Genomic DNA, 57,378 nt, shown 5'->3' with positions numbered 1-57,378 from the left:
TAAGTAGTTTCATTAGAAACCATAACATTACAACAAGGGCAATAATATAAATGTTGCAGCTGGAACTTCTGCCAGAGCTGCTGTTATAGAAAATGAATCAACACCTCCTGACAAATCAGAATTGAGAATTCAATCCTGGTATGAAACCCTACTTTGTAATCACGTACCAAGTATGAGGAAGCTAGTGTAGCTAGTAGATAGCATCAAAAAGGTTTCTAGCTAGTTGACCTTTCATGGGTGATTTAAATGCTCTGCACCTGTTGTACCATCTACGACAGTATATAGATGTAATCGTCTCTAGCCATCTTTGTGTTACCGAGCAAGCCTGGATATATCATATTAACAACAAGCTGCATTGTTGTTAATGACCTGTTTTTATATCTAAAGACTGAAGGAACAGACACAAGTGTAGGCCACAAAGTAAAAAGAAATTCGAAAGCCAGAAGATAAGGATGGTGGGAGAGGAAAGAATGAACATATGTTAGGTTTGTGAAGAGGCAGAGACAGAGTTATTAAACCTGCAGGTGATTAGCATGATTAGTTGAACCAGCGGCACCTTCATCACCCAGCTCCTCTTTCTCAGCCCTGGTGCTATGCTCATTCGAGGCTATCAGATGCTAATCTGATAGACAAATCACAGCACGGCAGAGGGAGGGCAAGGTTGTTGAGATTGCATTGCTCTGGAGTCAAAGCCCATTAAAGAGATTAGCATCACTACGGTATGGAGTTAGCATAACTTAAACATAGCATAATTCAGGCAATTCAGATAGTTATTTCCAGATTGCATTGTCTTCTTTACATATGGGTTTAGCTGAGTGTGTAATGCATCAGTATGATTGTGTTTGATGACAATTTTATAATAGTTGAATCTAAAAGGAAAACAGTCTGTATTTTCAGTGTGAGCAAGCTGTGACAAGTGTGGAGTTTGATTTAGCCACTTGTACTGAAACAATAGTGGACAAACACTGAAAGGAATTTATGCAATGTTCCCTTTAGCAGAAATGAATCTCTGTAATAATATGCACAGCAATATTATTATAACTAAATTCTATTCCCTTAATAACCCAACACTCGAAACGCCGCTAACGCAGACTTGCTGTTAGTTGTAGAATTCCCAGTACACTTAGCAATGAAATGAAGTGTTTCCATTTTAGCGTGCACACATGTCGTCTTGGACCATTCGCAGTCTTGTTTGCAAACACCTCAATTAGCAGTTCAGAAACCCAATTAGTAACTAATTGCCGGAGTTGTGCCGTACTCTGCAGCGCCATATGTCGAGTTCACTCCCTGATATCCTGCTGTGCAAAAAAAAACTTATTGCGGGATTCTGTTCAACAAAACTCACACTCAGTAAAATACATGTGTCAAATAAATCAATGCGTGATGTAGAGTACTGCATAATGAGTCCTGCTTTAATGTACATGTCTCACACTTCAGTTTTTCAGTTTGAGATGGAGAGACAGACTGGATAGGAATGAGAGAGAGAGAGAGACAGACTCATGGAGGTTTCCACCTTTTTTGTGTGGATGTTAAATAGATAACAGGACTTCTTCTGGATTGTCTTTACATATCTGCATGAATGCACAAGTTAGCCTCTGAGATCCGTGTGTGTGTGTGTGAGAGAGAGGGGGGGGGATCGTGTCATTCTGAAGCTGCTACGTTGTCTCACACATCTTCAGTGTGCACTCTGTGAAGATTTATGGCTAAATTATGAAGTGTAAAATGAACTCTGATAACGGGAGAGGAGCAGCACGGTCGAGAGATGCTGCTTCAGCACTTATACTGAAAACTCTGCGTAAATGGGACTACACACTCACAGGCACGGCTGTATGCAATCAAATGCACACACGCTTAATCCACACGTGTGCATACACACAGCTAGATCAACTGAAACGATAGATCACTGCACTCACAGACTCGTGCTGTAGTAAAAAAAAAAAAAAAAAGAAAGAAATTAAGCAAAAGCACCCTATAATTTTTTGCAAATTTTGAGTCTAAATTAAAACTAAATCAAGATGAGAGGTATGAGTAAAATTTAGACTAGAAAGACGCCCGAAATTACACACTCTGTGGCTTTGCATTCATAACTAAACAAGCCTAAAGCCCCCAGAAACCTAAATTCATGATTCAGTGTATGAATCATTGGTGACTTTCCAGTGTCTAAAACAAATGGGTTTCTGAATAAATGCAAATGTGATCTTTTGAGTTTTTTTTTTGTTTGTTTTAAACTGCTGCTAGGTTTCAGGAAATATTTTTTTCCTTATGACCACCTCCTGTTTTCCTGGGGTATAAAGAAAAGACTGTAAAACAAAATGGAGGTGACCATCTGACACTTTGGTCCTGGTTTTTGGCTGGCGGTCCAGAAACTGCTATGATATATGAGGATAATTTAGCCCAAGACCAGGGTGCCTCTTCTAGGAAGTTGAAACTTGGATGTAGGCAAATCATTCAACAACATAATGACCCCAAATGTACGTGCAAAGGTTGTGGGACACAAAAGCAGCCTCAGTCTCCTGATAACAAGAAGAATATAAAGGAGTGTGAGTCTTGTTACAAGTGTCTCCAAACTTGCTAGACATTACAGGCTGCGGGATGCTAGTCTGCAATATTATTTTTGCCAAATATTTTAAAATTGGAAAAGTAAATGTACTACTTATATGTATGGGGGAAAAAAAGGTGTTTAAAAAACTATACAACAACTATACAGTGTGTGCTGTTATAGAAAACTAATAAATGACAAAGTGTGACGTGAAGTTGGTTATTATTTTGATTATTTTCCTCTAACAGTGCTTTATTGCTCTTATACCACAGTAATTTGCAAAGATTAGTTTTTTTATTTATTAACGAACAACATATCATTCCTTTTATCCCCTTATAGTTAAATTTAACATTGTGGAACATACGCCAAACAGGTTAATTCCTGTTATCACTTATGTTATAGCATATCATTTTCCTTCTCTTAAACTTAAGACAAAAAAGCAGGTTGTTGTTACATTACTGGGAAACCAGAAAGCAAATAAATAAATAAATAAAACTGTCTGTGTCTGAAAACTTACTGTTACAAAATGCTGAGAGCGGAGACTCCTTCCATAAATGCTAAATAAATATCTCCTTACAGAAAACCTGTATAAACCCGTGAATTGAATTTCAGCCGGAACTAGCTGGTATAAAAAGTAAGATGTTAGAGTAACAAGAAAACAGACAGTTACGTTCAACTCAAAACTAAATAAATAGGATGAATGGCCAAAGGAGGAATGCTTTTACCCATTGTATGGTTAAGTCACATCAGAGAGAAAGCAGTACTGAGAGAGAGAGAAAGGTAGAATGAGTGTGTGGATGGTTTGTGTGCTGATAGTGAGCGTCACCACTCTCCAAACCTGGCTTTTGACATAAATCACATTTCTACATGAGTGCTCGTGGATACTTCAAGTTCTTAGCCGAGTGCATCCTGCTCCTGGCACTTAAGAGACACACACACACACACACACACACACACAGAAAAAAACAACAACTGGGAAAGCAAAATTAATCCACAGAGTAGACACTATGTATCGACTATGTTTCAAAGAGTCAAACAAAACTTTCCAACATTTTCTATTTAAACCAGCTAATTACATCTGAGCTAACGAGTCACAAAGAACATTATTAGACCAGTGAATATGCAACTTCAATTTTAAATTGACCAAAGCTCCATATATCACATTTTTAAATGGTGCTCTGCTTCCATCATGTGTTCTCACATCCTTTTATACTTCATCGAAACCCTGCCCTATGTGTACGACTCCATTCTCACGATCTCCAGCTCTGGCTCAACAGGGAATATTGGAGAAATACGAGAGCGTGGAGAGAGTGTAGGATAATATGTGGTATTAATTTAGACTCGTTCTCAGTGGGGTTACTAAAAGAAAGCTCAGGTGGATTTGTAAAAGTTCTATTCATGAGTCACTATTAAAGTGTAAAATAAAACCTCACAGCAGTCACTGTAGTTCATCTGGAGATTGGTCGTATGAATTCAACTTGATTTGAATGTTTGTAAAACTCAAATCATCTGCTGTGTCTTTAAGGCACGTCACTGTACTATTTAAAGAACAAAAACATTGGGGTGTGCCATTATAGCAAAATAATCAGTATTTTGCAGCCTGATGAGAAGCGGAGTAATTTCTTATAACACCATGTCTGTCTTATAAGAGTGTTTTATTCCTCTTATACCATAGCAATTTGTTTATTTATTAAAGAATGGCATAATTCTTTATCCATTTATAGTTACAATTTTATGTTAAAACAAGTTCAATCCTGTTTTAAAAAAAGTTCCATCACCAATTCCATCATCACCCTCATTTTTTTCTCTTTCTTAAAGTTAATAAGACAAAAAAAACACAAAATGCAAACACATACACTGCAAGAAAACTTACTGACTATTACAAAGCACTGACACTGGAGACTCCTTCCGTGAATGTTAAATAAATTAATGATTATACATTTATACATAAGCATAATATATTATAGAAAAGACTTTACCATCCTTCTTCATCCACAATACCAATATACATATATTCGAGACACTATTCCATATGGGTACTTGTAGAATTTTCCACCGAGTGTGACCTTCACACACACACACACACACACACACTCTCCAGTCACAAACCAGCACAAACCAGAACTGGCAAAACATGATTAGATGCCAGAGTCACTTTGCTGGTGGTGGACCAGATGGCCACTGACACACAGGATGAGAGTGGGTGTGTATGTTTACGTTAATTTCTAGACGGACTACAGGAGAGGGTTTTTTCAGTGTATTATAAAAACTACCTAGAATCTGCACAAGTGGTGCTTGTACTCCACTGCATCTTACAGTGCGTCATCTACAGACATGGAAAGAACTTCAGTTATAAATTCCAGTGGTAATTGCATACTAATGTATCTTTTACTTTAGCTGAAAACTAATATACAATTAAATTTCCATGAAAAACATATTTTTTTTCTCCTTACAGTCGGTTTTGATCTTCCAGGTACTCAGTACAAATCTCTTGAGGGATCATTACTTATTTTTTTTCTTTTGCTCAACTATCAATTCATCCCATCTCGTTTCTGTGCATTTGAAATTTATTTATTAATCAAATCTATACTAAAATTGATAGACACCGCAACCAATTATTTTTGCTTAAGGACTTACATCCCTTAAAATATAGCCTGATCTCAGTTTATGCTTATGAATTCATGCAAGGTATGTATGTTCACAAATTCAATTTAACAAGAATGATTGATTTTGGCTATTGATGTAGGAAAATCAACCTTTGTAACTTTTCAGAGTTAATTTCAGTTAAAATGATTCAATTTTTCGTTTTTAAAATGTTGTTTTAAAGACCTTGAGTGTTGTCATTCAAGTATGATTTTGACTACTGCCTTTAATTTTTAATTAAGATTTTGACACAACACTCTTAGTCCATTTAAAAGGTGACCTTTCTTCTGGGGAAGCTATTTTCTCTAATGCACAGTTTAGGAGGGAATCAATGATGGTTAGAAGTCACTTTTTAGTAAAGGTGAGGTTATGTGCATGACTAAAAGCTTTTGTGGGCTGTATTCCAATACGACTTTTTAAAGCCCCATGTCAAAAGTTCTCTTCATCCAATTCCCTTTTGCCAGCTTAAACGCTCTTACAATATTTTATCAGTGCAGGTAAAGTTTTTTTAGAATTCCTCTTGGAGGCCCAATGAATTGAATCAACATGACTGTAGACTTCAGGAGCAACATTTGCTCATAAATATTGGAGGAAGCTGTTTATAAATTTAAACAAAATCTTAAATAATATTAAAAGATATAAAATATTAAAAGGAGTAAGAAGATTAATTTTTTTTTAAAGGATTTTGTGTTGCTAAATGGGTGTTAGATACTGTATATTTACCATGAAACTTATTTTTTCCTTAAACATATAGCAGATTGGTATAACCTTGATACACAATGGAAGGATTAAATCAAAACTGACTTTAAAAAAAATCAAATGTCAATTTTTTAATCAATTTAATGTTGGAAATCTCAGCGTTGCGTCAACCCTATGAGTTTTTCCACTGATAAATCATTCACAGCATGCCACTCATATTATGGTTGTACGATGTCAAAATATTAGGGTGTAGAGTTTGTTCTCCACGTTTAAATCTTCAGAAATAACATATCAACTTTGTTCTTGCTGCCAAGGTCAAGTAGTTAAATAAAGGCATATTGAAAACAGAAATGCCAAAGTACTAAAAATGTATTCATGTTATTGGAAACAAGCCTTCACTACTGGAATCCATTTTTGAGAACATATTGTCCAATGTCCAAAATATAAGCAAGTACATGTTTATTAATACAGTATAAAAAGCAGTACAGTTAGTGAATTTACTATATTTTGTAATTAAAAAAAAAAAAGCCATTACACTTTTCTAACCCAACTATAAAAATATACTTGTTATTTAAATGTACAGGAATGTTTTGGTTATTTATAGGCGCTTTTGTATTTGAGGACATTTTTATTCCTAAATTTTCACCAACAAAACACATTAGATCCAAGTTGACATTATTTATAGACTAACTTGATTTTGAATTCTTGGATTTAAACCCATTTAATTCAGGTAGACTAATGAGTATAAGAACTCAATAACAGATATAACTACGAAAATAGTGATTTCTACTGTTTTCTCTAAGTGTTGGAAAGGTTTATGAGTGCTATAAATAAGCACAGCTTCTATGGAGAAGCAAGGACCAAGAACAATATACAATCACAGGTCTGGACGAGAACACCAAGGACACGTCCACCAACCTGAGACATGAGCAGCATACAGGAAATAGAATGGAAAACTAATAGCACTAAATGTTTCTGCCCATGATGCTAATAAGCTGCCTGTATACGCCTCAATTATATATAGTCACATGGACTGGAATAGACTGCATGACATCCGTCATTGTGCTTCTTGTTTGTGAGGTGTATTTTGTTGTTTTTATAATAAATATGATGAATTAGATCAACATTCAATCTCTGAACTACTTATGCGTAAAATTGTAATTATGAGAACGCGCATGTATTAAAATCTACTAGACACTTGACTGGCTTCCTCTGTATCTGATAATGTGTGCTTTTTTTTTCTGTTGAATTTTTATAGTGTTTACGTTGCGTCTTTTATGTTGATGTGCATTTTATAGCATAAAGTGCTCTCCTGGAAAAATATACCAACCGCCTCTGGTGATAACTGCCTTATAAATAGATTGTAAATCACTGGCATTTTTACAATGTGTATAGGTTTAGCGAGTTCTTACCAGGACTGATGTGTTTTCCTTTCTAATAACGAGAACTCCACGTGTGTTACTCGAGATCACTTAAGGGAGAGTTTAGTGGAGGAAGAGAGATGTTGTATTTCCCACAGGATATTCCCTGTCATTGGTGGTGAAAGATTAAATCATGGTAATTTAGTCTAAGGAAGTGCATCGGAAAAGTCATTTGCAAGCTTATTAGTGCCACAGCTGTAATGAAAAGTCGAACGTTTAATTTTTAAAACATATTGTAGTTCATTCTAACAACTAATGCTGACTCAATTATGATGGCCCTCTGTGTATTACATGTTGCTATTGCTTTCAGTTAGTAAGACCAAGATTTTTATTTTGTCTCATATTAGTTATAGTGTCTGTAACTGAGTTAGTTTTAGTGTTGGAAAAATACCAGTTGGGGCATGCTGTTTTTGGAAAATAATGAATTTTACGGTGGTAAAAGTAACTCCGCTTTGTGTCACGCAGTATCATACCACCGCATCGTTGATTACTTTGCTATAACATCACACCTCCAAGTGTTTTATTCCTTACATATCTCACATACACCTCCATTTTATCAAATTACACCTACCATATAGACACTTTCAAGGTGTGCAACATCCAACTAGCAGTGGTGCTTTGGTCAGGAAAAAAAAAACACTAACCATACAAGGTGCACCACAAGGTAGGTGTGTGTACTAAAGTTCCAGCAACCAGCACCACACTATCACATCAGTGTCAGTGCTGTGCTGAATATGATCCTGATACCTAAAGAACATTTTATGGTTTTATGTAGTCCCTTTTCACTGATGGATGGGGTAGAGGGAGCTCATTTAAAATAGAGAGAGATGAGCTACAGTCAGTGTTTGTACACTTATGTGGTTGATGTACCTAATAAAATGGCTAATATCTCAAATATACATCCATATCAAGTCTGTAAGTACGTCCCTGTTCAGGTGGGACATTTGAGCCAGCAGGTGTGTGTTTGTTGCCTGGAACAGTGGATGACTTATTCAGGTCAGATGGTAACACAGGCAATTGTGTGTGTGTGTGTATGCTGCCCAGTCACACTCCAGGAATAGCACTGCTATAGGGCTAATATTGTGGAAATACGACTGGTGAGCGCTAAGGCTGCTAGGGCATCTGCTCCATCCCCAGAGCCCTCACATGACAGGTACACCAATAAACACAAACACACTCGTACATGGATGTGAAATTCATACACACACACACACACACACACACACACACAAATAAATAATTGTATTTGTAATTTTTTCTCAAATTTATTTGTTCTTTTTTTTTTACCATCAAATTGTGTTTTGTTCGTTTGTTTACATTTTTTTTCTTCTGGCTTTCTTTTCTAATTTTATTTATTCTTAAGTGGGGTCGATCCTAACTCATTTTATAGTTATTTTTTATAAATATGTCATTTAAATCTGCGCACACACACACACACACACTATTCAACATAGCGTAATGGAGTTCACCAAGCTAACACAGCATGCTACATCCAAAGCAATAACCATTTTAATTGCACTCAGCAATGCGAATTTCACACTAGGGTAACTAGCCGAGAGGGGAGATGAACAAACAGATGAAGAGAAAAAAGGAAGGTGGAATTTCCTGTATGGATATTATTATAATATTTAGGCATGTCAATCATGTTGACATACATTTTTGAGATAAAACAATATTATGTAAAATTAAGAGGTTGCACAAGAGTAATTTTCATTGGTAATTCATTTCTTCAATCATTTGAAAGAAACCTTTAAATCTTGGCGTGTAATGTTTAGCTTGCCCATTCTCTTGAAGGGTGCCAGTAATTCTGGAATTTGCTGGCCACATGTTTCATACAGAAATCATATATGGCAGTCTTTTCCCCTTCTCTGATTAGTCACCCCCCCAGAGTACAGCTTAGGGCTGTGATTGGACAGTGACTGCATTTCAGTGTGGCATGAGTGCAACGCAGTGATGAGCCTGAAATGCAATGCAACAGGGAATTACATTCACTTCTGACATGAAGTGAGAATTAAATTCTTTTTAAAAAGTAATCCCCTGATGATTTTACACTGAGATCATGCGACGTAAGAGCAATGCAGTGGAGGTTTTGCTTTACAGTGTGGTACTTTGTCCTCAAGACAGAACTGAAAAGCAGTAATATCTGTATATTGACCCATGTTAGGGACATTTTGGATTTCCTAAAATAAATCACAGAGTTCATGCACCTGCATTCTGATTCGTTGAGCATATTTCTTTTGACTGGTCAAGAGTAAGAAGTGCTGGGACTGGAGCTAATTCCAGGATGAAAAAAACAAAATTAACAGAAGCAGGAAATGAAGAAACTAGACAGATTGCTTGCATGATAATATAGTGACTTTTTCTTTCTTTTTCTTTTTTTGAAATTCTATGAATATTATAACCCTTTAAAGTAAGTAAGTGTTTGTTGGGTGTGTATGTGGGAAAGATTTAATCTCAGCTGACTGCTACACAAGGTCATTCAATCAGTACTGACAAGCCCGAGTGTCCAACCTATACACTAATGCACACATACACACACCCAATCAAGACACATAAACTTGTCTGACGTACTCAGGGTGCAATCCATCTCTTGTTCTTTTCAAAAAGCGGAGGATGACGTCTGTCTTCCATCTTCCCTTAAACCCTATTTTCCTCCTGTCTTGCAGTCTTCAAGGACAGTCATATTTTAGCCTGATCTTTCTCCTCTCCTTCTGACACTCACACACATCCAAATAAACACACACAGAGGCAGAGATATCATCCACACCTTTGTAGAAAAGGGCTTTTTTTTTTCCATCTCTCAGTGCCTTAAAGCGTTACCATACAAGAGGTGGTAAATCTCAGCTAATGCTGAAAAACGACACCGCAGAATTGCTAGCCACTGCAATTGGAGAATTACACACAACCACAAACACACAGACAGACAAAAAAAAAAGAGAGAAAAATGGGGACAAGAAACGTATAAGGCTCGCATCTGTCAGACTGCAGTACGTATCTCAGTGGTCAACTTCAGGACATAAGAAAAACGATTACGAGGGATTCTGTGCTGCCCAGAAATGTGGGGAAAAGTGTAGTGTCAGTCAAAAAGAGAGTGATGATGTTATACCACCATCTCTCTCTCTCTCTCTCTCTCTCTCTCTCTCGCCTTCTCTCTTCTTTCACTCACTGCTTGGTATCACTCTGCACAAGCATCAGACTCAGGTCATATCATTTCTTTCAGGCACACACTCATATTCAGGGACATTTCATTTTATGCTTGTTAAACAAAAAAACATGCTGCAGGAAGGAGAGTAAGACGACTCTTTCTTTTTTTTTTTCATTTTTACATCAATTGTGTAAAGCATATAAAACTTTAATATACCCTTGAACCTGTAACCTCACTCTTTCTTTCACTATGCTAACACTTACATTAAGCCATTTGTTCACCAAAATCGTGGACGTTCTACGTACTTCTACGTACTGTATTAAGGTTCTTAGCTCCTTAAAGAGGTTCTGCTTACAACCCTGTGAAAAAGGGATACCATCTGTTCTAGGGTTATACACAGAATCTTTACGGCTTTCCCCAGAGGAACACTTTAGGCTCATACATTTAATTTTTAAGAGGGTAACATTAACTAGTTAGGTAGCAGACAGTTTCAGTTTATCATAAATTTGCATATCAGAGAATGATGGGTTAAAGCCATTGAACTTTATGTAAGCTATTATGTTATTCTCCAAATTCTTAATCTGCTGTTGTAGGGCATCAGCCTCAGGTTTCAGGATGCTGTGTGTTCTGAGATGCACTTCTGCTCACCATGGTTGTTAAGAGTGGTTATTTGAGTTACTGTAGCCTTCCTGTCAGCTCGAACCAGTCTGGCCATTCTCCTCTAACCTCTCCATCAATGTGTTTTGTTTTTTAGAGACTGTTGTGCATAAAATCCCTAGGATGTCAGCAGTTTCTGAAATACTCTGAGAAGTTTTTTTCTGAAAAACTATCACTGACAACCGTGCCACGGTCAAAGTCACTATTTTTTATTCTAATGTTTGATGTGAACATTAACTGAAGCTCATGTGCTGCTGCAACATGATTGGCTGATTGGGTAAGTGCATGAATAAGGAGGTGTACACAGTTTTTTATGGGATGGTTAAGGGTTATCTTCCAAAAGGTTTCAGATTAACTGTGTTGTAGAGTTCTACATAAAACCTTTATTTATATTTCCCCTGAGGGACAAACCGAACAATGTAAGGTACTAAATGTGACCTTTTTAAGCCACAGCCAAATCCCCAGTGTTTAAATAAGTTCACATAGACATAAATGAACTCTGAAAGAGTTAAGTCAACAGACTGTGTTAATTCAACACAAGACAAAGACACCATGAGAAGTGGACTCACAGAAGTGCACATATTGGTCCTCACAGTACACTTTTGTTTAATCCACTGAAGAGAAATTTTTTCCCTTTTCTCTTTATAGAAAGGAACACAACAGGAGCTTCCATATTGGTCGCTTGGAGGCCACAATAAAAAGAACAGGTGGTGTTGTAGTCAACAAAATAGCACAGGGAATTGGACGAAAGAGAGAACTGGAGGGAGGCAAGGCGTAAGGTTCTTGCCAATCCTTTACACCACAAAGAATTATATCTCACAAGGCTGCATTTGGTCTCAGCCTTTTGGGGCACTTATAAAATCGAAACTTGTGATCTTTAATTATTGACATTTACAATACTGTCATCTGTACCCTCTCACTGAACATCTAATGATGATGGAATGGCATCTTAATAACCTGGCCATGGATTTGAGTTTCAGTTAATATTTCATCATATTGTAGTCTGATCGTTTGTAAGATATTGAAGATATCCAGACATCAGTCACTCATTTATTATTAAATACTACCGAATGTTCAGTGGAGCCGTGAATGAGTTTTTTTTTTCTTCTTTAATCCTCCTCCCATGAAAAGTTAAACCAATTCCTCACACTCCTCACACATTTATTGCATTCCTTCCTTCATTTCAGTAACTCATTTGTCCTAATATATAAACAAATTAGTCAATTAAACCAATACAACCAGATAGAAGCAGTTATTAAAACGAATGAAGGAATACAGTAAGTGCATCATGATCTCTTGTTTAATGCATTTCTTTGGCTCTTTGCAGGTTTTTTTCCCCTCTTTCAGCTGTTCCCGCTCTGGGTCTCCACAGCGGATCATCCGTCCTCCTATTTTGATTCTGGCACACATTTTATGCTGGATGCCCTTCCTGGCACAAGCCTCCCCATGACCCTTAAAAAGTAAAATGATAGACATGTATGCTGTTAGAGTTCTGTAGTACATTCATTCCTTTTTTTTTTTTAAAGCAATCTACATTCAGTGCTTTGGCTGTTGGGATGGGAAAAATCAGATTATACTATCTTAATTATAAATGCAAATACAGGTTTAGATTGTGATTGGCAGTATAGTTTAAGATGTAGCAGATGTTGCTTGAGGTTATTAGTGATAACAGTTTTCACCCAGATAGAACCTTATGATACTGGTCACAATTCATGTACTGCCAAAACACTTTCTACCTACTGCAACATTTTCTACCTAGCATCTAATCATCTCAGGCAGTTACTCAATTGGGAGAAAATGGGGTAAAAAAAATAGAAAATAAAAAAATAATTCAGTTGTCAATTTGATAGAAGTGTCCAGAAATCTATGTTCATAACCATGGACTGCTATTTTCTTTATCAAAAACTAGTTAAAGATTTAAAAATAAACCTGAGCACTTTTTTAAATCATATTTTAAAATATGGACTCCTCATGAAATATTTATGCTGTGTATAATTATTAGGCAATTATGTCAAATCATATAGAACAGTGTTAATTGTTGTGTCTTTAAAATATGAAACTTCATACTGACTTTTTTGACATAGTAAGTGATTATAAGGTTCCTTGAGAATTTTTTTTTTTAAATAAAGACATGTACTGGTAATGTGTCCTATTGTCAAGCATAAACTTGATGTCAGTGTAAAGTTATAGCAATAATGATTTATTAAAATGGACTAATCGATTATAAAGGTGAGGCAAGCTAAAAGAATAAAAAAAGAAAAGAAGTCTGAAAAGTTTTCCACAACACTTCTCTGTACTATACCTCAATTTGCATGTTCCTCCGCATTTCTGGAGCTGGATTTCCATAAAGCACAGATGTGTGAGCTGATCTTTTTTACACCTCCTCTGTTGCGACTGCATTATTCACACACAGAACAATGACTCGTTCTTAGGCACCTTGTTTTCTTTTTTTCCCCCCATAATAACAGAATTCTTGATAATTACAAACACAGGTTTCTTCCTTTCTCTCACTCCACATTCTTCCCCATCAACAAACTATTCTCAGACACCTACGCAGCCTTTAAATCTGAAAGTATATAATCTGATCAACAATAAAATCAGTCTATATTTAATTGCCACAGCATTCCGGTCATTTTTCTCCTATTAAATGATGTTCTTGGAATAAACAATCAGAAATAAGCCATAATTGCAAGATAATTACCTACACACAATGACATCAATAATACAGGGTGCCCCAAAAGTCTCCACACATAGGGGAAATTAAGACTTTTTAGCAAAATGTAACTTTATTTACATCCTGTACATGACTCCGTGTGTGTTTACAAAGAAATGGCAGTCATCTCTCCCACTCATGATGAACTCGTGTTAACACATCTGGTGTTATGCATGTAACTGCATGACCATTGCATCCTTGCTTCCTGACAGCTTCCCGATCCAGCCATGAGAATGACTTCAATACATTCAAAGCCATTCTTAAAGGCTATATATATATATAACTATGCATGAAAAATTGTGGAAGACATTTTGCTAAAATGTGTTAACTTCCCCTATGTATGAAGACTTTTGGGACTCCCTGTGGTGTAAAAATTAAAGCGTTCAGTAGTAAAGGAAACAACCATGCATGTTGGACAGTTTAATGTCCTTGCACACACTCGTGCATTCCTCTGACAGCTCAAGGCATGAAAATAATCTAGATTATTATTTAGGGAACATATGCAGGAGTCAGTAGGCTAATAAGCAGACGTCTGAGCAGTCAGATGGAGTGAAGCAGTCAGATGGGGAGGGGGTAGCGTTCAGGATCAGAACGACTGAAACCTGAGCACTGAACAACCACGGCTATAAATACCCACATATAATTAAATATTAGTATTTAAGAATAAAACAATAATAATAATAGTAAAAATAATTTTTCCATTACTTTCATATTATTCCACAAGCCAATTATTAGTGACATTACTACCTAGCAACTATTATATTTATCCCAATATTGATACTTTCACACTATCACCAGCACATGTTTTAATTCTAACTAATAACCCTATTCTTCAAATACCTTATTATTAATATACATTATTAACCCCTTATTCACTATGGGTTATGTAGCCATGACCTATTATTCAGTGATTTGTGATGAAGTCAATTACTTCAAGGCTATGAATTATTGAGAGACTACAGTGAAACTAATAGAAAAGATGTGTGTGTGGGCCTACTGTTAGTTTAAAGGGTTAATATTCTGTTGATATTTTACCCTATTATTAGTCATACCATACCATTATTCGAGGATAAATAATGTTTTAATGTAACTTCATTCTGTTATATGATTTTATCAATACATGCTCATAACAATGATAGTTATAATCATTTAATTTAGAATATTTTACTGTGAAGTAAAGGGATATGTTGAGGCAAACTTTGTAAAAACCTTATTCTATATATAGCTATAAAAATAGCTTTTGAAATGGAAAACAGCATGCCAGTGAGCATCTAGGACCTTCCAGGCACATACAACACTTTACTCGCCTACTAATTATTGCTTTGTAGGAGCTAGAACCAAAAAATCCTGCCCTGAACTAACACCTTTCAAACTATTAATCGAGAGCAGACCTTGCTCTGAGGGTCCGTTCAGCACTCTTTTGAGAAAAGCACTTAACACAGAAACACAGGGCATGAGTTTACAGCGGAGAGAGAGAGAGGTAATTCCGAATAAAGCATGAAAACCGGGCCTTGTTCTAATTACCTTCAGATCTATGTGACCTTCTGGGGGAGCGAACCCATTTTCAGTAGCTGGACGCACAATTCTACTGTGTTCAGGGAAACATTCTTTAAAGCGTACAGCTAGATTGGACAAGCTGACCTCCCTGAGGCCTAAACCGATAAATACCTAGACTACAAGAAAACGTGTAGGCTCTATAGCCTGGAAACACGGCTTTCACCATCGCAGAGTGTAAGAAAAATAGAAGTGTAAGTGTCTAAGGACCTTGGGTAACACTTTTTATGATGCCCATATTCATAAATCATTATGGAGTCTTTTTTTTTATTAAGAAATAATGCCTCATAAGGCTCTAATAATTACTATGAACTATAAATAATTCCTTGATAACTTATACTGAGTAGTTAAAAATTATTATTATAACACCATGTGGCGTATTGCACAACCTTTAGAATTAACATTACTAGATCTTTAAGAGTCATTATAAGAGTTACAAGGAATCACTATGAACTTACAGCAGAATTATAAGCACAGTTATAATGACTTATGAACTGTTTCAAGGTCCGGGCTGAAATTTTAAACTGTTCAAAAATAAAGTGTGCTGGCAAACTTTAAATGTTATGTGGTGAATATCAAGGAATACTGCAAATGTGGCAAAGAACAGTGATAAAGCTTCTTTACAGAAACTCAAAGGAAATAACATCAAACTAAATTTGCCTCTGCAACACAATGAACACATGGTTTGATGCTACTGAGGTTTTTTTTTTATCTTGCTTTCTAGATTCATTTTCCTGTGAATGCTAAGCTAGTGAAGTCATTTACATTTTGATTAGGCGCGTATTATTGTGCTGTCAAGCTCGATGTGTTCCTTTATCTCCGTCTGGAGCTTTGTTTAGATATGAAAACGGCACTTTTTTCTAATTAAATTATCCACCATTACAACGGGTATATCTATAAAGATTTTTGCATATGTTTTACAAGGATAAAAAAAACGCTACTGGATTTTTTCTTTCCTGTTTTACAACCGAGAGATAAACTGAGTAAACTTTATAGCCCGACAAGTGTTATTTATGATCCCATAGTGTCAAAAACAAAGAAAACAATACACATGTAGGGGAGGAAGAGAATAAAGAATTCACACAACAACTAGAGGATATAATGGGTTTCATTATAACTTCACATTTTCAAAGGTCATGTCTCAAGATTGCTAAAGTTCTCAGGGACAATATTATTAAGCTACACTCAAATGGAAAACGCTACAGAGTCATAACAATGAGCAAAGACCTTAAACATCCCTGTCAGTACAACAGGTTGACTAACATGCAGGTGTAAAGGTCCTAAAACCACTACCAGTCATCCCTGAACAGGTACATCATGCAACGTTTCACAGTGCACACTCAGATTAATGATAAGGAAGGTAAGAGAGAAGCCAGCAGTCATTGGAAAAGAGTTGCAGGACGACCTGAAAGCAGCAACAGTTACACAGAGAACAATAAGCAATGAACTGCACTGCAATCATCTCTGTTCCTACACCCCATGCAAAAAGAACTTAGACAATCTATCTTGGAACAATATACTCTGGTCAGAAGAAATAAAAATAGAAATCTTTGGAAATAATTCAGCTTGTCACGTTTGAAGAAATGATCCCGAGAACGTATGATCCCAAGAACACCATACACACACATACACATCATGATATGGGGTTGCTTCTCTGCAAAACAGGAAACAGGAATGAAACCTCTCTGCATCTCTCTGGAAACAGGAATTAAGTGATATTCCGGGACATATTAGAGGAGGTTAATCAAGAAACTGAATCTGGGGAGAAGACGAGCATTTCAACAAAACAGTGACCCCAAACATACAGCCATACACACCTTACATGGCCTAGCCAATCTTCTGACCTGAATCCCACTGAAAATTTATGGATTTTGGAATTGCAAGTTCATCAGAGGGATCCTCACCTTCGGGAATTGAAGACTATTTGCCAAGAGGAATGGGCCAGAACTGAACCGCAATGCTAAAAACCTAGTTACTTGTTACTATAGACATCTCGAAGCTGTAATTGTCAACAACAACTTTGCAGAGTACTAATCTTGGTAATTTGTGGTGTCTGAACACTTTGCCTATCAATTTTTTTTTTTAAACAAGCATAAACCTTGTGTATGCTTATGAATAAAAACCTAAGCATAAAACGCTGTTTATGAATACATATTTTTTTTACAAAGTCAAGACATTCTGTGTGTAAATTTGTGGATATAAATTAGGAAGTGGAAATATATTAAATAACACAAACAAAAGTGTCTGAATACTTGTTTCTCCTCACTGTATGTAGCGCGTCCGTTATATAAGTCCCTGCAAATTATCCGTTACTATAGAACGAGTAACACATTAGAACAAGCACAATAATATAAACCTGAAATTTGAATTACAGCTGGAACTACTGTCACAGCTGTACAGAGTAACTGTTACCAGCAGGTGGAAATGGATGAAAACTTAAAACTTAATTCGGAAAACAACCTCTTAAAAAGCACTGACACCGGAGAATCCTTCCAAAAATAATAAATAATAAACATTATGTCATGACCCACACTTGCAAATTTGTAACAATTCACACGTTCTATGAAAACATATGAAGGTTAAATTTAGGGTTAGAGGTAGGGTTAGTGTTTGTAACTTTTCTTGTTCATTCATATACAAATAAATTGTTTTATACAAATAAATCAGGATGTATATGCGTTGAAGTTTCATCTCATAAACCTCTCCGCTGTCCTAGAAGATAGATGCGGTGATCATTAAATTTCTTCAGCTGCCTCAGAATAAACATCAGTTGCCTAAAAACCAGCATCTGTTTGGCCACGCTGAAAATCGATAGAGAGAACCTTCCAGTCTTTCAGTGACAGCTTGACATCACTAAATTTTCATTCTGACTTTTTCTTGATTTTACGTTATACTACTTTGAGGCAAAAAGATCCATACACACTCATACGGTACATGACTTGATGTATGTCATCTATGATCGGAGAAGAGTCTCTCTCTGGAGCATGTGCTTATGCAAAGGATTGGAGACATGTCGATATTTGATGGAATTTTGAGGTGCGTGCACTGAGACGAAGTTTACAATGTTTATCCTTATCGAGCTCAATGCTCAGGCCTTCATGACAACAGACAGGAGAAAGAAAGAGCAGAAAATGATAGAATAGTCAAAGGGAAACAAACAGCAAGAGCATCCTGCATTACCATATACTCACATGAAGTGACTTTTTTTTTTTACTGTCCAAGTTTTATTTTATATTTAGGGTTTGGTAATACATTTAAAACAAATTATACAGTTTACTTATTAAAGATTATAATTAATGAAAGAATAATGAACAGTTTATGCATAGAGTTTTAAACACTTTATATAAAGTATTAATATTTAGGTATCATATGAAAGCTTTAATAAGTGACTTTTTAGATCTCAACCCACTCACATCCTGACAATGAGCAGAGGAACCGCTCATAACGTGTGTGTCAGGGGCAGGAAAAAAGAAATCTTTGTAAAGCAGTGGACAGGACTTGCGAATCCCTGGCAAGCTTTCAAATATACACATAGCTTTTTTCGAATTGCTTAATTAATATATTTATTAATGTTTAATCACCTGTTGAAGTAATGTTTATTCAGTAAAGTTTGCATTACTTGCTTATAGATAGTTTTCTACTGAACCTTAAATTAAAGTGTTTCCAAAATATTTGATGCAAAAACTACATTTTAAAAATACATTTTGATTCAGAAATAAATTTATACAAGGGTATTTATTTCATAATTTGTCTTAGATAGTCATTTTTACCATAAGCCTTTATCAAAGTGTTTTTAAGACTGTTGATAAACGTTTGACTGTTAATGAGTGTACAATGAATCATTTGATTCCTTCAATATGTACTAATTACGAAAAGAGTTTGAGACCTCAAAATGACTGCCACACAGTCTTGATCAATTAACTGTACAATTTCTTTATATCAGTACAGCACCTAGGGTAAGATAAAGGTGCAACAGAGATGAGAAATCTAGAAGGGCATGATCAAGGAAGATCTGGAGCAGGAATATGGAAATTAGATTAATAAACCTGTCAAGTAGGCTGTTTTTTTTTTTTCTCCCCATCATTTTCAGATGTATTCAAGCAGCAACAACTCTCTCTTGCTCTGCTCCTGCCCTGGCAAAGAGGTGTTGAACCACTAGAGGAAAGGAAATAAAAATAATTGTGTGACACTACATGTGTTATGTATGTATTATAGATCAATTTTAACTTTCAAGGCTTTTTTGTACAGGTGAAAAAATATAATTGGAGTGTTAAAAAAAAAAAAAATAAAAAGCATCACGAGACTCACATGACACCTAACTAGGTCACTGCACTCATTACAACACAAGCGCTCTGGTTTCCAAAGATGACAAAAAAAGGGGAAAAAAAGGGAAAAACATGACATGTGTCACAAGGTGATAGAACAGAGTGTCTATTTGCACCTGGGTGAAAATAGCATTAGTCTCATAATATCGCTATTTGCACACTTAAACACCAAAGAAGATCTCGCGAAGCTTTCTGTTTACTTCTTTGGCTCAACATAGTGGGCTCCATTTCCCAGATAATCACAAATTAACGCCATCATAACTAATAGAAAGAGTGTTTGATGTTCATGCTATCATAGTGTTGGGAAACTCAATCCTGCTAACTCAATCCAGCATAATTTTTTTTCATGCTAGTATTAATACAGCACTGTGCTAAATTTGGTAGTTTTGCAAACAAGGCAAGGTTTGCAAACAAGCTAGTTGATGTTTGAGTAACATTATTATATAGAATAAGGGAAAAAAAAAAAACAGTGAGCCAGCTAGCTAACATAAGGCTAACCTTTGCAATATTCCATATACTTTGCCTAGTAATAAAACAATAATTGAATAAATTACACTTGGTGATTATGTATTTAACATGATTTATTAAACAACACCTTCTGACCAATCAGATTTGAGAATTCAGCAATGCTGTAGTATAAAGTATGATAGCGAAAGGGAATTGGCTACATGACAAATGACTACCTTGGTCCAAATAGCGTCTGCATTCTCTTTAATATTAATTTCAAATCACGTATTAAGAGTGTGTTTGCGTTCACTTAAATATGCTATATGAGGCCAATATGAAGACATTTTCAAATAAGCACAATGATATGAATAATGTATAGGAGTAATATATAACCAAGCCAGCGGAGAAAATACAGAGAGAGAGGGAGGAATATTTTTTGATATTCTCCATGCTGTTTCTTGTGTGTGTGTGTGTGTGTGTACTTGTGTGTGAGTGTGTGTGGGCGTATGAGTTTGTGGGAAAGCAGCCAACGATGCTAGGCTTCATTTGCGTTTCCTCTGAGTCTTTGTTCCGTCTCAAATGGGTCCAATAATCACAATGCCGCCGCAGCGACATCAGATGTGAGAGTGTACTGAGCCTGCTTGCTCCTGAAATATTTGTGTAACACAGAAAACCACAAAGGAGTCTGATAAAACCGAGGCTGTCAAAATGGCTGCCGAAAAAAGAAAACTTCCCAAGCAAAGAAAGAATATGAAATACAGAGAGTGTTTTGTGCAGGATGGCGGATTTGTAGTAGGCTTTTTTCCATCCGTTTATATTTAGTAAGAGTTGGGGGTTAATCTGCCACTTAGTTAGAGTACTCTAGTGCGGCTCCATCTGTCAGAATTATTAGCACCCTTTGTGAAACAGAGCAAAATTCAATATATTAAATGAACATACAGTACATTACACATTAAATGAGTATTGAAGATGCTACTAATCTTATAGCATTTATTGTACAATGGGAGCTTTTTCTTGCCCCCCTTTTATTTTATTTTTTTGCCAAACATGCTGACACTTTGTGGTGTGCTCTCAGACAGGGCCTTTTTGGTGCAGCCCTTCAAAACAAGATTACTTCTTTTAAAGAAATAAGGGAGATCACATCTAATAGTTGATTCTGAAGCGAGAAACTACAGCCCCTTATGTGTACAAGAACTGTAGTCTTGGTTCAAACCCTAGAAATGTACTCGTAATTGGACAGCTTGAATGAACCCTTGTTTGCTTCCAAGATGGATGTCAGCTAGTACACTTTCAGCAGTTAAAAAAGGTCAGTGTCATTAGACAGTTTTCACTAATATCTTGAGACTATTTTATCAGTGACTCTGTAATACACAAAAGAGAAATGATTTTATTGATGTTAACACTTTACTTTATAGTTAAGACTGCAGCGGGGATTATGGAAGCCATAAAAGATAAGGCAAAATTAATCATGTAAGGTAATAAATTAATTAAAGTGTGTTCCTACGTTAAATTTCCACCTTATTTGTTAACTTGTTTACTTTTTTAATGAAAAAAGAGAAACAAATCTGCCTAACAACTGGAGTTATCACACAGGTTTTAGTAGGGGTGTAATGATCTGACAACTTGGATCGATGCATCGATAAATCGATTGAAAAAGGACAGACAACTGCCGTGTAAAAATTCATATTTTTTTAACAGATGTGTAAATAGACTAATGAAGGTGATTTGTCTGTAACTCTGATTACCTAAAATAGTCTACTGTAGTTCATCATTTGTGAATTAACGGTAGACCTACCCAAGATTCTGAACAAAGTTGGTCACATGTAGTAGCTTCGATCAGAGGGTGCTAAATCATATACTGTATCGTATCACAGCAAATTCCGTGGTATCGTCATGACTTTCATCTTTGTATTTACCGTTTAATTATACAGTGTTATTTTCAAATTATTCCCAGAACTGCATCTTTGAAGAAATAAGATCCGCCAGAAAGCGATCCATTATCATATGGCAGGGAGAGAGGACGGATGTGAAAAGAGTCGGGTGTATTTTAGTGCCTTGTCTAGAATGTGTCGTGTTCTATTTAAGAGACTAGAGCATGCCACATTTTTATTAAAGTGCTCCAGTCCGACATTGTTTCTACACAAATCAGCCACCTCTTTATACAAAGATGACTTGCTCGCTTTGATTAGAAGTGACAACAAAGCAAAATTCTTTTTCTGCTTAGCGTAGCCACAGGGAGCGTGTCTGCTTGAGTGACAACAAAAAAAAAAAACGTCAGCAAAAGCTGAAGCCTTTAATGTTAATGTTTAAAGGCCAATTCAATTCAGCTTTAGTTCTACAGCACTTTTAACACAAGACAGCAGCTTTACAGAAAACTGGATGTAGCTTTAGATGCCTAATGAGCAAGCTGGAGGGGACAGTGGCGAGGAAAACTCTCTCTGACAACATGAAGAAGAGACCTTGAGACTCAAACCCGTCTTCTTATTGACACCGGATAGTGGAATTATAAATCACTGTAGTTACTGAATAATTCCTAGTAATAATATGCTTTCAGATAAATAACTGCAAAATAAGATGAAGGTATAAAGGGTTAAGTTACTATAAGATACTATTAAGCGAGTATAACAGCAGTATGCATCTGTATTTATCAAAAGAAGTAGAAATATATTATCATTTGTAGACCTTTCTGGAACATTCTGCATTCAAATTTGGGCCTAAATGCGACCAGAAAATAGCCTGTTGCCATTTTTCATGGAATGCTAAAGCTAAAAAAGTGATTTCATTTGACCAAAATCGCTGCCATATTTTATTTTACAGTGTTTAATTATAGACAAAACATTTTTGAAAATTTCTGGAGTTACAAACCTCGTCTATAATGTCTGTGTGACATCACTGAAGGCCTGGATGTAGTTTAAGGCAAATGTGAGGAAAATTATTATTTACAGGGAAAAAGTGGGTGAGACAGATATTCATTATTTTCTATTTTATTAAATTTTCTTTGTTTTGTTGTTTGTTTGCTTTTACATTAGCCTTGTAGTTTCAGTAAAAAATAATAAAATCTGTAAATATCTAAAAAGTATAACCATAAAAAGTAAGACATAAGTAAAATATTAGGGTTAAGTGTGAAACTAACTTAAATTTTTTTTTTTTTTTTTTTAAAGAAAAAAGAACTTTTCTCCAGTGCACTGGAAACATGATGTAAACCTATTCGACCTGGAATTAGGATGCATATGAAATTGTGGCGGGTAGCTGATAAGCATAACGGAATTATGGACGTGAAGTTATTCCTCCAGATTCACATCTGATCTCAATTCACAGCTGCGTTGATTTGAACAGATGTGTGCTTGAATGTTTTGAGAGAGTGTTTGGAGAGCCTGCTGTAACTATGTCAGAAATAAATTACATCACATCGTCTAACAGAAGTACTTGTCAGGTAAAATGAAACCATATCACTATCAAAATAAAAAATTGACTGCTTTATCTGAATTAAATACAGAAGACAGCACATCAGCGGCCCTCGCACATTAAACAGCGATCTTTACTCAAAAGTAAACACGCTAGACAATTTATCAGGTGCTGAGAATCCTATATTCCTGCGCATTGTGCAATTCTTACATTATTTCTCCAAAGATTGATGATGATAATGGATCTTCAGCTCATAAAACTGTCCAAAATGTCAAATAATGTCTTTTATTTATTTTTATATTTATTTGGTTTGATGTTCTCAGAGCTAAGCGAAGGTCTGAAAATAGACTGCAACACATCTCACACAATCTCTGATGAATAATTTATCTGAGAGTTCATTATTATAAGAAAAATATTCATATTAAGCACAGTGTTAAGCACTTATCATATGCCATGATGAAATATCCTATGGCTATGTAGCCAAAAAATAAAGTATTAATAACATTAGTTATTTTTCATATTTCCCTTATTTAAATTTTTAATAAAAAATATATAATTATTAAATAATATAATTAACTGTTATATATGGCTTGAATACAGTATCAACATTTTTCTCATTTTTTTTGTAATATACTGAATAAAGGTCCATTTATGGAGTATTATTGTTGTTGTTGTTGTTGTTATTAAAATCACTTAATTTTTATAGACTTGACTCCTTTGAGTCTCTCATTTTCATAATTTAGATAACTATTTGCATCAATGTTTTAATGCGCTGCTAAATTCTCATTTATTTCCATTTAAAATAGAGGCATACTTTCTAAGTACAGAAGCCCAGAACTGCAAGTTGTGCAAAAAAAAGTTGAAGTGTCATTATTTCAACTTAATATTTCTTACGTTAACTTTATAACTCAATATTTCAAGATATTATGTCTCTATTTCATAATTTGTAGTTTGCTACTTCTGTATGTAAGTACTTCTGGGGAAAAAAAAATGATTTGTGAAATGTTATGCATGGGCTAAGTTTGTTATTTCAGGAGATTTGCAACTGAAACAGATCTACCTGCAGTGTTGCCAACTCTTCTGGGGAAAGTAGCTAAAACATGCTCAAAAAGTCAGTAGATGATGTCATGTACTGATTTGCATATGAATTTATTCATCATGATCAGTGGCATATCAAATTAAAAATTAGCGTACATGAAGAAGGAAGATTTTCACTTAGAATATAATAAAATAGAATACAGTAGAGTTTTATCAGAATAGTAAATAATAGATTATCATTTATTTCATTAATAATTTATTTCCTATAGAAGGAAATTACGGCAAGGAAGTTACGGCACCACAAACTAAACTTTTACGCATTTACAAAATATTTCTATCAAGAACGCAGACCAAAAGAAGCACTGACAGTGAGAAGTCACGAAAGTTCAGTAGTAAGGAAAAGGCTACTCACTTTTATTACTATGTCTCCAAGAAGAGAGTTTAAACGAATGAAGAAGTGTGAGAGTGGCACTAACAGTGATGATCAGTGATTGGTCATGGGGAATAACGGTACTCAGTGAACACAGTACATTATCAGCAAGCATTGTCGTTAAAATCTGTTGAGTAAAAAGTTGATCTCAGTCAGAGTCTGTGCTTGACTACAGACCAGTGCCATCTTTGCTATTTATCATTCACTGTTGCCTTAAGTCGGCAGAGCAATTTTTTAAAAAACTCAATATCGGAAATTCAATATGAACACAATATGATGTAGCACACATCTGGCTTAAGTGAATAAAGGTTGAGATAGTCAAATGCAATCTATAGTTACAATTACTTTATACCTTGTGACCCAGCAATATATTTCAGAAGACCAAACCAAGTACTTGAAAAACAATGCAGCAGATTAGAGTAGATAAATGTATGAAAGATATTCAGGCCATATTTCAGCGATTCTATAGTTTTCTAAACATGAATCAACTTGAGTTTCTGTAGCAGATCCTCAGTTGCAGCCAATGACAGACATTTATGTAAATATTTTAGCTGAAGGCAGCTCATCACACCAGAAACTAGCTACAATAGTTCGGAAAAGTCTGAGTTTTCACAGACTTTCATAGATTTTTAAGTTAGTTTGCCCTTTCTGCCCTGATTAGCAAACTGATGATGTGGCTTATCTAAAAAAAAACAGATGTCTAATCAGTTCAGAGTCTGTGATGCCAGTCAAAAGTTGTGACGTGAAGCAACACTACAAATTTCAAATTGTCTTATTTATAGCCATAAAGTAACTGCTGTCAGCATTCAGACATGGTAGCTGCTTGTCCTGACCTTCCTAAGCAAGACATTTTATGCAGCTGGACTGTTGACAATTTTATTTGAACATTTCTGGTGTAGTGAATTTTCCCTGAGCTTCTAAACACCACACTCCATCCAGGGAACATATTAATGAACCTCAGAGCAATTTTTTATTGTCACTGGTTAGCCACAAACACCTACCCAGACATGAGCACACATTTCTCACATGTCTCAAACCAAGCCAGTAAGTATAAGAGAACAACTAGGAAACCGCACTCATAAACCACACAGCTAATGGAGCACAAACAACCAGGCCTGGTTTCATTTAAGAACCTCTGGGTTCATTTTGGATTATATTATTATTATTATTACATAATGATTGCTGCAGAGGATGGCCGAGCGAGAATAATAAATGCATCGTTGGTATACGGAAAAAAATTTTAAAAAATATTTCAAAAAAATAATCTGCAAAGCCAGAGATCCTGCAGCTACACATAGTGATGGGAGATTATGGAGTTAGGAGATAAAACATAGGTTAATACAGGATATTTCCTGAACTCGGACCACTTCATTACTTAATCATACTGGAGTCCAACCTGAATCCATCTACCTGATGACCTTAAAAATCTGTTATATTCATACTGGTTTCATCCTAATCATAATTACATCTATGTGAAGTTATGGTATAATAGTTGACCTTTTGTTCAGTCAATTATCGGCAGCCATTGCAAGGAAGTGTTGCCTCAGTGGAAAAAAGATGAATGCTGTCTAGATAATGTGCAGTATATTCAAGTGGCTCAAGGTATAAACTTCTTAATATATCAAGTGTAAACAGTATTAGGTGTGGATTATCATAAATCCTCAGAATCGGGGTTGTAGGAGGGGAAGATGCCCCGCCGGTGTGTGTTGAACACGCAGCCCACATCTGAATACCTGTTCATCCTCATCATGTTTAAAAAAAGAATGGTAGCATTGTAAACAAGTTCCACAAGAAGCAACAAGGAGATGAAGGTACTGTCAAATACTAATCGATAGATGTACAAGGCCTTACCAAAGGCAGACCAAACTAACCTGAAAAACACCAGGAGCACATGCAACTTTCTATCTTTTAAAGTAATAGCTGTACCAGAAACAGTTCGCTGTACTTGAAATATGGCAGGGATCGTGTGCAGTGCTCAGCATGGCAGGTGTAATTCAATAAAATGAGGTAATAAAATTGTAGGTAATGGAGTAAGCTAGAAAAAGGAAACCTGATTCTTACACTGAGCACAGATTTACTACTTTCCTGTCTTTCTGACAGTCGTATTTTTCTTTTTTTCCACTAACGTTACAAAGTCTCCTTACGATATTATCTTTATAGTGATGAGACTTTTGCTTCAATTTACTAAGGTGATTCTTTCAAAATGTTCATTCCAGTGAATCAAATATCTGATTCCCCTGATTCAGTTTTCTCACAAGTGATAGGTGTTCTAGCGGTAGCATTATATAAAACATACTAAACAATTGCCAAAGTCAGAACAAGGACTGGAAGGCTACCAATCTTAGCACTAAACTCTTAGCACATGCATACCTATTTTACATGCAGCCATTCTTCTGGGTCCTAAAACCCCTTCTTACACTTAAGCCAAGCAGCCAACCCCAAGTGCAATAAGATTTCCCATAATTCTCTGCTCTTGTGCAGGGTTCTGCAGGAAAGAAACAGGAAGGACACATCTCGGTAACCTCGAAGCAGCTTGTGCTCCAGAGTCATAACAGAAGTGTGTTCAGAGAAAGGACATTTATTCCTCAAGTTACAAGGTCAAGCTGCCAAGTTGCTCAGGGATTCATGTGATCTACTGTGTCCTGCTCCACGATGAAAATCCTCAACCAAGTGAGCCACCACCTCCTTCATACTGGCGCTCCCTCTTGGTATATGGGTTTTAAATAAAGCTCTTAGACTATCTATGCCTAAAGCTTTTCATAAAAATAAAATATGACCACCAGTTGCCCTATATTAGCAGTTCATATCCCACAGCACCACTGAATTCTTCAGTCTGATTGGTCAGAATGTGTTGATTAACAGCTCTGACTGTAGTTCCAGCTGCATAAATTACAGGTTTATATTAATGCACTCATTCTAATATGTTAACCTTTCTATAATAAGAGCTGATTCACAGGGACTTCTAAACCTAATAAGAAATTACTTAAAGAAAAATACACTATACTATACTATACTATACTATACTAGAAACCATACTATACTAGAAGGATATACTATGCTATATGTTTTAGAACAAGCACACTGATTTAAATCTGTGATTTCTCCTGCAGTCTTCACTATTGTCTGAGCTGCTGTTATAGAAAATTAATCAATATCTTCTGGCCAACCGGATTTAACAGCACTGTGGTATATATAATTGTTTATCTCTTTCAGATATACAAAATCAACGTTATTTCAGTTTCCTTGCTATAATAGAATAGCTTTCATTCTGTGCTCTTTTCTAAAGACTGGAAACAAAACATAAATGCAGAGAAATGTTTAACACATTAAGGAACACTTTTTTTTCAAAGGAATTTAATTTACCTATTACTAACCACTCAAGTATGTCCGAAACAGAGATCGGACAGTCCATTCATCATGTGTGGTGGGTTACACACAAAGAAACACCTACAATTTCAAAATAACTAAATAACTACTCAATGCAACAAAACACTTTAACTAATGATACATGAGATGCCATTCTTCCTTGTCCCAGATCTTATAAGGCCACAATGACAGCATCGTAAATCATTGTTCACACAGGACTAAAGTAAGTAAACCCTTCTATGAAATCTCAGACAGCTCTGAAACAGATATCCCGTCTGCGCAAACCAGAGTTCCCGTTTTGACATGTCTGTATAGCAGAAACAGATGTGTAGGTACGCTGTGCAAGTGTCAAGCCAGGTGACATTTCTGTTGTTTTAGTTCTGGTTTATTTTATTTCCAGTTCCTGTTTCAGAGTGTAAATTGGAAATAAACCACTGAGAATGAGTGCAGAGCTTTTTTTTTTTGTATATTACACCCTCTACACACCAGACCCGTATCATTTCAGGACCAGTGAACATGCTCTTAAAATAAAAAAATATAAAAAAATGTCAATTTTAATACTTGCTTGCAAATCCTTTGGGAGTGTTGATTGTCTAGAGTCTGTGACCCATAAACATTGACAGACACTGTGCATTTCCCTTGCTGATGATCTACCAGGCCTGTAATTTTCACTTCCTGCTTGCTTTGGAGGCTTTTTTTGCCTTCAGTCATGTCCTCAGTAAGTGAAATGGAGTGAAATTTGGTCCAGGTTGGCTGATCTACTTTGGTCAGTCAAGAAAATTCCAAATTTTTTGGACCTGATAAACTCGACAGTTGCCTTAGTAGTATGATTCGGGTCTTCTACTGCAAAATGAAGCATCATCCACTGAGGTTTGACTCAATTTTCAACAGAAAAAAATTGTCAGAAATGTTACAAATACACAACAGTATGGTGAGGGATATAACACTTGAAAGGCAAAAAATTTCAGGTTCTCTACTGTAGCTGCTATTATTAAAAAAAATGGAATCCCAAATGCTAACAGCAAATTATTATGTATGTAGAAGAGGTATTTTACCGTTCCTAATGTATTTCTACTCCATGATGTCAAGAAGAGACGCATGGGTTCCCTTTGTCTGAGTCTCGGTTCTGCTCAAGGTTTCCATTAAGGAGTAACCACAGTTCTGATAACTGTTAGGTACGTAGCATCTGAAACTGCGAACAATTACGTAATGAATAAAGTATGTACTGATGTGTTTTATTCCTCTTGTACCACAGCAATTTGGCAATACTAAAAATGTCATTTTTTTATGCAATTATATTTACATTTAATATTGTGGGATGACTGCGAAACAAATTAGCTCCTGTAATCACTATAGTATAGCAGCTTCATTCCAGTTATTCCCTCACCCGCCTCTCTTTTTTTCACACAAAGCCCTCAACATTCCGAAAACTTTAAATGTTATAGCTTTACCTCGGACACTTAAGACTTCTTCCAAATATGCCACATAAACTTCAACTCACAAACATTTTCCATGCAAAGTTTTTACTATAAAAACAATAATAACAACATAGTCTTAGAAAGAGTGCATTAATATGAATCTGTGATTTGGATGACAGACGGCAATACTGCTGTTATAGAAACTTAATCAACACCTTCTGACCAATCTGAATCGAGAAATAGCACTGTGGCATAAAACAATATAATAACATTTTTACACCTGGTTTATGAAGTTCTAAAAGCATTCTAGTGCCATCTATAAGGTCCAAAGGTTTGGGCCCACTACCAAGATCTGTTCACTATTCTTAATTACCCTAATTTTTTTATTGACTAACAGTAACATGTGTATAATAGTTTGTAAAGTTTTAAAATCCTGTAAGTTTCAAAGGAATGGCTCAGAAAAAAATAAAATTGGCAAAATTTCCATGTACCCAAAATCTCTCTGATCAGTCAATACATGTTTGGTGTCAGAAAATTGCTTCTTTAAGTTGAAAGAGGCTAACAAAGCAAATTGGAAACCTGTTTCACTCACTTTGTGTAAATACCAAGCCTAAATCTTTTAAACAACTTGAAAACACCTATTTTTAACTGATTTATTTTTTATATTTTTAACTCATAATGTAACAGTGTTCAACTACATAGTGAAGTTTTGTTCATTTTTATAGATGGCACTAAGTCACACTGTGTCCTAAACCACATCACTGAAGAAAGTGAGGCAATCTGAGGCAGATAATACTCACAGAATAAGACAGATGTGCCTGATTCCCAACTGGAATGACTGTAAAGATTACATGAGGTGTGTTCTTTTATAAAGGAACACAGGGGTAGAGTATGTAATAAACTAGAAACTCATCCTACATGCCATCTGTAGCACCATTAATGACACCACTGATGATAAACACCACCCATAAGTGTACTGCTCTGAGATACACACACACACACACACACACACGCACACACTTTAAACAACACTGTGCCCAGAGCTCCAAGATCCCTTTATGACATGCAGGAAGAAAAATAATCCGTGATAAAAGTTTAATCGAGCCATTGTAAAGATGCAGGAGTGGAGAGTGAGACTTCAAAGAGAATGTAATTATTACCTGACAAAATATAGGTTACAGCTATGGACTATAGCAAGAGGACAGCCAATAGTGTATGTGCTAATACTTTAAATCAGTGTTTGGATGCAAAAGGGAATGAGTTACAGGGCCCAAGGCTGTAGCTTAAAAAGTTCTTTTTAAATTCCCTAATAAATAGATTTTATTATTATTAGATATGTAACAGATACATACATATTATTATTATTATTATTATTATTATTATTATTATTACTCAGTGTGTGGCACTTCTTTGACATCAGAAATGTGCAGCAATCCTCCATTCTCTTGAAGGGTGCCAAAATTATGGGTCTGAATATGGAACCTTAACCCGTAAAAGATACAAGTGTATGAAGAATCAGGGGACTAAAACTCATACTGAAGTATATAACCATATCCTTCTGTGCTTTGTCATGTCATACGCATAATTTATTGGCTTTTAAAGGAAGCACACTAATCCATCAATAAGTCCACTTGACCGACTCTGTGATAGGGCATTGATTGTATTCATCCGTGTTTTTACAAGTCAGCCGTCACTTCTTTTTACAAGCAACACATACAACGAAGGCATTAATATGTAAATGTGCCATTTAGCCCCCAGGCTCTCGAGCACAAACAGAATAAAAAGTGTGCCCAGGTTGCAAATGACCCTCTTGAGCACTGTGCTAATTGAGGCACTGTTTAACTAAAAAGGCATAAACACACACACACACACACACTTTGTCTTAGCTGGGAAATAGAGCAAAGGGCTATAAAAACAGGAAAATTTGCCACAGGTTGATGTGCATGGACTACAGTCCCCAGCGAAGACCCAGCAGTATTTTGGTGGACTGTACAGAGTGCTTGAATCTTGCTGTAGTCTCGCAATGAGGAGAGGCTTCCATCTCTCCTTTCTGCCATAAAACCCAGATTGGTGGAGTGTTGCAATGATGGTTGGCCTTCTGCAAGTTTCTCCTATCCCCACACATGATCTCTGGAACTCAACCAGAATGACTTCTTGGTCACCTCTCTTACCAACCAATCTCTTTCTTGGTTCTTGGTCACCTCTCTTACCAACGTCCTTCTCCCCCGATTGCTCATTTGGGCTGGGATGCCAGCTCTAGGAAGAGTCCTGGTTGTTCCAAACTTCTTCCATTTAAGAATTATGGAGTGCTCTGTGCTCTTGGGAACCTTCAGTGCAGCAGAAATTTTTATAGCCTTCCCCAGATCTGTGCCTCGAAACAACCCTGTCTCTGAGCTCTGCAGGCAGTTCCTTTGACGTGATGGCTTGGTTTTTGCTCTGAAATGCATTTTCAGCTGTTAGACCTTATATAGACAGCTGTGTGCCTTTCCAAATCATGTCCAATCATTTGGATTTGCCACAAGTGGACTTTAATCAAAGTGTAGAAACATCTCAAAGATGATCCAGAGAAATGTAATGCACCTGTGCTAAATTTCAAGTGTCATAGCAATGAGTATGAATACTTCTGTCAATGTGATATTTCAGTGTTTTTCTTTTTAATGAATTTGCAAAGCTATCACAAATCCGGTTGTTGCTTTGTCATGGTGGGGTATGGAGTGTAGATTGATGTGGAAATAAAGATTAAAGCATTTTAGCATAAGGCTGCAGCTCAAAAAAATGAGAAAACAATGAAGGGGTCTGAATACTTTCTGAATGCACTGTATCATTTATACTATCTTTTACTACCTTTTAATCCTGGACATTTAGGACAAGTCTATAGTAAGACCTGCATCCCAGTGCTAGGGTGATACAGAAAATTATGCAAACTATCATAAGGGAACAATGTTCTAAACAATGTGAGAAGAAACCAGCAATGTGAATCACATTTCTCATATAGCCGTGAGTTATCTGATGTGCGTTTCATTTCCTAACAGGATATTGTCTCACCTCTTATCAAGAAAAGCTCCAAAGGAAAACAACAAAAAGGGAGATGCTGTCTAAAAAACAAGGGCACACAGGGACTGGCTACTGTAAGAAGGGAAATCAACACCAGTTTAATAGAAGACTTAATGAAATGTGTTTTTGTATCAGGGCACACTGAGTTCCTCAGTCTGGTACAAACATAAAAACACCAGGCCTGTGTGGCGAACATGCCGCCACAACAGTTTAGTGCTTTTTAGGGGGAGTGTTAAAATTTTAATTAGAGTTCATTTTCACTGAATCTAATTAGAAGTATGAGAGTGCGGGGAAATGTTGGTTGAGGGGCATTAAACACAAATGAAAGCTGCTTGCTTTGGTGCCTGAATTTAATTTGGTCATGCAGAAAAGGTTGCAGGCACTCAGATGCTCTTCAGCTAAATGTAGGAAAGCTGAAAGAAGGAGGAGAGAAAAGCAGGCTGTGTGTGACAGGTGGGTCTAATTACCTAAGCAACTAGAAAAGGAACAAGCTATTAACACAGCAAATAAATAAAGAATTGAAACACTCACAAGAGAGAGTTTTATTTCTTGAAAATGGACTGTTGGACGAACCATTGCCAAATTTATTCCAAACTTTGTGGTGTTGTTCAAATTTTCTATGCAGTGGATGATTAAAATTATGCAGGTTGCAAAAATAATGATTACTTTGACACATTAAAGTTGCATCTGCGATAATAAAGAATACCAGAATGTTCCTATGTTCCCAAACAGGTTCCTGTAAGAGTTTTTTTTTTGTTCATAAAAAAAAGAAACCTTAATGAACAGGAATAAAATGCTCAGAAAACCTGAAAATTTTAGGTCAGAAGTGTAGTTGGATGTTACAGCTACATGTAAGTGCTACATCCTTTAACACTCTGGTGAGTCAAAGCAGGCACGTTGGGTTTTAGCACAAACAGGATCAAGCAGACACTTTTCAATGCAAAATGCTCTCTGAACAAAAAAGTCTCTAGATTCAGCTACACAGGGACTCCACCTGATGAGCAGCCTACTAAGAATAGACAAGATCAGAAGACCAAGAATAGACAAGATCATTTAATACCTGCTCATTCTTTCTGACCCATTCTTTCTCTCTAGCTGATGCTTGACCATGCCCCATTGCCACAATCCATTACAACTTGCTGCTAGTTTTACCCAGCTAACAATTTTAGGATAGTAGAAAATTTTAATATCACATTTACTCTATCAAGCTTACCTACCTCACTAAAATTGGGTTTTGTTTGTGGCAACATCAATTCAACCAGTACGGTAATGTTTACTTTTGTCTGAATGTTGGTTGAGCATTGGGAAGTATTCAGAACATGAGCTCTTGTGTCACTGTGTACCTTCTCCACATTCTATAAGATTAATCTCACTCATCCCAGTGGCATTAGTTGGGAGGTCATCTCCAACCACCTTCCCAGTTAGTCCTAATTTATGACAGTTTCTGGTGGAATTGTGGTATACTTTATCCAGGTGATTCTCACCGCCTTTGGCAGTTGGGAGGAGTGAAATGGAACATGTTATGTACATTTTTGTGCTTCTATAAATCCTGGATAATCACGAGGGTTCCTTTTCATTTGGAGCTAGCGGTGACTTGCAAGAATGTTCCAGAAAAGATGCCTGAATGACAACAGTAATTACTGCAAATACTGTGTCATACGTAACTTCATGACTTTGTTAGAAGGTCTTGGTATGCATGTACATGCACACAAGAGAGTATCCAGGTGGTTCTCACCACCCCTGACAGTTATATGGGGTTCAGGGAACCACATTTAGATAAATAAGTAGTGTTGCCCTAAGAATGTTGTAAGCAATCCATAAGCCTAACCTTCTTGAAACCTGTCAAATACATTACTGATCTTTCTTTTAACATTCTGTGGTAACATCTCTAACATTAGGCATCATGGAAAGTTTTTCTATCTGATTCAAATGCTGGAAACACACTCGATTATTCTGTTCTGATTAGCAATACAGAAGCCCTTCCAGTAAACCTTGCTTCTGTTGATTACAAAATAGCCTAATTATGCTTCTTAATGAATTGAGTAAGTGGCATGGACTTTGGGACAGTGTTCCAGAGGTCGACATAGATGTGATTTGGGCCTGCAGAGCAGACAGTGTTGCCAATATTCATCCAGATGAGAGCTTCACTACTTATGCAGTTATTATACAGAATGGCCACAGTGCATGGAGGCATACCACAATCCAGCAGAAGCTATTTTTAAAAAAAAAATCAAACTGGAACCAGAATATGTGAAACAAGTCCAAGGGATTACACTCTCAAGTCAGACAAAGAAAGTGCTTGGACCCCTGACCAATGAAATATGATGGAGAAATGTGAAAAGAGTGACAAAGAAGACCACTGGCTTAAAACATCTGATTTTATCTTTTCAAGTCAATTAAGCAGTATCTGATCTCTTGTGTTGACATTTCTCTTCCCTTCCTTCACTTCATTTCATCACTTTCGCTCTGGCTTTGTCCTGCCTGTGTGAGCAAATAGTGGATGAGCTCCAAATAAATATCACTAAAAGAGCACACTACATCTGGATGCTTTGTCTGCATTCTGCTGGGTTTTTTTAATGATAGCTAAATGTTACTGTCAGAAATGAAAAGTGATCTCTAAATCACACGCTGATAATCCTCATAAAGCTGCACCCTCCAGTAAAACACACACTTGTCTGCCAAAGACAACTCAGTCATATAAAAATGCAGTAGAGGTGTGCTTTTTTAGTGACAGCCTGACAGATAGTACTTAGGGTTTAATTAAAACTGGGTAGAGGCTGTATGAGTATAAAAGACACTTTAAAATCTTCTTGGCAATGCTAGTTTTAAGCTGTCCATAACAAATAATGTCTAGACATCAAATCAAAGCATGCCTTAGAATTAAAAATATTGCACTGCAAAGCACTGCATGTGTAGCACTAAAGGTTCCTTTAGTAAGTAGGCTGTGCAGTCACTTCCCTTAATCAAGTGTACACTTAATAAAAACCTATCTCTGACATCCAGGTTTGAATTTCAGATTTTATATTTCTAGCCACAGGCTAATAGTATAACATCACACTATAACAACACAGTACAAGAGATAAGAAGAATAAATACTCAGTGAAACACGAACCGGGACACATGGCGTACAGCTGTTTATGTTCTCAATTAGATGTGTAATGGTATATCAGTATGACAGTGTAATAGTTATACTGTTGACATTGTGATAAACCAGAAAAGGAAAACGATGTCATAAAAAAGAATAAAATAGCCTGTTTGTTACAGAATTTTTGCAACAACATCTACCTTTCTAATTGTTAATTACCTTGTCTATGCAGTACAGACTATGAATAACTGGTGAATTTTCAGTATCTACTTGGCAGAATTTCTCTTCTTTTTAATATAAAGTGGGTGGATATAATCTTGGTTAAAGTTTGTGTAAGACTTACGCTAACTAATCAAAAACCAAGGCTCAAGTTGAGTGGGGATAAGGACTCGTATGAGTGGCCACTCTTAACCAACCCCTTTTTCTCTGGGAAGATAGAGCATTAAATATACCTATAAATGGATTAAAAAAGTAAATCGCCATGGTATAAGAGGAATAAAACACTCCAGTATGTGCTGTTATTGAAAAATAACCAACTTTGGGGTGGTAACAGTAATTGCACTTTGTTGATTATTTCCTATAACAGCATGCCCCAAGTGTTTTATTCCTTGCTATCTATTATTGCACTTTCTTCCCAATTATTGCACTCTTATGCTAAGTTAAATAAACAAAATTTAAAACTGATTACTATAATACTATAATATTCTTGGTTCTATGTATATTTTCATTCAAAACCATTAAAATCCTTTACAGGGTTTACTGTTTTTCATGTTTGTTTGTTTGTTTGTTTGTTTTTTGTGTTAATGTTAAAGATGGGTAGATATAAGAAGCCAGAACAAGTCACACAAGCGCTAGCTGCTATTTTTCTAACCACAACAGGTCAAGGTTGCATGAACACGCTGAAGTCGGAAGTAGAAAGTCCTTAGTCAGAAAATCCCAAACACAGCATCAAATGTCTGATAAGTGAATTTTGCTGATAAGCAAAGTTTAAACATATTTATTTATTGTTTTATATACAGGTATAGTGTCTTTCTTGTGTAATATAACTAACACTCCAATTTGCCATCATACAAACAATTAGAATATTTTACACTATATTGTCTGGGATTTAAAGTACAAGCTTTCATTAAAGAAATTCTGAGGAAACTATCCATATTGTTTTGATAAACTACTAAAAGCAATCCTATTAACAAATATTCTAGCATTTTTACTCAAATTAATCATTTTTATTCTGTCTGCACGATGTTCAAAGTTTAATGACGTCCGCTTTGAAAAGTTGTAAACTGATACTGTGATGTAACGGTGATATTAGGTTTTACCATTATCATACAAGAAACTTTAAATATCATCTCCTCTACTCTTAATTCACACCTCAGCAAAAACAAAAATATAAGAGCAGAAAAACCTACAGCACAACAACTCTCCAAATAGTTGGCCAGAAACTGAGGTCAGGGGTCACCTTCACACTTTTTCATGGTCCTCCTTCCTGTAGAAAAATGACCTGGAGGTCATCTCCAGGCAGCATGAGAATTTGTGTGTAAGGAGAAGGCGAATGTAGAAGGTTTTGTGTTGAGAGCTAAAGTAATGGGAGAGGAGAAGTATGCACTTTGGGAGGTCTACCACCAGAGTATGGCTCTGGATCTTATTACAGACACATGGATGGCACTGGCTCAATCGTTTCATGCTCTGTAACACAGACGTCTCAGAAAGGTTTGGTATTTACATACCAGCCACATTGGCGTCTCTGTTATATCTCAAGTCAAGCATGGCAATATTCATGAAGCACTTCACACAAATTTCAGATAAGAAGATCTGTCTTTGAGTTTGAATGGAGTACCTACAAGGTATTGATAAATGTTCATAATGTTCACTTTTTTTTAACTTGACAGGATTTCTGAGACCATTTTAACAAGTCACATTCATAAATGCTCATTCACTGCTAGCTCTAGCTAGCTAGCTAATATTGAGCTAACCTGACAGGATTTCTGAGAGGATTTTAAAACATCACATTCAGAAATGTTCACTCACTGCTAACACTATCCAACTGACAGGATTTCTCTGAGGATTTTAAGTCACATTCTTAAATGTTCATTAACTGCTACCTCTAGCCAGCTAGCTAACATTAGCTTACCTGACAGAACATCTGTGGGGATTTAAAGTCTTATTCTTAAATGTTCTTTCACTGCTAACTCTATCCAGCTAGCTATCAGGAGCTAAACTGATTTCTGAGAGGATTTCAGGTCATAAATGTTAATAAATGTCCATTTGCTGCTAACTGTAGCAAGCTATTATTGAGCTAACCTGACAGGATTTCTGAGAGGATTTTAAAAAAGTCATATTCATAAACGTTATATTCATTACTCTATTCACCTAGCTAACTTGAGCTAACCTGACAGCATTTCTGAGAGGGCACAGATTTAGATTTAGTAATTAAAGATGCTATAATTATTATTACTATAATTGTTATATTTATTAGATCATATAAATTGAATCAACTGAATACACTGTAGAGTTTGATAACTTTAAAACAAGTATATGTCTTTAAATATAATATTTAACTTTTCATTTTTACTGCAATTTAAATAAAATTAGGAATGAAAGTCATTGTAATATGTTTCAAATGTAAAGTTTAACACAGTAGATAAGAGGTTTGAGTTCTCTGGGTGGAAGGTTCAGAGGTAATGCTTTACGTTAAGTTTTCTTTCACTAACATTATGTATTTCATTAGTTAACATTAATAAACTGACCGCAAACATGTTAATTAAGGTGTTCAGGTTGGTCACTGCAGGCTTACTATTTTGCTAATTTATGGTATAAACATTGGTTAATGCAGGTGTTGATTATTTGGCTTATTTGGTTATTAAAAAAATCTTCAATTAATACAACCATTTTTTTTTTACTTTGTTACTGCTGATGTATTACTGCTGAAGTTCAAGGAAAATTGAAAATCTTGTGTTTGCCAGGAAAATAATGGCAATGCCAGAAGCTGTCAGTGCGTCCAGACTCTCATAATTGCATACCTTTCCTATTAGTTACACTATATCTACTAAATAATTCATAGAAGTTACGAAATAATATGCTTGAATATGGTTAAATGAATAATATGTCAGGATGTTAATGCTAATAAATCCTCACAACCTGAAATCCAAGCTGTACTAAAAGAACTGTCTAATGTGGAGCAAAATCCACCCTATAGGCTTTAAGCAGGTGCTTACATAAATGAGCCGAGCTGAAAGTTAACTGTGGCAATAAAACTGTAATTTCACTCTACAGTGGTGCAATAGGAAGTTTTCGTCATGCCACAGTGCACCACCGGCCTTTCTAATGCGGTGCAAGGTGCCAGTTAATAGAGTTGCATATTAAGCTTTGCTTTTAAGTAAAAAATGATGGTGTATTTCGAAGGCTTAACCCAAATTAGGGGTCCAGACTGAAATATTGTGGGTGACTGTAACTGTAGAAATGCTCCAAATGATTAATTACAATTCACTCAGGCCTGTTTTGTGAATAATAAGGCACAAGGCCACAAATAAAGAAACAAAAATAAAATACACATTTCCTCCATTACCCTAAATGTAGTTCATCAGTCAAGACATGTTTAGTGTTTGAAGTTTGCTCACTGGCTATAAGACTAATGAAGCTAAAAAGTAATAGAAGCTAATAGCCTGTAGTCTAGAATCGAGGGGGGGAAATTGCAAAATCTTCACACATTCATAGGATTATCCATTAGAATTTGATTGGCTTATGAAAACTTTTCATTTTTTTATGCTATTCCAGTGACTTTCACATTAACATAGTTAAAAATAATATGTTGTTTAGAGATGAAAAAAATTACTGTGCTTCAGTGGAAGATCATTTTGTCTTTTTTAAGTGATTAGTATAGAGTCATATACATTCTGACCAAGGAGACGAGCTAACGAGGAAAAAAAAACAACAGTTTGATTTTGAGTTGTCTTAGTTGGGTAACCTACGTAGCTGGGTACCTGTTTAAGACAGACTAGGAACAATACCTGCATAATGTAGCTAATGTAGGCTAGCTTTATTTTCTTGAACAATTAGGATTTAGATTTAGGATGAATCCCAAATACTTACTGTGTTACACTGGGTAAAAATTAACATAAAAAGATTCATCCTATGCAGTGCACTATGTGCTCACTAGAAATGTTTTAATTTAGCACCAATCTATAGCCTATTATTATTAGTAGTAGTATTAGAATTATTATTTGTGTAGCACTTTTCATACATAAAATGCAGCATGAAGTGCTTCACAAAGAAATTAAAAAGACAGATAAGAAGAAGAAGAAGACATGGCATGATACCACTTTTTCTATTCCAATACTGATAATGATACTGGAACCTTCAGCCGATAACAATACCCATCCAATATTTTTTTCTTTACAAACTGCTTTTAAACTGAAGCATTTAAAAAATACAGGAAAAAATACATAGTAAAACACACAATTTACACAAAAATGTAGCTTTCACACAAGAATCAGCTACATTGCAATTATAATAAATACATACATAACGATTGATCAGCCATAACATTAAAACCAATGACAGTGAATAACACTGATTATCTCATTACAATGGCACCTGTCAAGGGGTGGGATATATTAAGCAGCAAGTGAACAGTCAGTTCTTGAAGTTGATGTGTTGGAAGCAGGATATATGAGCAAGTGTTAGGATCCGAGCAACTTTGACAAGGGCCAAATTGTGATGGCTAGACGACTGGGTCAGAGCATCAGAGTGGGTCTTGTGGGGTGTTCCCCATATGCAGTGGTTAAAACCTACCAAAAGGAAGGAAAACCAGTGAACTGGCAACAGGTTCATGGTCGCCTAAAGCTTCCTGATGCGCATGCGGAGCAAAGGCTAGCCCATTAGGTCCGATCCCACAGAGGAGCTACTGTTGAATTGTTGAAAAAGTTAATGCTGGCTATGATAGAAAGGTGTCAGAATACACAATGCATTGCAGCTTGCCTGGAGAAGAGATGGTAATAGGATGCACTATGGGAAGAAGGCAAGCCAGTGGCCTCTTTCAGCAGGATAATGTGCCCTGCCACACTGCAAAAATTGTTCAGGAATGGTTTGAGGAACATGACAACGAGTTCAAGGTGTTGACTCGGCCTACGGATTCCCCAGATCTCAATCTGATCGAGCATCTGTGGGTCGTGCTGGACACAAACAAGTCTGATCTATGGAGCCCCACCTTGCAACATACAGGACTTAAAGGATCTGCTGCTAAAGTCTTGGTGCCAGATACCACAGCACACCTTCAGAGATCTTGTGGAGTCCATGCCTCGATGGGTCAGAGCTGTTTTGGCAGCACCAGAGGGACCTACACGATATTAGGCAGAAAGAAAAAACTTTTCCAATTCCAATTCCAATCTTTTCCATTTGTTACAGGATCAGATCACATGTTTTTTCTCAGATGTCTGAAAAATGGTCTGTAATTTTAGACTGAAGACAGCATTTTTTTTAGGACAAACAAAACACTGTGTACTCAGACGTGTAATGACTGTTTTAAACAGGCCGCCGTAGTCAGGATGAATATTAATGAGACTGCTGTCACCTCAGTAGAACTTTCAGCATTCAACTAACAAATAATTACAGCTTCAAGGTTTACGGCAACACTTGGCCGTAATGGGGACGTTTGTTTGATGGCATATAAATGTTCTGTAGGCACATTCTGTGATTTCGGTGTGTACACTTGACACATTTCCACCTTTAATGGTCTGAAAAATGTTCTCAGGTAAGGAAATAACGGCGCTATTTAAAGCTCTGCATTCATTTCTACACATCACACTACAAGTTCAGAGCGAGTAGTGATATATAAAGCAGATCTCTGTTCATAAGCCGCAAATCACGGCATGACAGGCAGAAAAGCGAGAACACGTCCAACTACGCTGTGTGCTTTTTTCTTTCTCTGAGAGCTTTTTTAGACACAATAAGAAGGCAGAGAGGGAGAGATAGAGCAGGAAGAAAGAGTGCTAGGGCTGAGAGCAGGGATTTTAACTTTAAGTGCAAAAAGCTTTAAGTGCAAAGCTAAAACATGCTGAAGAACAAGACTCAAGTGCAAGACTGACAGAGAGAAGAAGAACGAGATGTCAGGAAACAGATGAACAAAAGACAGAGAAAAGCAAGGGATATAGAGAGGAGTCGCAGATCATTATCAGCAACGGTTTAGAGCATGTCAGCTTCAGGAGCGGCCATTTTGGGATCAGATCCTCTGTTACTGGGAGCTTGGAGTCCTCACTTTTGCTTCATTAAGCAAGGATAAAATAATGTGCAAGAGAGCTACTCACTTTGCTAGCTTTGAAATTACTGGTTTACACACACACACACACACACACACACATTTGAAATGCTTTTATTAGAAAATGTTTGCCAAACCAAGCTTTTAAAATATTATCTTTTTGTTAGTTTGTATCTTTTAGCCATCTGTTGTTCTGGACCTTGGACACAGATTTTTGGACCTTGTCATACTTCATCTTTATTATATCAGTACCAAATTTAACATTTTAACATTAACTTCAAGAGGCGTGGTCTAGGAGCCATATTGATATCAAATTGCTTGGGTATCATGGCACCTCTATTTATTAATTTATGGTTAATTATAATTTGTAAATAACGTGTTGTTAATGTGTTTTTAAAGTGAACGGTCGGTCAGGTAGAGGTGTCTGTGAGAGATTACACATCACCTACACTGTCTTTTGTGTGTGTGTGTGTGTGTGTGTGTGTGTGGTGGGGGGAAGTGGAGGGAGGTTTGGCTGGAGCAGGCTGCTTATAGGGTCTTGTGTGTAGACATGAGCAAACTTCCAGAGTTGACCTCAAGTGAACCATAACAGGAAATAGCTTGATTACTCACTCTTGTTGTATTAATATTCATTTTAAAAGGCCAGTGACGCATGTATACACACACACACACTCCCGCACACACACACACACACACACACACACACACACACACACACTGGAGCTGTCTGTGACATCACCTCTAAACACACGTCACACTCTACACATGTAAGAGCAGCTGACTGGTATGGAAGATGGAGGGGGACAGAGAGAATGAGAGGGTGAAGTGAAAGAGGGAGGGGAAACTAGAAAAGAAAAAGACAGAAAAGACAAAGAGAGAGAGACAAGTGATATAGAGGAGTGACATGAGCACAAGGAGAATGAAAGGATCAGAGAAAGAGACAGGAAATGGAAGTGTGAGATGGAAGGAGAGAGAAATGTAGAAAAAGTGGAAGAGGAAGGGATGGATAAAAAAGAGGACAAGGGAAAGAACGATGGAGAGAAAGGAGGCAGAGACAAAGGGGATAGATGGAGAAGGAGGGGGGAAAGAGGGAAAGAACTCATTAAGAGAATGAGGAGAGAGAATGAGAGAGAAAAAGAGAAGGAGGGGTGAATAAACAAAGATTGCAGAGAGTGATAAAAAGAGGGGCAAGAAGGGAAAGGTGAACAGTGAAGGAAAGATAGGGAGGGAAGAGATAGAGAGAAAGGAAAAAGAAGATGGGACATAGAGAGAGTAAGGGAATTAAAATAAGGATAAAAAAGAATAAAGAAAGATGGAGTGAAGAGACAGAGAAAGAGAGGAGAGGAGAAAGCAAGAGAAGTGAAAATTTAGTGAAGGAGAGAGAGAAGAGTGAGGGTGATGTAAGAAGCAGAAAGACAGAGAGAAAGAGGGAGAAAAGAGGAATGGCAGAGAAAGGGAGCAAAAGAGAGACACAGGGAGTGACAGAGAAAGAGATAGAGCGCAAGACGGAAGGAGAGACAGCAAGAGATAGAGAGAGGAAAGCACAATAACAAATCATAGCTTTAGCCCCAACGCAGTGGTTTTTTTCTCGTCACCCCTTTTTAACAGCCACAAAAAGTGTGTGTGTGTGTGTGTGTGTGTGTGTGTTCACAGAAGCTGAGAAAGGCAGATCAGAAAGGAAAAATGTAAGCCTGTAAAGACTGATGACAGGTGAACAAGTCATTGAGTATGGCTAAAAGAGCAGAGCTGCTGTAATGCTATCCTGCAGTGCCATCTACTGCTTCACACACACACACACATACACACACACACTTGACACTTGCAGTATGACTGTATGCCAGCTGCATGCCAACAAGATCCATTTTATAATTCCTGACATAAAAGCTACAGATGACAGTTCCTACAATTTGTGAGCTATGGTGACAATTTTAATACTTGAGTTTCTGACTTCTTATTGACCTGTTGTAGGAAAATAATCAACAACCAACCCCCCTGAAGTGGATTATTTTCCTATAACAGCACACCCCAATGTGTTTCAATCCTCTTTAGCAATTTGCCACTAAGTAAAATAAATGTTGTTTATTAAGGAATCAGTCCCTGTTTAAATTGTAACTATAGAGATGATAAAAATATAAGCTATGAACCTGTATTTTAAAGCCAGAACCACTAGAAACTAATCAACACCTTCTGACCAATCAGAGTCAAGACTTGATTGGAGTAGGTGTGATGGATTAGGGCTGGAATTGAATTTTGTAGGAAAGCACTCCAGGAAGAAGGAAGAATGGTGATCACTGGTTTAGACTTATTCATCCTGTTCATTATGTCTAGTAGGAAGTCTGTTATGTGTGTTAGGACACTTGACTTTAGTGTATTTATTACATAACCACAGACTTGTGATGCTTTATGAAGAATGCTTGGTGGATAATCAAGGTTTTAAATGTTCTCTAGAGACCTCTAGTGGTCATAAGAATATATAGAACTGTATACCATGTAATACTATTTTACATGACAGCACTGTGAAATTAACCAGGGAATTCTTGAGAGTGTATTACATAAACTATAAATAATATTCATGTACAGAGATATCTTTCTGCATGTGGATAGAGCTTGTAATATTAATTGGGGGCCGTCGTGGCCTAATGGTTAGAGTCTCAGACTTGTAACCCGAAGGTGAACCTGAAGGTCGTGGTTTTGAGTCTCAGGTCCGGCAGGGATTGTAGGTCAGGGGAGTGAATGACCAGCGCTCTCTCCCACCCTCAATACCACGACTGAGGTGAGACCCTTGAGCAAGGCACCGAACCCCCAACTGCTCCCTGGGCGCCGCAGCAAAAGAGGCTGCCCACTGCTCCGGGTGTGTGTTCACTACTGTGTGTGCGCTTCGATGGGTTAAATGCAGAGCACAAATTCCGCGTATGGGTCGCCACTTCACTTGTGTAATTAAATCTGCCAAATTATACTGTGCCTCCCCTGGACAGTGATAGCTTTTCTTTAAATGGCCACTCAATGGGGTTTTGAAATTGAATGCTTGTATGTGGTCAGAGCAGGTTCTCCCCACATCTGCTGGGTTTTTCAGTTTAATCCCACTTCCCAAAAACATGCTGGTAGGTGAACTGCCCCTAGGTATGAATGAGTGTGTGTGCAATCCCTAAATGAGGGCTCGTCAATAATGTTAATACAGGAAAACAATATGACATACTGATGTTGAACATCACACACGGCATAAAATCACTACCACAAACACTTTATTTAGACTAGGTTGGTTGGTAGTATAAATACAATCCGGACATACTACATCCACCATGTTGGCATTGTCATGTGACCATGATGTCATAGAAATAGCAAAAAAATAAAAATAATAATCCTGGTACCCCACAGAGATAGATGTCTTACAGAGACATGTGTATATGAGTACGAGGAATTAAATATTGCTACATAAAAAGATGTTCATTAACCAGAGATACAAAAGAAGCACACATTAAGAGAGACTCAGTGTCCCCCTCCAAAGCAAACTCTTCTGCTGCGCTCCATTTTGTCCTTTGACACTGCTGACAATTGGAGCGACATTATCAGCATCCTAATTCCTCTGTCCTTCAGCTCATTATGATGTGTGTGTAGAAATCTACCTCCTCCCTGCATCCTCTCATTTAAATGCTAATTAAGCGGCGTCCACTCACCACGCATCACTGACAGATTCCACCTTTACACAAAGTGACACACGGAGGAGAGGAAAAGGAAATAAAAAGGTGAGAAATACACTCTCTGGTCATTAAATGTACATTGTCTGAAATGCGTCTGTCTCTATTTTGTCTATGTGGATTGCTTGCTTAATGTGTGCACAAGTGATCATGATAAGTCAGGGTCAAGTTCCAGTGTCAAATACTAACAGGTGACAAAATAAAGGAAAAAGCAATATAAAGTGTGATAGTCAAGTGTTGGGCCACCATGAGCCTCTAGAACAGCTTCAATGCATCAATGCAATTCATCTGCTTCAATGCATCAATGCAATTCATCTGCTTCAATGCATCAATGCAGTTCATTTGGTGTTTTGATGATGGTGTTGGAGTGCACTGTCTAACATGTCAATCCACTATGATCTCACATGGCTGGGTGAAGTGCAGTTGGGTTGAGATCTGATGGATTTACATAATTTTGATGCAACGCACACACCGACTGACAGCCTGTCGTAAGTGTAGTAAGGGTTTCAGTGTAACAAACTGTTGCTAGAATTAAAATTTTATGTAGCAAACACAGATGAGCAGAGTGATACAAACAGTGAAAGGTGCCAGTGCTGTTATACTGAATATCGGCACTCTTGGAATGCCGCTTATTCAATCTGGAATTAACTCTTGTGTAATGATTGATATAATTTATTTTATATAGTGTGAATGTAACATCATTTTAATCCTAATACTAACCTACATTCAAAAGCGTTTACAGATCTAGAAAATCCAGAAGACTGATATTTTGGTAGGTTTGAGGGCCGTATGAGTTTTTTTTTTTTTTTTAATTCATTTTTCTGTCTATGTGGAATTCCTTTTCCTCCCATTGTCCAAAAACATCCACCGAGGCAGAGTGGTTATACTAAACTGCCTCTATGTAGGAATGAAGACAATAAACTATACAATAAACTATAAATTACACAAAAAGAAATACAGCAAACAAATGATACAGTAAACATTGAATACTTCAGAAATCAAAACTCTTTTGCACTGTAGTATTCTTGATAAAGTAAACTTGGTTTATCGTCCTGTGCAGCAGTATGAATACCTTAAGAGACTTGTTAAGAGACATAAAAATGCTGCTTATGTACAAGTGTTCAGTCAACTTAATTTTATACAGTGACCTAAATGATTAAATCAGACCCCTGGCTGTGGGAATTTGCCTCTTCCACCAATGCATAAGGAACTGTTATAGTGCTGGAGAGCTAAAGGAACAATAGCACATCAATTACACACATCTGGTGTTTTTTTTTTTTTTTTTTTTTTTTTTTTTTTTGTGATTTATTTATTTTAAATGCACCAGATATCACTTTCTAAAAAAAGATGGCAAATTACAGATAGCATAGCAAAGAAACTAAATGCATTTGCATTGGTCGGGAATCGAACCCGGGTCTTCAGACACTTGTGGTCTCCTTTCAGACGCCGAAGTGTGCACGAGGCGGAGCTGTGACTATGGAAAGCCAAAGGGGTCACATAGAAACAACACGCAGTTTTGTAGGAAACTAAGAAATATATACATCCCAATTGATTAGTTTATTAATGTAAGATGTATGCATTATTTATCGGTCTAGTTTGCATGAATGAAACGTTTATTAAATATTATATGGCATTTATTAATGTGTAATAAAGCTGTAATAAAGGTGGTGTCTGGTACCGTCTGAGGTTTTGAAAAATTGAAAATCAATGAGGAGTGTAATAACGTGTGAACACTTAAAGGTATATTTTTTCAGTATACCTTTAATGTTATCTTCAAATATTATATAATATTATTAGAACCCCTGCTGTAGCCTGTTACAGTTTTATGTTACATGTAGCATTGTCATCCTGGAAGAAATATATTTATTGCTAATATTATAACTGTCTATCAAAAGTAGAATAGTAATAAAGCCTACAGGAACTTATCTCGTGACTAATCTCTATAGTGGCTATCCGCAGTGGTTTAAGCCACTCAGCATTGGTGGTTCAGTGGTAGAATTCTCGCCTGCCACGCGGGAGGCCCGGGTTCGATTCCCGGCCAATGCAACAACATTTAGCTTTTTTTCTACTATCTATCATTTGCCATCTTCTTAGAAATTCATATCTTGTGCATTTAAAAGAAATAAAACACACACACAAAAAAAAAAAAAAAAAAAAACACCAGACGTGGGTAACTGATGTGCTATTGATATAGCTCTCCAATGCTATAACGGCTCTTTATGCGTTGGTGGAAGAGGCAAATTCCCACAACCAGGGGTCTGATTTAATCGTTTAGGTCACTGTATAAAAATAAGTGGATTGAACACTTTGTACATAGGTGACATTTTTATTGAACATGTCAGTGAAATTGCCCTGTATCCTGTCATGGAAATCAAGCACAAAAGAGTGAAATGAAAGCTAATGTAAGATTGATTCACCAATCAATCTTTTTTCCTGCTCCATGATCATTTGACATTTTAATTATGCATTATTAGAGGTCTTTGGTTAATATATAGATTTAAAATTGGGAAAACATGAGAAAAATTGATAAAAATGCATTATCAGAAAGTTTAGCAAGACTATACATTAAATAAGAAAAGAATGTGTGTAAAATATTAACCTAAAACTAAACTAAAATATATATATATATATTTTAACCTATTAACCTAAAACTAAACTAATATATATACATGCAATTCAATGCACTGAAAGACAGAAAGAAAGAAATTACAATATGGGCTCAGCTTGATATTAAACCAAATACACCACTACCATCTAGTGGTGGTTATAAATAAAGCTGTGATTGTATGTTACCAAGGATTAGTCTCAAAGTCTGAATTGCTATAGCTCACACTGTCCTGATCATACTAGATCATGAAAACCTCCTCTTTTTTTTTTTGGAAAATAATTCATAGCATAAAAAAATGTACCATTGTGCTATTGATCATTGTAGTCCAGTAGGACCACTTCAAGGACTGCTTCACTAAAATGATGTCTGATTTCAATAGTATATAATTCTCTCAGTATTCTACATCATCACACTACTACTGTAAATACATTAGAGAGCAGATGGCCTGAGTAGAAGTCATAGCAATAAAAATCAAACCTCTTTGAAACATGCAGAGACCTAGTGGTGCAATGACACACAGACAACATCTGTGCAATGCCTCAGTATGCCAGATGTTGCCAGCTGTTCTCCAATATGGTATTGATGCCCTAGGTCAAGACCATAGTAGTAGGATACAAAATAGTGTCACATTCAAATGAGTACAAGCTGAAGGAGATGGAGCCCCTCACAATATATGTGCCATGAGTTATTCATTTGTCAAATGACAAATAATTAACAACATGAATAGATAGTTTTTTGTCATGTGGCTTGATCAACAGAATTCATCAAGCTAATGTCATAGTAATTGATCTTGCCTTAAAATTACCTTCCATATACAAGCAGAAATTGACTTTTTTTTTTTTTTTAAAGCAAGTTAGGACTAACTCTCTGCCCACTGTGCGATTAAGATTAAGCCTGGTTTGGAATCTGAAACAATTTGTTGCTCTTCCTGATTCACTGTACAACATTTGGATTTTTTTAAAATTACTAATTGTACACAACAAATAATAATACTACTACTATTTTTAAACATACACGTGCATTTTAATTTCTAACTGAGCATATTTTATCCCAGTGTTCAATCAAAATTTGCAGGCTTACTTTAGGTAAATTCAGGGGGCAAAGTGTGGACCAGAACAAACACTGTCCTGCTCTGTCAGCATGGCCCACATACAAACACTCAGAGGACCCTGACCTTACTCTGATTCGGCTAGTGGACTCCAGAGTATTGCTCTGTGGTTTTGGCACTCTGACCAGCAGCCGCCATGAAGCTCCAGCTGCTACTGCTGCTTCTTGTCTTCCTCTGTACCTTCATCATACCTGCACAGGTGAGGTTTAAACCATCTACAGGTCTTGGCTCATTGTGTTCGCTTTATACAGGATGTTATATTTATGATCACTTAAAGAATTTTTGTATCAAATCAGTTGTCAAAACATGACCAACATCCAAAGCATGACAGAAAGGATCACAAGGAGAAACCAGGAGAGAGACATGGCAATAAACATGGAAGGCGACGGGGAAGAGTAGAGGGTAGGTGACATTTTAAACTTTTTTCAATTTTTTTGTACTCTTATGGGAAAAGGTTTTTGTTTGTTTGCTTTTGTGAAGGTGAATTTCAACATGTAAATGCCATGAAATTGCATGTGAGCTCAAGTACACACATGCGGTATCATGCTAACAATATGGAACCACGTGCGAACATATATGAATCGTGTAAAAATGCACACAAGAAAAGAAAAGAATCATGTAAAAAATCTCATGTGAAAATAAATACACATGCACTACATGTGAAAAAACAACAAACGAAATGAAAATAAATTAATTGTGTAAAAATCACATGAAAAATGATTTGTGGACATTTCAGATGTAGAAATAAAAAAGTTGTGTGTAAAAATCAAGTGCAAAATTCAATGTGTAAAAAATCAAATGTAAAAATCACGTTCTAAAAAAAAACAGGTATTCAATCAAGCATTATTGTTCGGTGGGAAAAAAAAATCCTTGATCCTTCGCTCACACTTGGCACTAACCCTTAAAATCATTTATAACATAATTAACTTTATATTCAACAGACCTGCTGGCTGACTACGATGACGAAGGCAGTGATGATGATGATGAAGAAAGGGGCGAATGGCTGTTTCAGCTTCAAGATGTCAGAGGTATGAACCACTTAATGCTTATTGTTCACTGCTGAATGGCTTTTATGCAGTTTATTACACACTCTTAACATATAGGTTAGTATTTGTATGTATATACTTACTGACTGCAGCTCAGTCAGCCCTCTTTGCCCTGTGTATCATTGGAAAGGGACCACCAAAGAACCCTTTCCATTGGTTGGGGTAGAGGGGGGGCTGGCAAACTGTGTAACTTATGGGCTTGGTCAGTTATTGCATGGCTACAAAGTGCAAATCATTGTTTGTGTATGTTGCAAAATATTCAGGCACATTCAGTAATTTGGAGAGGGTAAAAATCTGAGTTTTCTGCTTGTACCTGCAGCATGGAGGTCCACCCGACTCCCCTGAGGCATGGACACTGGGCTACCATGAGACTTTTCATTTTGTAAAAATTCTGCACAATACATGGTGTGAGATCTAACTGAAACTGCGACCTCCTCCCAAATCACTTTCAGAGCACCACCACCTTCCAAAATGTACATTAACCTCTGATCAAATGTAGAAATATCATCTTGTGAGGAATTGGTTACTAGTTTGATATCTACCACTTCTTTGCTCCTAAAGGAAAAGTGGTCACACCAGAACAAAAAGCGAAGTGCAGTTAACAATGTGAATCTGTTTCCTGACGTTCTCCTTACTTTACAGACACACACACACACACACACATACACATACACATACAACACACACACAAACACAGGAAATTTCCTCATTCATGTTTAGCTGCTACTCCTCCAAACACAAACTAGCGTCCCGAAGTAATTGTATTCAGTATGACCCCGTCTTGTGTTCAGTGCGGTTGCAGAATTGCACAACAATTCTGTACATATTCACTTTTCATGATATACTAAATCTCTTTGTCTGTCTTTTTACTGTCTGTCACTCACGTCTGGTCAATTTAGGGAGTTGCAACCCAAATCCATGCCTCAACAGCGGAGTGTGTGAGGACAAGAAAGGCGGATTCAGGTGCAAGTGCCCCAAACCTTTCAGAGGCAGGTTATGTGAGAAAGGTAAGAGATCATCTGATGACCCCCAACCTGAAAGTTAAAAAATAAATAAGTAAATAAGACAGCATTTAATTGATTTAATGTATTTTTCAGGAAGGAAATATTTTTGTTTACAGGTAGAAGGCCCTGCAAGAAGGACACCTGTGGATATGGTCAGTGTGTTCTTACGTCGAGTCCTCCTTACTTCGAGTGCAAGTGTAAAGCACCTTTCGAACCCCCCAACTGCAAAAAAAGTAAGATTTTTCCTAACACAGGAATTGGCCAGCATTGGTTAGAAGCTAACATCTTACAAACTGTCAAATTTATAGAATTGCACATTAATTCAGAGCATCTGTGTCAACTTTAAATGAAAACATTATCAATACTCCGTAGGGTCACTTAGATCTAATTACTGGAAAATTGTAAAGTTTTTTAGGCTTCATCTAAAATCTAACGATCCTTCGAGTAAGTAAAGAATAAAACGAGATCGGACATGTTATAGGAAATATAATATAATATTGTTACAGCAACAACAAAGTTGTTTGTTTTATAACAGTACATTCTGAAGTGTTAATCCTCTTATACCACAGCAGTGGTAGATTCTTCTTTGTTTTATAATTAAGAACAATATGTCATACTTTTTATCCAATTATAGTTACATTAAGCAATGGGAAACGTCCACAAAACAAGTTTACTTATGTTATATAAAGGTTATAATAATGGTTATATACAGTCATTGACTCACCAGCCTCCCTTTTTTCTCTCTCTGGAAGTTAATAAGAGAAAGAAATGCAGCTTGCCATGTTACAGAGAATCCGCAAAGCCCTCTGCTGTGAAGACTTTCCCCTAATGGAAAACTTAAAAATGATACAGCTTTAGCTCTGACTGTTACAAAGTGTTGTATTATTATTTTAGCATTTTTGCATTTACCTTTGATGACACGCAATTTGATTTCTGTTTCAATTTGGATGAACTAACCAGAGTGTGTATTTCATCTGTGCTCTTTTACACCAGTTGCACCATGTAAATGGAACCCATGTCTAAATGGAGGTACCTGTGTGAAAGATGGTCAAGACTTTGACTGTCTCTGCACAGCAGGATTTTCTGGAAAATTCTGTCAGGTCGGTAAGTATGTATTTAAATAAAATATTGATTTTGAATTAAACCTTGAGCTTCTGCAAATAACCTTTGGGAAAAAAAACAACCAGTGAACTGAACTGGTACTTTTTTTGTTGAGGCCCAAATGACTGCTATGAGGGAAATGGTGAGTCCTACAGAGGGACGGTATCAGAGACAGAGGAAGGAGATGATTGTCTGTACTGGAATTCTCACTTCCTTCTGGGTAAAGGAACAAACCCCTTCAATACATTCAATGACCCTCAGGGTCTGGGTCCTCACAACTACTGCAGGTATTAAGCTATGCATGTCTTCACAGGTCTTTAGACTTTAATCATGAGGGGCAGATCAACAGACTGCAATGTTCGAAGCTTACATGTATTCTTTAAATCACAGAAATCCAGATGGTGAATCAAAGCCATGGTGCTTCACGCGATCGGGAAGGATGATAAAATGGGATCACTGCAATGTGAGGAAATGTCCCACTGGTAATTATGTTTCTCCATTCACACACTTTCATGCTACTAGATTGTCTAAAATATAGACATTTGTCCAAAAATGCTAAATGAAAATTTGTAGATGTTTCACCATTTAGGGTTTAATCAGTTTAGCTAAGTGGTGCCAATTGGCAAAAAAATCCCAATTTTCTGGAATATTCTGCCCTTAAAGGATTCTTGACCTGATATGGACCCTTCTCTTAGGCAGTAACCCTTTTGGAACCTGGGGCACACCGATCATATTTTCACAGAACCAAATAAACAAAGACACTGACTGTCTTGCCCCACCCAGAGCCAAGAAACGATGCCAGTTTTCAGACCCTTCAATGAGATTCTAAGATTGGATTTGGTGGGATATTCACAAAGATGGATTAAAAAAATTACACATAAAACAATGGAGTGATTATATTCCTACAAATTACATTGCATTGTAGTTGGCATTATGGTGACACATCTAGTATTGATGCCTCACAGCTTCAGGGTCTGGGGTTCTATCCTGGGTTACTGCCTGTGTTGAGTTGATGTTCACACTATGTATGTATGGGTTTCATACAGATTCTCCGTTTTTCTCTAACCTGGGGGAGATTTAACACACACCTGACCATAATAAAGCAGTTGCTGAAGATGAATGAATGAATGAATGAATGAATGGTAGTTTGATAGTGAAAATAGTTCAGAAGGGTTCTTTGGATAGTTAAAAATAGCTGTATAAAGAAAACTCTTACTGATGGGTTCCATCAGAGGGACAAACCATAAAATCTGGGATCAGAACCTTCTGTCCTATTAGACAGTTCAAATAACTTGGATGATCAGAAACCTTTCTTTTGTTGTTTTTTCACAATTATTGACATTATTTTAGATGCCACCCACACTGACCCTCTGGAACCGAAGCCCACTACAGCACATCCTGCTCCCATTCACCCAACGATAAGACCCGTCCCAGAAAGTCACATTCCTGGAAACCCTACACCAGAAAGTGACACTGCTGGAAGACCCACACCAGGAAATAATGCTACGGAAAGCCCTACACTAATACATGACAGTACTGGAACACCTTTTCCAGTTAGCGAGTCCTCAGGAAGTGCCACATCCGGAGGGCACACCTCAGAAATCCTTACCCCAGGAGTCCCAGCCATACCCACCATCCTGCCAGTGGAGAGACAGTTTGCAACCTGTGGCAAACCCCAACCAAAAAGGCAAATAAATCGTATTTATGGGGGTATGAAGGCACTTCCTGGTGGCCAGCCATGGCAGGCTTCTGTTCAGGTCAGATCCAAAGGTACAATCCTGCCCTTCAAACATGTATGTGGAGGCACCCTCATTAAGCCATGCTGGGTAATGACTGCCGGACACTGTATGTGAGTACGCTCTACTGTGTGCTGTATTGACCATTAACCAAGAGATGTTTAGTGATTGAGGGAAGTTGGGTTGCTAAGGAAGTCAAAGTTTAGAAAGCAGTTTCCAAAAGACACGTCATCGTCCTACTATCATGATGCTTCTTGTATCTAGAAATCACAAACAGCAAATATAACATTATTTTACTGAAAGAGTTCTGAAAGAGTTCCATTTGTAATGACACTAACGCAAACAGAACTATGCAAACAGTGTACTGTAGCTGCACATTGGCCTCCGGGTAGCTCTGTTCATGTGTGTATGGCCTCTGTGCCCTCAAGAATCCAAACATGTGGGTGTAGACAGGGATGGATGGAGGACCAAAGGCTATTTTTATGAACTTGGGATTGCATTAATTATTTCCTAATTATTGATTCCTTGAGAAATTGTTGTCTATCCACATTGGAGCAAATTATATCTTTACAGTCAACCAATATTCCAATATTGCATAGAAGAATGAAGGAAAATTCCACCATCTTTACTTACTGTACTGTAGAAACACTGTACTGTATGAACTGATATAGCGCCAGACCATTTTAAAACACTGTGAAAATGAACAGAAAATGTTTTTGAGCTGCACTGTTAGGATTTAAAAACATTTGTGTTTTTACAGTGATGATAAAAAAGATTTCCAAGTGGTTTTGGGAAGTATTAATTTGGCAAAGACTGAGCCAACACAGCAAACACTGGAGGTTGTAGAGACCATTATCCATGAGCAATACAGAGAGACACTCGACTCGGTCCACAATGACATTGGTGATCACTGTTTACTTTGCACATATTAGTTACAGATATTAGTGAGATCATATAAACTGATGTTTATATGATCTCACTAATATCTGTTATATTATTCTGCTATAAACTAAACTGGATATCTGTTATCCTAGCATCTCTTTTTCCATGATGAAATTATGATCATGTTACCTTTGTATCTTACTTTACTATCTGCAGCTCTGCTTAGGCTAAAAGAGAAAAATGGGAAGTGTGCAGAGGAGAGCCAGTTTGTAAAGACGGCCTGCTTGCCCACTGCAGATTTTCCTGATGGAGCCGAGTGCAGCATCTCTGGATGGGGAGCCACTCCTGAATGTAAGCGTGAATGAATGAATCCTCATGACTCTGAGAAGTACAGTAGGGGGATTAAAAACTTTTGAGAAAGAATACAACATTGGACTGATTAAAGAGACTGTCTTTATCTCTGCTTTTTAGCACAATATGGCTCCAGTCAGTTACTGGATGCTGATGTGTTGCTGATTTCCCAGGAAACTTGCTCCAGTGATAGAGTATATGGGAAAGTCATAGATAACAGCATGTTGTGCGCTGGTTACCTGGAGGGTGGAGTGGACGCGTGTCAGGTGAGAAATTTCCAAACTTTCACAACTTATAGCACGCATGATTGGCCGTAAAAGGTCCCTCTGCACCCAACAGGAAGGTACTGACGTTTAAAAATTCTCAGAAAATTTTCAGACAACGTATATAGACAAGAATAAATAAAGGCAAACAAATAAAAAAATCACTTGAAGAATAAATAACCACGTATATATGCGTGTATATATGTGTGTGTGTGTGTGTGTATATATATATATATATACACACAGAAAAAGAAATACAATACCAAAGGAATATGAAAAAAAAAAGTTGATCAATGCAGTAATAAATAAAATGAGGAAGGGACAAATACAGAAATTATTAGCATAAAAAATTTGTTTTTTTTTTTTCATTTGTTTTTCTCTTTTCTGTCTTCTACTACTGTATTTACAGTTTTAAAAACCCTCTCGTCACTTTAATTAGTTCCTAAAGAACAAAAATCAGTACAACTTTTTTTTGTGGCTTGCATGTCCATTTAAATTGGTGGCACTCATACAAATAACAACTATGATTTTTATACTGCAACATTAAGGAGTAGACATCATTAATAAAAAAAAATGAAAAGAACAGAAAAAAGAGTGATATAGCCCCTTAAAGATGGTATGACGCAACACATCAGTACTACAACCCAAGTAATCTAAATGAATCAGAATGCAAATTTTTAGGGAATTTGTTAGCAGTTTGCCTAATCTTATTCCAAGCTGAATGTCTTCTCACTCTGATAGGGTGACTCCGGAGGGCCTTTGACCTGCGTGGAAAATCAGAAACACTTTATCTATGGCATCGTTAGCTGGGGAGACAACTGTGGATTGAAGAACAAGCCCGGGGTATATACAAGGGTCACACAGTTTGTGAACTGGATCAACAGGACAACAGCTAGGGCGGGTGTGTAAATTCTCTTACTGTTAGAATAGTGCTGAAACAGACAAAACTGTGGGGTTTCGAATACGAAATAATCAATCGGAGTTGCCGAGATTACTGCAAAACCAAGTTGTTATGCCATAACAAATTCAGCATTTATAGAATTTGTTCATTCAGATTGAGAAACTGAGTATTCCTTCCAGAAAATGTTCACCAGAGACAAAAACATATCTTCAAATAAACATGCTTTTGAACCAAATATGTTTGTTAAGTGACTTTTTTAAGTGGCAATGTTGCTGGGATCAGTGATATGAATTCAAACTGCTGTAAGCGCTAAAAGTAGCTGTTATTGTAAAACAAAAAACCTTCAATATGCACAACAAATACTGCTGTCATACAGTGATCATTCACTAGAAGCTTCTATCGGATCTGGCACATCTCTTTGGTAATCTGATGTCGCTTCACAAGATGGCAGCAGAGTGCAGGTAGTTTTACATGAGTTTGGTTTACAAACT

General features: G+C 36.7%; 1 protein-coding gene and 1 non-coding gene across 2 annotated transcripts; both read left to right on the top strand.

Moving 5' to 3' along the window:
- The first annotated feature begins 47,862 nt into the window (after positions 1–47,862).
- Positions 47,863–47,933, top strand: trnag-gcc (transfer RNA glycine (anticodon GCC)). Its single transcript has one exon. It is a non-coding gene; the product is annotated as a tRNA-Gly (tRNA).
- Positions 47,934–49,644: 1,711 nt separating this feature from the next.
- On the top strand, positions 49,645–57,122 carry LOC113541964 (hyaluronan-binding protein 2). Its single transcript, XM_026939161.3, has 13 exons — positions 49,645–49,802; positions 49,900–50,005; positions 50,545–50,631; positions 51,549–51,656; positions 51,770–51,886; positions 52,647–52,757; positions 52,870–53,041; positions 53,145–53,236; positions 54,105–54,603; positions 55,251–55,393; positions 55,589–55,723; positions 55,844–55,989; positions 56,728–57,122. The coding sequence occupies exons 1-13, from the start codon at positions 49,740–49,742 to the stop codon at positions 56,893–56,895; spliced, it is 1,947 nt and encodes a 648-aa protein (XP_026794962.3). The 5' UTR covers positions 49,645–49,739; the 3' UTR covers positions 56,896–57,122.
- Positions 57,123–57,378: the final 256 nt, after the last annotated feature.

This window comes from Pangasianodon hypophthalmus, chromosome 3 (assembly GCF_027358585.1).
Source record: "Pangasianodon hypophthalmus isolate fPanHyp1 chromosome 3, fPanHyp1.pri, whole genome shotgun sequence".
NCBI classification, from domain to species: domain Eukaryota; kingdom Metazoa; phylum Chordata; class Actinopteri; order Siluriformes; family Pangasiidae; genus Pangasianodon; species Pangasianodon hypophthalmus.
This window is presented reverse-complemented; position numbering and strand designations above follow the sequence as displayed.

Bases quoted from the DNA above. Each gene is read 5' to 3' on its own strand.
- LOC113541964 (XM_026939161.3), top strand. From the start codon at position 49,740: ATGAAGCTCCAGCTGCTACTGCTGCTTCTTGTCTTCCTCTGTACCTTC. The intron at 52,758-52,869 runs GTAAGTATGTAT...TTTTTTGTTGAG, and splicing joins TGGAAAATTCTGTCAGGTCG to GCCCAAATGACTGCTATGAG. The intron at 55,394-55,588 runs GTGATCACTGTT...TACTATCTGCAG, and splicing joins CTCGGTCCACAATGACATTG to CTCTGCTTAGGCTAAAAGAG.